This window comes from Arachis hypogaea, chromosome 6, assembly GCF_003086295.3.
Source record: "Arachis hypogaea cultivar Tifrunner chromosome 6, arahy.Tifrunner.gnm2.J5K5, whole genome shotgun sequence".
Classification (NCBI taxonomy): domain Eukaryota; kingdom Viridiplantae; phylum Streptophyta; class Magnoliopsida; order Fabales; family Fabaceae; genus Arachis; species Arachis hypogaea.
The window spans coordinates 17,057,974-17,118,921 of NC_092041.1; the positions used below are offsets into that span (position 1 = coordinate 17,057,974).

At 31.5% G+C, this 60,948-nt stretch overlaps 1 protein-coding gene and 4 long non-coding RNA genes across 13 annotated transcripts; all 5 read right to left on the bottom strand.

The window, feature by feature from the left end:
- Positions 1-11,591: 11,591 nt before the first annotated feature.
- LOC114927813 (uncharacterized) lies at positions 11,592-12,482 on the bottom strand. 2 transcript variants are annotated; one of them, XR_011862235.1, is made up of 3 exons: positions 12,374-12,482; positions 12,177-12,285; positions 11,592-11,838 (listed from the first exon to the last, which is right to left on the bottom strand). It is a non-coding gene; the product is annotated as an uncharacterized lncRNA (long non-coding RNA). The 2 variants fall into 2 exon arrangements; XR_011862234.1 differs by having other exon boundaries at positions 12,163-12,285.
- A 5,020-nt stretch (positions 12,483-17,502) lies between these two features.
- LOC112696268 (uncharacterized) lies at positions 17,503-23,927 on the bottom strand. Of its 7 annotated transcripts, none has more exons than XM_025748933.3 (8): positions 20,245-23,917; positions 19,728-19,789; positions 19,211-19,283; positions 19,054-19,129; positions 18,497-18,910; positions 18,315-18,392; positions 18,023-18,083; positions 17,503-17,943 (listed from the first exon to the last, which is right to left on the bottom strand). In XM_025748933.3, the coding sequence occupies exons 5-8, from the start codon at positions 18,709-18,711 to the stop codon at positions 17,683-17,685; spliced, it is 615 nt and encodes a 204-aa protein (XP_025604718.1). In that variant the 5' UTR covers positions 18,712-18,910; positions 19,054-19,129; positions 19,211-19,283; positions 19,728-19,789; positions 20,245-23,917; the 3' UTR covers positions 17,503-17,682. The 7 variants fall into 7 exon arrangements, with proteins under 7 accessions (XP_025604718.1, XP_072052917.1, XP_029143305.1 ...); XM_072196816.1 differs by having other exon boundaries at positions 23,555-23,691; XM_029287472.2 differs by lacking the exon at positions 19,211-19,283 and having other exon boundaries at positions 20,245-23,919.
- A 5,910-nt stretch (positions 23,928-29,837) lies between these two features.
- LOC112698120 (uncharacterized) lies at positions 29,838-32,298 on the bottom strand. The gene is made up of 6 exons (XR_003151386.3): positions 32,079-32,298; positions 31,692-31,763; positions 30,991-31,612; positions 30,717-30,796; positions 30,437-30,497; positions 29,838-30,342 (listed from the first exon to the last, which is right to left on the bottom strand). It is a non-coding gene; the product is annotated as an uncharacterized lncRNA (long non-coding RNA).
- Positions 32,299-33,204: 906 nt separating this feature from the next.
- On the bottom strand, positions 33,205-36,923 carry LOC112696270 (uncharacterized). 2 transcript variants are annotated; one of them, XR_011861955.1, is made up of 5 exons: positions 36,473-36,923; positions 36,027-36,083; positions 35,459-35,556; positions 34,145-34,260; positions 33,205-33,959 (listed from the first exon to the last, which is right to left on the bottom strand). It is a non-coding gene; the product is annotated as an uncharacterized lncRNA (long non-coding RNA). The 2 variants fall into 2 exon arrangements; XR_003150695.3 differs by having other exon boundaries at positions 33,205-34,260.
- An 8,562-nt stretch (positions 36,924-45,485) lies between these two features.
- LOC112696271 (uncharacterized) lies at positions 45,486-47,958 on the bottom strand. Its single transcript, XR_003150697.3, has 4 exons — positions 47,878-47,958; positions 47,729-47,784; positions 47,519-47,650; positions 45,486-45,732 (listed from the first exon to the last, which is right to left on the bottom strand). It is a non-coding gene; the product is annotated as an uncharacterized lncRNA (long non-coding RNA).
- Between the last annotated feature and the right edge of the window lie 12,990 nt (positions 47,959-60,948).

Consider the following 60,948-nt stretch of genomic DNA (forward strand, 5'->3'; position numbering starts at 1 on the left):
TGATTGTTCTGCTACAATTTGTCAAGGCTATACGGTAGAATGGTATATCCTGCATGATTGTTTTTCATTAATCTATGTTATGAAATATTTGTTCAAGTATGTTTTTGACCAACATATCATAATGTCAAACTGCAAGAAAACTTTCTTCACAGAGTCACTTTGAGGTATCAAAGATTCACATCTAAAAGAGATTGAGGCATTTAGAAGCAAGTTGGTAGAGCCATAATTCTATTATGTATTTATAGTGATTGGCATTTTGTTGTAGTGCTTGATGCTCATAAAAAAAGAAACTATCTGCAAGTTTATAAGCATGAGTTGTACCAAAAAGGTTTGTATATACATTTGTGGATCGATTGATAGATAGATAAAGTGAATTAAAAAGTTCCATTACACATATACAGATAATAATTAGTTACTAGAATATTCAGTTTCTTATAATAAAATAATTAAATCAAGAAAACTAATTTTTAAAATTTGTTCTAGGTTTCTTAGTGATGCACCAGCAACTTCTTCAGTCAGGATTAGCCAGATCTCATCACAAAGCGGATGGTCTACTGTTGATGAACTAACACAAGGTAATATAGCAGTGAAAACTATTGAATGAGTGATTCACTGTGAAAAGGTAAACACTTTCACCATGTGATGCAACTTTCAAGATTTAGAAAGATAGTTTTTTTTTTATAAACTAATCTTTTGTAGGAAGGACCTGTTTGAATTGTTGGAACCATTATTGCTATTAACACTGGTAAAAAAGACTGGTATTACAAGTCATGTAGAAACTGTCCGAAGAAAGTGGATACTCCCATTGGGGGGAATAGATCCTCTCAATTGTTAAAAAAAATTAAGGGTGTAAAGTGTGATCTCTGACCTTTCATTGTTCTCTCTCTCTCTCATATTTATTCTTGGTCCCATTTAAAAAATTAATGGTGAGAGATCACACTTTACTTTCTCAATTGTTAAAAAAAATTGACAGGATCCATTCCCCCATTGGGATAGATATGAGTGTGGCAAGTATGGCCATACTCATGGAAGTGCTGCACTCAGGTGACATTTATGGCTATATTCCTACAAACCATTCTCATCCTAACAGTATTAATTAATTATGAATATATAATCAGATTCAAGCAAATGATGGCTAACTTAAATTATATATTATTTGTTTCTTTCTTGCTGAGGATGAATAACAGGTTCAAGGTTGAAGTGATGGTGTATGATGGTACTGGAAGTATCAGTCTACTACTTTGGGATAGAGAAATTGTGTAGTTGTGCGGTTAGCGAGCAGAGCAGATTAGGGAGCAAGAGGTACATTTTGCTTAATTCAAAATAGTTAGTCAAAATAATATATAACGAGTTTGGCTGAGTAATGTATATTTGTGCAGTCCGAGGGTGATGATGAGTATCCACCCACTCTCAATAAGGCTGTGTTTGGTTTATGTATAGATGAAGACATAGACACAAATACATAAATATTGAAGACATATACATAAGGAGACACAAAATTTTTACTTTTTTTGGTAACTATGCTTAAGACAGAACATAAATTGTAAATGTCAATATTATCCTTATCTCCCAAAAAAAAAATCACCACAGTCACTACTATTAAGGATAAAAGTGGAAAAACTTGTGTCTTAACCTTTGTGTCTTAGTGTCTCAATAAAATGACAATACACAAATTTTATGTATTTGTGTACCAATGTGTACCACCGTGTCTTTACTTACTTTATGTATTTGAAAACCAAACATGAAACATGGGTGTGAGTGTGTCACCGTGTCTCAAAATTTGGTGGACACACCCACTAAACAAACGGTGCCTAACATAATGGACATGAAATTGCTACTTAAGCTAAATGTAAAGTCTGCGAATATAAAACAGTTTAACCAGATTTATACCGTGATGAAAATATGTGATAATGAAGAGATTATTGAAAAGAACATGTAAAGTGTGCTATCAACTGAACCATCCACTAACAACATTGTATGTCCAATTATTGTTTATTTGCTAAACTATTTTATATTGCTTTCCATTTGAGATGATGCTTATAATCTATAACCAGGAAATATGATGGATTTTGTGTAGGAAGGTGGGTGTAGCAACTCAGTGCATGTTTCAGGGAATGTTGTTAATCTCAAGAATGATTGTGATCCTGAGTATAATTTGGTATATGGTGTGGATTGTTTGTCGTTTTTCAAAAATAGCTTATGCTTTCATGATATGTTTGCATAAAAAGTATGCATGTATTTGTTGATGTCTATAGTCTGTTATATCTGTTTTTATCTAGGATGCTATGGATAAATTTATTTCAAGCCTCAAATGTAAAACACCAGCGAAAAAAAGAACTTCCAACATCTTGAAATGTGGCTCCCAATCTGTGAATGAGACTGATGAAGATGGTCAGTTATCAACTAATAAATTCAGTAGGAAGCGATGGAAGCAACAAATTTATTGATGTTTATGGTATGTATTTGGATTTCATTTGTTAGCTACTAAGGCTAGAAAGCTTTGCATATTGTCTATGTTTTGGATTAGTGTTTGGTATTAAACGTGTTGCCTTGGAATATCATCCCTATTAATTATTACATGAACAACTAATTATATGATTGTGACATTTTGGTAGTGAACTGGTATTATTCACGAACATAGAAGAGCTAAAATAACTTTGAAAGGAATGAATTCAATTTGCATTAAATTAAAATATATTTTATACACTTCTTTCTATGTTATGAACTCAGGGTGATATACAGTTGTATGTGATCAGCTAAAGATTAAAATCAATGTGCATTTATATATAAAAAAAGTTTAAATATGAGTGGAAGAAAGTATGTCTTGAGTCGTTATGGAGCTCTAATTTCTTCTAAGCCAATCCTAATTATTCCGATGATATGTATTGACAAATTATATTGGATATGTTAGAGAGTTAAAAAATCAAATATTGTCTTGAAAAAATTTTATGAGACCTTAAAACAACAGAGTGTATAAGAGACAGATATGTAATAGGAAATTTGATATCTAGGATACGAGACTAGCTGTATTTGGTGATAAAGAAATGTTACGTTGGAGGAAAATTTTCAATAGCTAAAATGAGTCGTGAAGAGACTAGAAAATTTGGTGTATCATAATAGCGTGGGAGTGGAAATTACTTGCAAATGTTGTAAAATAAAATAAATATGATTATAAGTTTAAATATGGATTACATTTGCTAACAATAAAAAAAATATTTTATTAGATGTTTGTGTAGATAAGCAAAAGTGATAAAACAAAGCAAACAAGAGTGTGCAAGACATAATGCAAAAGAGGAAAGAAATATATATATATTTAAGAGAGTTATTAAAAAAATGTGGATCTTTATCGAGCCTTTAAAGATATATTTGAATTGTATAATAATTTGAATTATAGAAAATATAATCGCTAAGTGCAACAGAGAAAGTTTATTTTGAAATCTTAAAATTTCAGATTTTAAAAAGGTTGAAGTTGACAATGTCATTATGGATACAAGACAAATTTTCTTATTCAATATAACTAAGAAGTATTCAACTTGAGAAAGATAAAGCCTAAAGCAAGGATGAGTCCTAAGGAGGCTATAAAATTGGTTATACATATATATTATTGGAGCAAGAATTACTTCCAAAATACGAGTAAATACTATAAATGATTAGATGTGTACATTTGGGATTGTTTTATATGAAAATACTTAACTAGATTGCAATGAAAACTATCAAATAACCAATTAAAAAACTTATTTTGTTGTCTAATGTAAAAAGATGGATTGTCTATCTTTAAAAAAGATCATTATCACATTTGGTTATTAATATAGAGCCAAATGTAATAATATAGATTGAGCTAGATCAAAGGGATACTTTTGTCATTATTGGCAAATTTAAAAACAATGAGAGAATTAGGGTCTAAATATGAAGTTCCTTAAAGAGAATCTATTCTCACATAGATGTCTATGTAGATAAGCAAAGGTGATAAAAAAAACCAACAAGAATGTGCAAGACAAGATGCAGAAAGACAAGAAATAATTGAGTTATTGAAAAAATATGGATCATAATCGAATCTCTATAGATGCATTTGAATTGTATAATATTTTAAATCATAGGAGAGATAATTGCTGAGTGCAAGAGAAGGTACGAGAGAGAAATTTTATTTTAAAATTTGGACATTTTTTAGTTCAAAAAGGTTAAAGTTGACAATATCATTATGGATACAAGACAAATTTTCTTATTTAGTATCAGTAAGAAGTATTCAACATAGGAAAGATAAAAGCGGAAGCAAGGATGAGTCCTAAGAGCAATTCCAATGGTGTATAAGTGTAGTTCCTTTTCTAATATACACGGACTTTAAAGCATTGAAGTGGAAAGGAATTGAGTTCCTTCACGCGAATCAAGGAGGGAAGTCCCTCTTCAGAGAAATTCTTGCAATCTAATGGAGCTTTGACACATGACAAATTAATTAAAGAAATAAATTAAAATATATAATATATATTTTAATTAAATATAATTTAATTATTTAAATCACAATTAATATAAATAATTATGATAAATTAATATTAAATATTATTTATATTGTTATTTTAAATTATAATTAATTAAATTTATTTATATAAAAAAACTTGATTGAACACATATGTCAATTTTACAATGTTTGTCATCAACTATAGATCTCCATTATATTTTTTTATAGTAAGTAATTTTATAAATTAGTTTAATCTCGAGTTATATATTGTGTATTATTGTTATATATGAAGCTATTATTTTTTTAATATTAATATTTTTTAATAGTAAATTATTTTGAATTGATAAATTTTAATAATATTATTGTAAAAAAATAGTAATTATATTAATTTTTATTGTGAAGGTATCAAAGCTTAAAGGGAAAGAGAGTGAAGAAGGAGCAGAGAAGAGAAGAAGTGCAGAGAGAAAAGGAAACAGAAAAGAGAGAAAAGTGATTAGTGATTCTTCAGAAAAAAATGAATTAGCCTCTAATATTTTACAAGTTCTGCAGGTATATATACACAGTTGGTGGGTAACTTGATTTGGTTAACTAAGGCCTAACTAACTTCTTCTGGAAGATTCTGATTGTAACTAATTCTCTAACTGAATGCTGGTTTGCTATTTGTGCTGCGTCAAGCTTGCTTGTTATTATTGCTAACATCAACCTTATTGTTTTGTCTATCTGAGTTTTCTTTGGCAGCAATGTGTTTGTTGGAGCTGTTGATTTGGATTCGTTCTGTGATTCTAAGTTTGGATCTGAATTTGTGGAAGTTGAGGCTGGAGATGGGTTTCGTGAATATGTCTGCTATTTGGTCTTGAGAGGGAATATGCAAGACACTAACTTTCTTTTGAGTAACATAGTCTCTTACAAAGTAGAGGTCAAGCTCAAAGTGTTTGCTTTTGCTATGAAGAACTGGGTTTGCAGCCATTAAAACTGCACTTTGGCTGTCACAGTAGAGGTTGGGTGTGATGGAGCATGGGATTCTCATTTCACTCATTAAGTTTTCGATCCAGAGAATTTCAGTTAGGCAAGCAGCTAGCCCTCGATATTCTGCCTCTGTGGAGCTCCTAGAGACTGCATTTTGCTTTCTGCTTGAACATGAGACTAGGTTTGGTCCGAGAAATACGCAGAACCCACTGGTTGATTTCCTGTCATCAATATCACTGCCCCAATCGGAGTCACTGAAGCCATAGATTCTGCATTCACTCGTTCTTTGGAATCTCAGCCCCCAATTTGATGTCCCAGCAAGGTATCGTAGGATCCGTTTGACTGCTTTCCAGTGGCTTTCCAGAGGAGTTTGCATGAATTGAGAGACTTTGTTCACAGCATAGGTAATTTCAGGTCTGGTTATTGTAGCGTATTGAAGTCCCCCAACTATAGACCTGTAAAGCATTGGGTTGTGGTAAACGTCCTTGCCATGTGCTGACAGCCTGACACTTGATATCATAGGCGTTGTTGCTGCTTTGGCATCGCGCATTCCCGCCCTGGTTAATAGGTCCTGAATGTACTTTGTTTGGCACAGGAGTATGTCAGTGTCATTAAGTTTCACAGTTTCAATGCCCAAGAAATAGTTTATATGCCCCAAATCTTTGAGGGTAAACACAGCATTCAACTCAGAGATTAGGGGGGAAATTTCAACTTGGGAGCTCCCGGTGACCAAGATATCATCCACATAAATGAGAATGTAGATGACTGAGGAAGGGGAAAACTTGGTGAATAGTGATGAATCAAATTTGGTGTTCATGAAGCCAAATTGGTTGAGAGTGTCCTTGAGCTTTATGAACCAGGCTCGAGGGGCTTGTTTGAGGCCATAGAGGGACCTTTGGAGTTTGCAGACATGGTGAGGGTGAGTGGGAGAGGTGAACCCTTCTGGTTGAGACATGAAAATGGTCTCATGTAGATCCCCATTGAGGAAGGCATTATTGAAGTCAAATTGCCGGATGGGCCATCCTTTGGAGAGTGCGAGGCTGAGCATGATACGAACTGTGGGTGGGCGGACGACAGGGCTGAAGACTTGGTCATAGTTGACCCCTTCTCGTTGGTGAAATCCTTTCGCAACAAGGCGAGCTTTATACTTTTGAATGGTGTCGTCTGGGTGCCTTTTGACGTGAAACACCCATTTGGAGCCAATGACGGGGTTAGTGTGTGGTGGGGGGTTTGGGTACCAGCTGCCAGGTTTGGTTGCGCATTAGAGCATCAAACTCCTCCTGCATGGCTTGTTTCCAGTGGTGGCTGGCCAGCGCTTGTTGAACAGAGGAAGGGAGAGATTCAGTGAGATCGGAGGCAGGGGTGGCGAGGACTGCAGCATAGGTTTTGGGCTTGAGGTTCCCTGTCTTGCTCCGAGTTAGCATAGGATGACGATTGATGGACGCTGGTTGAGGAAGTGGCAGGACAACTTTAGGGTGGCCTGGCTGCAGGGTACCTGTGGTGAATGAAGGAACACTGACAGGGCCGTAAACAAAAGCAGAAACACAATCATGAGTTACAGAGCCAGGTAATGTAGATAATGAATCAGGTACTGAATTAATTATATTGGAAGTATCATTCAATGTATGCAAGGGTGGAGGGGAGGGGCTGGGTAGTGAGGATTGGGTGAGTTGTGGAGTTATGGTGGGTGGGGATGGTTGGGGTAGGGAAGGAACTCTAGGGGGGATAATAGTTGGGGTATTGGGTAAGGGTAGGTAGAGAGGGGGAGAGGTTTGGGATTGTGGGACAGCAGTGGTTTCGGGAGGGAATAGCTCATTGTAGGGGAACTCAGATTCATTGAAAATGACATCTCTGGAGGTGAACTCTTTTCCATTTGAAGAGAGGCAAGTGTATCCCTTATGATCTGCAGCATAGCCAATGAAGATGCATTTATGTGATCGATGGCTGAATTTGGTTTGGTTGTATGGCCTGAGGAAGGGATAACAGGTGCAGCCAAAAGGTTTGAGGAAGAAGTAATCAGGTTTGGTGTTAGTTAGGGCTTCGTAGGGTGAGATATTGTTTAGTTTGGGATTTGGCAGTAGATTGATTAGGTAGGTTGCTGAGAGGGCTGCTTCTCCCCAAAAGGTTAATGGAAGGGTTGCTTGGGCTAAGAGGGTTAGGGTGGTTTCTGTTATGTGTCTATGCTTTTTCTCTACTTTACCATTTTGCTGGTGAGAGTAGGAACAGGTGAGTCTATGCTGGATTCCATTGGTTTCAAGAAATTGAGTGAATGCTGCAGATAGGTATTCCTTCCCATTGTCAGTTTGCAGTGCTTTTATTTTCAGCCCAGTTTTGAGTTCAATTGCTGCTTTGTACTTTTGAAAGGCAATAAAGGCTTGTCCCTTTGTTTGCAGCAGATAGATGCTGGAGTATCTTGTACTGGCGTCAATGAAGCATATGTAATACCTGCAACCATTTCTACTATACACAGGAGCAGGTCCCCAGAGGTCAGAGAAAATCAGATCTAAAGGTGCATAGGTAGTGTGTGAGTCAGGGTGAGGTAATTGATGTATTTTGCTGATACAACAAGCATGACACAATAATGGTTCAAAACTCATTTTATTTATTGAATCATTGTCAATTACATTGCATTGCTTCATTACAATAGATGCGATTTTTTCAGATGGGTGACCCAATTTTCTATGCCATAGTTGAGCAGTGGGACTTATCTTTTTACAGGTTAGCAGTGCATTTGCACTAGACAGGTTCATATCTCTATTTGGTATATTTGTTATTACATTGGTAGAAAGTAGAACATCAGCAGACTTCACTTGCTCTTTTGGTTGGCTGAGTATGTTGTGAGGACTTGATTGCTTGTTGTGTGAGTGTGGTTGTTGTGATATTGGTTGGGATAGTGCATAGGTTGTAGAGGATGCGGTTTGGGTTTCTGCTGAGGTCTTTGAAGGCTGCTGTGAGGTTGAGTTAAGGTTTGCTATTTGTGCTGCGTCAAGCTTGCTTGTTATTATTGCTAACACGGGGTGTGTGGCTTTACTGGTGATGGTGGTAGAGGAGTTATGTGGTTTGCTATTTGCTGTCAGAACTGGGCTTTGATTTTCTGAAGTATTAGGAGATAGTGTGATTTTTGAAGTTAGCTGTGAGGGTGAGTAAGGGATGGGAGTAAGGGGCTGTGCTGTGGAAGAGTAGGTGGCAGGGAGGTTTGTGGTTTCATTTGGTTTGGTGTGTGGGGTGTGATATAAGGGTGGATGAAGGTTGGTAATTGTGTGGTAGCAGGTTGAGTTGGTTATACTATTATTATTGGGGCTGGGAGTTTTTGGGATGATTTGGACTCCCTCAAACCTGTACAGTCCATCCTTAAGCAGTCCTTGGAGGAGGACTTTCTTGGATATCTGACATTTTACATAGCACAAGTAAGGCCAGAATTCAAAGTAGACATAGTTGTCTAATGCAAATTTGGCTACACTTATTAGGTTTTTAGATATGGCAGGGACATGGAGTAAATTTTGTAATTGGAAGGGTTTATTTGATAGTGATGCATGCATAAATGTACTTCCAATATGCTTAATTTTCATACCTTGACCATTACCTCCAAGGACCTGTGCCATCATAACTGGTTCCTGTGGCTAGGTTCCGTGCATCATAGGTGCAGTGGTGAGAGGCTCCTGAGTCAGGGTACCATGCTGTGTCTGGCATTGCTGAGGGGACAGTGAGGAGAGCCTGCGGATGTTGGGAAGCAGGTTGTGCTGCATTTTGAGTTTGTTGTTGCTTCTGAGTGGTTCTTGAGTTGGAATTGTTGTTGTGGAAGGCAAAGGATGGGGGCTGAGTTGTGTTTAGAGGTTAAAGATGAGGGTTCATAAAATCTTGATCGAAGCGGTGATAACACTGGATGACTGTGTGTCCAATCTTGCCACAGAGTTGGCACTGCGGTCTGCTTCCTTGCCACCAGGAGGAACGGCTGCCTCCTCCTCTGTACTGTCCTCTGCCTCTGGACCCTCGAAAGCCGCCTCTGTTGTTGTAGTTGCTATAGTTTCTTCTTTGAGAGTTTTCTTGAATTTCTTCATTGCTTTGAGCTACATTTACTTGCATTGCTCCTAGTTCTGTCTTTCTGAATCTTTCAATTAACTCTTCTTGAGTTAAGAGTTGTGTTTCAAGTTCACTTTCAGTGGTGTGATCTATTCTTGCTATTGCAACTGTGACAAATGTATTGTATTCTTCACCAAGTCCTGCCAAGGCTGCTTCAATGTAATCTTCCCTTGAGAGTGGAGCTCCCAGTGCTTTCAGTGAATCTGCCACCTGGTTGATCTTTGCCATATATTCTGTTACTGTTGAGCCATGCTTCTTGAGCGTTCTCAGCTGCGTTTTCAGTTGCTTGATTCTTGTCTTCACTCTTGCAGCAAAGTACTCCTCTAATGTGAACCAGATCTGGTAAGCATACTCACATTCGATCACTCTGTTTACAAAGCTTGGTTCCATGGATGCAATTAGCCAGGCAACTAGCCATTGATCATGAATTTCCCACTCTTCATATTCTTGATTTTCAATTCCATTAACTCGATTTAACTCTGAACTGAATCTTGCTGGAATCTTCAAAGGATTGAGGTGACTCTGCAATTTGTTGACCTTGATGCATGCAAGGGCTTGCTTTTTCCATGCGTTGTGGTTGTTTTCGTTGAGCTTGATTGCAGCGAAGGCAGCAAATGCGATTTGATTTAGTGCACATGCAGAAGCACTGGTGGTGAACTGAGGTGTGTGCTCCATGGATCAGCAAGCTCTGATACCATGTGAAGGTATCAAAGCTTAAAGAGAAAGAGAGTGAAGAAGGAGCAGAGAAGAGAAGAAGTGCAGAGAGAAAAGGAAACAGAAAAAAGAGAAAAGTGATTAGTGATTCTTCAGAGAAAAATGAATTAGCCTCTAGTATTTTACAAGTTCTGCAGGTATATATACACAGTTGGTGGGTAACTTGATTTGGTTAACTAAGGCCTAACTAACTTCTTCTGGAAGATTCTGATTGTAACTAATTCTCTAACTGAATGCTGGTTTGCTATTTGTGCTGCGTCAAGCTTGCTTGTTATTATTGCTAACATTTATAGTACATCATTATAAGTTTTGTAACTAATGATTATAAATTTTAGTTGCATTTTAATATAATACATCATTTTTTTTCATATTAAATACAAACTATATAAGTTTCATATTTATTTTATTGTGCACATTAATTAAATTGTACTTTATTATTTTATTTTATAAATTTTAAAATAATGTGATTATACTATAATAAGAATGACATTAATTTTTATAATTTAATATGAATCTTCTTATTATTTTGTTTGTCATATGAATTCTATTTATAATTTATTTTATTTTGTTTCATATGAATATTATAATAAGAATCACATTAGTTTTTATAATCTATTTTGTTTATCATATGAATACTATTTTGTTTGTCATAAATAGTTATTGTTTCTCGATCCACTTTTTGATCAAATGATTGAAATTATTTAAACTGAGATCTTTAGACCATAAAGTTTTTAAAGTAAAAGAAAAATACAATAAAATAAATTTAAAAAACTAATAAAATAAATTAATTTCATTTTATTGCACTACAAGATTTTTGTTTATTTGTGGAGGTTTATAACCCCACCAAATGGTTTGTGGAGGTTTCCAAAACCCCCAAAATTTGAGGTGCCACGAGGTCTTTTGTGGGGGTTTTTAAAAACCTCCACAATCTATTTAGTGGAGGTTTTGTATATGTTTTGTGGAGGTTTTATATTATATTTTTGTGGCAGTTTTAAATCACTTTTGTGACGGTTTAAAACCCCCACAAATTAATTTTTTAATTTAACAAAAATTAACTATTTTGTGAGATTTTCGAACTTCCACAAATAATTATTTATTTATTTTTAATTTTAAATCATTCATTAATCTCATCTCATTTACATATTCTCAAATTAAAAATTTATTTTTTAATATCAATTTAAAAACTAAATCTTCACAATTCAGAGAGACACCTCCATCCAGATCGGTAATACAGCCCTAGAACAAATGAATTTGATTCAAACATTCATGAATATATATATATATATATATATATATATATATATATATATATATATATATATAACTTAGAAATTAAACATGAAGAATGCTCCAGATGTATCAATTATCAAATGAGATTTCAAAGAGAATTAATAACCTCTCATTTATTAAGCAGCAAGAAATACAATGTTCTAAGTATAAGGTACAAAATGGAAAATCAAGTACTTTACAAGCCTTCCTTACAAGTCAGGTTCAAGGCTTCAATTGTGTATTCATTGAAAATTTGCAAAGGTTCCAATGATTCTCCATGATTGTGGAGAAGGCGAATAGCAGCATTAAACATGGGCTCCTTACCATCTTGTGGATCCAAATACATTTCAAGCAACCTGAGCCCATCATCACATTTAAGAATGCAAAAATCCATTACAATGTGCAAAAGAACTTCTAAATATTTTTCCAATCTAACACCTTGTAATTGTTTGCATTTAAGTGTTCTATGCATGTCACACAAATTAACCAGAGAATTACAGAAAAACTGGAGAGCTTTGCTTCTATCATTTTAATGAATTTTTATTTATTTATTTATTTTATTGAGAATACCTGGTCCTCAAATATCTATGTAATATCCTTCTCTTCTTGTAAATGATATTTCTTCTTTTGTCAGATACTAATAATATTCAGAGGAGTCATGTGAAAGAAAGTAAAATTACTGAGAGATATGCACCATCAATAGAGAGATTGAAGCAGCCTAGGCGATCTCCAACAAGTGAATAAGCTCCACACTGGAGAACTATTGCACCGGGTTGATATGTTTCCACTACTTTAGAGATGATCTATAGCATATAAATTTTCAGAGTTTCAGATTAAACACAATCAAGTAAGAAATAATGCAGAGACAAAGTGAGAGGAAGTTGGACTTACAGTCTTGAAAAGTCGACTAAAGCTAGGGTCATCTATTCCATCCTTGAATGGGACATCTATGGCATAATACTTGCCTTCTTTTTCTCCTATTTCCTTCATTACAGTAATATCAGTTCCAATCATTCAAAAATAGAGCTTTAATATGTTTCAAAGAATTAAAATATTCAATTTCAGCAAATATGCAGCTAGCAACATGCCACTATCAAGTGGTGCCTGAAACCAGACAACTTACAAAAATACAAACTTAAAAATATATCTGGGACTTCTAACATAATAAACTACAAAGCTATAATAGACTTCTAACATATTTAAAACAAAATAGGATATAGACTTCTAACATTATATTTCAGCCTAATAAATTAATTTCATTTTATTGCATTGGATTGTCAAATTAGTTAAAAAATCAATTCAACAAATGTTCTTATCTTACCACATCTTTAATATTATATATTAATCTAATAGTCAGTAAAAAAATAATATTATCCAATGTAAAATAGACTAAAAAAGAAAAAAGAAGTTAATAAAATATGCATGAAACTTTTTACTTTATCATTAGTAGGTGCAGATTTTCTTGAGTTATTTATAAGCCAATCAAATAATTTGTGCCATATGTTAAACGAACAATATTAAATTAATTAATTTTTTGTGAAATATAATTTATTTATTTAATTTAAGTATAAATAAATTTTCATGTATTTAGATGTCACGTACAATACTCAACATAATTGATAGTTTTTAAAAAATTAATTTATTAATGTGTTAACAAATTATTGATAAGTGTAGACTGTCTCATTCATATACCAATCAAATAACCAGTATCATATGCCAGACAAATGATATTATAGAAGACAAAACTAATAATTTTTGCAAAAAATTATGTGTAAACTTTTTTTTATTGTTAGTGAGATAAGTATCTGTAAAATTAGTTTCAGATTATGTTAGTAGGATCAAAATAAGATAAAAGAAATTGAAAAGTGAAAAAAATATATATAATGGCATATATGTGTCATATTTTTGGAGCCCCTCTTACACTTTTATAAGGATAACCTATTTATATTTTTTATTATTAAATTTTTTTTAACCAACTATTGCGCCTCACTGTTTTTTAGATTGTTTATATAATTCGAATTATGAAAATGAGCAAAAACAAATATTTTATGATTTATTAAACTATTCTCTTTACCAGTATTATAAAAAATAGATAGCATCCATTATCAACAAAGTACCAAATATAATTATACAACAATAATATCACTCCAAAGTAACATGTATGAGTATGACCTATTGACACCAATAATATATTACATGAGGCGCAATAACAATAGTATCTATTATCATGTATGCTACACATTAAAACTTATTCGTCCGCTAGATACTTTCTTACTGTTTCGCTCTTCATGTTTAGCTCTTCATGTTGTATTTGTTAGCACGTTGATTTCATGTCACTCAATGCACCTACCTGCTCATACAACTCTTGTGTCTAAACTTTTTATATATGTCCCATGGTATCTATTATTACTTGCTCTCCACTCATTTATAATCCATTATAAACTGTTTTCTTTATCATGTATGCTACATATTAAAATTTTTTCCCCTACTAAATACTTTCTTACTGTTTTGTTTCATGTTGTATTTGTTAGCACGTTGATTTCATGTTACTCAGTGCACCTACGTGCTTATAGTTTCATACAATTCTTATGTCTAAACCTTTTATATATGTCCCATGGTATCTATTACTTAGCTCTCCATGCATCTAAAGTCCATTATAAACGGTTGTCTAATGTCTTGTCACTCTCATTATTTTCAACAACTACTCTTACTTCATTCATACTAACCATTATAAATTGTTGTCTTTATCATATAAAAGTATCAATCGACTTTAATAAATATAGACTTTAATAATATATATCAAACAATGTAACAAAAAAGAATATTGATAAATTTTAATAAATATAGAATATATTTATAGGTAAATAAATAAATAATTTTTTTATATATAACTTAAAATGATAAATATAATCTTTTTATTTTTGAATAAATTAAATATAATTTGTATAACTGCATACAAAATATAAATATTTTTTATTCATTATCAATTATTACGTCATAAATATTTTATAATATTAGAAAACTTTTATATTAAAATATTATTTTTAATTAAAAAATATAAAATATAAAATAATTAACTTTATTACAATTACTATTATTAGTATTATGAATGTATTGTCTATTTTAAAAATTTTTATTTGTTAAATATTTATTTTAATTATTTATTATGAAATTTATAATCTTATTTGTTATTAGACATTTACTTTCTTACTGTTTCGCTCTTCATGTTTAGCTCTTCATGTTGTATTTGTTAGCACGTTGATTTCATGTCACTCAATGCACCTACCTGCTCATACAACTCTTGTGTCTAAACTTTTTATATATGTCCCATGGTATCTATTATTACTTGCTCTCCACTCATTTATAATCAATTATAAACTGTTTTCTTTATCATGTATGCTACATATTAAAATTTCTTCCCCTACTAAATACTTTCTTACTGTTTTGTTTCATGTTGTATTTGTTAGCACGTTGATTTCATGTTACTCAGTGCACCTACGTGTTTATAGTTTCATACAACTCTTATGTCTAAACCTTTTATATATGTCCCATGGTATCTATTACTTAGCTCTCCATGCATCTAAAGTCCATTATAAACGGTTGTCTAATGTCTTGTCACTCTCATTATTTTCAACAACTACTCTTACTTCATTCATACTAACCATTATAATTGTTGTCTTTATCATATAAAAGTATCAATCGACTTTAATAAATATAGACTTTAATAATATATATCAAACGATGTAACAAAAAAGAATATTGATAAATTTTAATAAATATAGAATATATTTATAGGTAAATAAATAAATAATTTTTTTATATATAACTTAAAATGATAAATATAATTTTTTATTTTTGAATAAATTAAATATAATTTGTATAACTGCATACAAAATATAAATATTTTTTATTCATTATCAATTATTACGTCATAAATATTTTATAATATTAGAAAAATTTTATATTAAAATATTATTTTTAATTAAAAAATATAAAATATAAAACAATTAACTTTATTACAATTACTATTATTAGTATTATGAATGTATTGTCTATTTTAAAAATTTTTATTTGTTAAATATTTATTTTAATTATTTATTATGAAATTTATAATCTTATTTGTTATTTGACATTTTATATATAGTAGTGTGCACTAATATCTTTAAATTTATTCATTACGAAAAATTCTTTGAATAAATATTATATATTATATGATGAAAATAAAATATTTTAAAAAAATTAGTGTTACTATTTTATCCATTAATTTTATTTTGTGAAACGTATTGTTTGAAGGCAGATGATTTCTTCAAAAGTTGGACATTAAATAGTAGTATTGTCTTTATATATTGTTTGAAATGGTTCATATAAGAAACTTTTTAAGATACTAAAAAGTAGTACTTGATCTACAGTTATACAAAAAAAAAATAAAAAACTTTTGATGTAAAAATGGAATAAGATAAAGAATACTTGTCTTTTGAATTTTTTTTTTAAAAATTAAAAATTAATACTCAAGAATAAAATAAACCATGAATATAAAATACCAACCCCTTGTATTATCATTACGTCTATTATTTGGACCAGTTCTATTATCGTGTGTTTTTATCTCTATATTTTTTCAAAAGACAAAATATAGATACATGTGTTTAATAATGAAGTTGACATTGGAGTTGTATCAACTCCTTTGTCAAATCATCTCGCGATGATTTGCACACCTTCTTGCGAGGTGATGTTGCATTTGTTTTTCGGTGATAACTGATTATTGATTTGTTGAATTCTCTCTTTTTTAATAAATGCATTTCAGAACCAAAAGATAGCAAGAAGCACAAGAGAAGATGGACAATAGTGATAGAAGTTTGTAAGTGGAGTGGTTATTTAATTTCCTCACGATTGCAGTAGTTAGTTAACTCTTTCATAGAGTAAATTGTAAGACCACAAAATTTTTTATAATTAAAATAATTAATTATTTATGAGTCATTATATTTGTTGAGATTTTATTTTTAAAAAATTTATTTTTTATCAATTATTTTATTAGTTTAAATTATTTATTAAAAATTATTTTGATAAATAAAAAATTAAATTCTTTATTATTGTTATTATTATTATAATGAAAGGTTCTAGCCTTCAAAGGTACGAAAAAAAAAGAAAAATGAAATTTGGTTTACTATTCATGTATATATATATATATATATATATATATATATATATATATATATATATATATATATATATAAAATATCACGGCACATGTTTCATTTTTCTTATTAATAATGACACCTAAGGAAGGCTTCCTTCTTGCCTCACTTCATGACCGAATTGAAGTTCACAAAAAAGAAAGCAACAGTGACCGAGAGAGAGAAAAAGAGAACCGTAACTTTCGTTGATATTTTACGATCCGTAACTCTAATAAAAAATTTGATCCGGTAAAAATGTTTGTATTCTCTTTTTTTATATACTACCAGGAAGACCCGTGCAAACTGCACAGAATTACCATTTTATGAACATACCTAAAAACTGAATTATTCAATAATGATCTCCCCAAATCAAAATCATATTCAAGTTAAAATAGTATTAAAGGCCTTATAATAAAAAGAAAATCTATTATTAGACAAACATAGTCATATTCAAACAAAAAAAGTATTAATTAAATAACTTCTTTTGTTTAATTAGATATCCAATCAATCAAACATAGCCATATTCAAAGATGACAATGTTTTAAAGAGAAATAAAGTAGATGATCAAATTGAATAAAATTAGTTTAAAAAAATTATGATCATATCAGAATTAAATGGTTAGAAAAATTCAAAACAATACAAATGTCAACCAATTAGAAAGTTTTTATTAGAAGAAAACTTGAAAGAAACATCAAGTTGTAATATTGTTAAACATAAATTGTATCTAAACATAGTAATCTGTTAGATATAATATCGTTATATCAATGCTAATTAGGATCTAACACATCATGATAATGATATAAAAAGAAAAGCATCTAATTGCAGTAAGTATAAAGTTAAGTGGGGGAATGATATAACCAAATATCATATTAATTTGACTGTTCACATCTGATATCAAAAACTAAGTAACTTAACCAAGAAGTTCACATCCTATACATATTTTGAATTTTAGATAATGAAAAATCCAAAGTCCAAAATAGAATACATATCCCAAAATTAACAAAAGAAAGTATCAAAGCATCTGAATAATTAGTTTCTAACCACAGAAACCTGAACCAAATGATTTTTGTTCGAAACACTTCTAAATACACATAAATATCCAGGCCTAAGTTTATGCATGTTGACAAAATCTTTCCATTTGGGTCCAATTTTGTACTCTCGATTATTGCGCTTACTTTTCAAGACATGCATTGCAAAGGTTTTAGTAATCTTTGAGCCCTTAACAGTAAATTTCCATTGTTCCGATCTACCACTCTTAAGCAATAATCTAGCAAACTCATAGCGAATATACTGTTAAAAAAAAAGGGTTAGAAACAGGTCTTAAAAAAAATTCATCAACAAGTATCAAACAATAGTTACAAAAACTTACAAAACGATCAGCCTTCATATCATACTCCGTTAACCTCTTGCTATACTGTTCAGCAACACATCTATATATTTCAATTTTAATTGATAGAAAAAATATGAGCAAACTAAAAATTGTAACGGTGAAAGATGTAAGATAACCTTATACAGAATAGTGTGAGACAGAATTTGATTATTGAAATCAATACGCTTAAAATGTAACAAACTCATCAATTAATTAAATGATATCAAGAGTGAGAAAATCAACAACACATGTAACAACAATCTAATATTAAACCAGAAAAAAATTAACACACCCTCTTTTTTTTGTTATTGACCTCTTCTTGACAGTAGTTCCATTGGAAGTGTTCGTTTGAATCATTTGCACACCAGAACTTCAAGTGTAATAAAAAAAAATAAATACAGTAGTTAAAATATAAGACGCATAAAACTAAGAAAAATTAAGAATTAAAAAAAAGGGAAAAGTATGAACTCTAACCTTTTCATATTTTGATGCATCTCATTATCTTCTATACCATATGAAACATCATCCAGTCCATCAAAGTAGTTCAATCCCAACTCATCTTGAATTAGTTTTAGTAAAGATATATCAACAATATCTTTAACATAGTGAAAAGCATAAAAGTCCATATAAATTGGTTTACTTCGCCTATCCACAGGAGCCACAAAAAATATGACACTTGTGACATGCATTAGACCGATTTTCACCACACTCTTGAACTTATAGAAAGCAAATAACTTGTCTACCTCACCGGAAGGTATCCAGATTTTGTTTCTCCGTTTTTTTTAATTTAAGCTTGATACAGTTGTCACAAAGATCAATCAGGACAATTTCATTTTTCAGCTCGACCCCATATCTAGCAACTACTATCTCTGGAAGCAAAACATCATCCTAAAAACAAAAAGAGACTTATCACATACATTTATTTTTTTACCATTAATTTTATTAATTCAGTTATATATGATTTATGTATTGATCACATGGCCTAAGATTAAAAAAAAAAACATAAATGATATATTAATCCAAACATGTACCCGTCCTATGTATGCACGAAAGATAACTGTTTCTTCCTTATCATTTCGCCAACGTTCTCTTGTGCCAAAAAAACGCCTAAAGTAATCAAAATCAGTATCTTTACACCATACTTAACAAGAAATCCTTAATTGAAAAGGAAAACAATATAATCTCAACCTTGTGCGATCACTTCTACGTGCAACAAGACTCATCGTAGGAAAATAATGTCCAAAAAACTTATTTCAGCTATCTAAAAAAAGACAGACAAAAAAAGGAAAAAAAGAGTATTGCATGAAAATATATAATCCTGCATGTTCGGAAAAACAAGGAGAACAGAAAAAAAAAATAAAAGATGCACAGGAACAAAAGGAGTAACTAGGGACAAATATTAAGATATTGCATAATTTTTAGTTAAAAAGTTCTTGACTAATAACATGCCTAATAGTTGCAAATTAGTAACTTACTACTATCTTTAGGATGATTTTTATTATAGCATTGAAAATGCATTATTTGAATTTTGTGTTCAATATTTTTTCTTATTGGATACAACATAGTAATACGAAATTACTGAATTTGACACGGCCCATATGACGTTAATTAAACAGAATTAATTAACTGAAAAAGAAAAAAAATAGTTTTCTCTTATTATCATTTGAACTTCTACCATCTTATTATGTTATTTTTGGCATGTTACCTTAAATCTGGCGTAATAATCAGACTAATCAGCAAAATTAGCTCTTACCAACACTTCAAAACCTGGTAACAAAAAACATAAAAAAAAGAAGTTAATAAGAGTGAGATGTTGCACTCAACCAAGTATGAAACATGCCTTGTTGTCAAAATCAAATATTTCTTTCTTTTTCTTTTAAATTCAGAACCAACGTTAACTTTATTAATACATGCATGTCAAAATATATGACAATATCTTATATTGGTTCATATTAATATACAGCAACATGTCAGACAAATAGAAATCTTACTTTTAGGAAGAAAATAATCATAAATAATACTTGAACTCAACACATTCACATAAAAGTATTCATTCGATATTTTCAGAATCCAAAACTGTAGTTGATAAAATTACCGAGACACAAACCACCAAAAAATAAGAAAAAAAAAACAAACGAAAAAAGAATGAACAGAAGAATATGTTGAGAATGCAACGGTTAGGGCAAAAATTTAAAATCTTCTTTTGGTGTCAGAAGATTTACTTTATCATTATGTCTCTGGCGGTTGGACAAACTATGTATTCTGGATCTCTCAAGAGCCTAAGCAAGAACACTATCCGCCGAGAAACTGCCGGAGATATATGGTTCGTAGGAATCGAAAGCGCCGGGAGACACCGCAGAGGAGGAGAGTTCTGGAATTTGTATGAGGATATGGAGTTTAACCCTGGTAATGTTGGGTGGTGAGATATCTGGGTTGAGTGACGTGAGATAACAGAGAGAGATGACAGACGGTCACTCAGTAACTTCTTCTGAGGTTCTCCTTTTTTTTCCTGCGTGTGGGAGAGAGAGAAGGGAGGGGCCTTTGGTTTTTTTAGGTTTTGTTGGTGACTTTAAAAAAAGAAAAATACTAATAGAAGATAGTAGAAGATAGAAGATAATGATTAGAATTATCTGGATAATTTTTTTTAAATAAATCACACTAAATAATGGTTATAACAAATTAATTATTCAGGAAGACAAACAATCACACAATTAATAAGGACTAAATTTTTGTTAACATTTATGATAGTTAAAAAGAACTAAATATTGAAAAAAATATATCATAATATCAGTTTTTTATTTATTTCAGAGTTTTTTTATACGAATAAATTTTATTTCTCTCGAAGTTTAAGTAACTTTCATAATTTTTTTTATTTTCTATTGATAATCAGATAAAAGAATGATGGAAAACCACAGAAGACAAAAAAATAAATAATTAAGTAATCAATGAATATTTTAGCAATATAAAAAAGATTAACATACGGATTAGGAAAAATAACTAAAAAGATAATGAAGAATATATTTATTTTTTTATAAAAAAATTTTGTCTTCTTAAATATGATACATGTTAAAATAAAAATTAATTATTGTTAATAATTTTAATATTAAAAATCCTTTTTAATAATTAAATCTTCCTAACAATCTTTTAAAGTGATTTTTCCCTTTTTTTATATCTGACGAATGGATAACTTTTATACCATAAAAAAAAAGATAAAGTATATGTAGATTATAATTGTATATATGTACTCTAGACTAAAATTTCTAATTAACCCACAACCAAAAAAAAAATAAATATATGAATTATTTTCATGTACAAAATAAAATTTCTGAAACTCTATGAAATTAAGATGATATTTGAAAATTTAAAATATTCCCTTTTTTCCAAAAATGATTTTGTAAATAAATTAAATTTTATGAGAAGTAAAATTATAATTTAGTCTAAAGAAAATATATAATTATAATAATGGTATAATAATTGTGAATTAAAAAAAATAAAACAAACAGCATCACACAATTTAATAGAAGAACCATGATAGTGTCATATATAGAAACCCCCACAGTGAGTGGTTTTCACTCTAGCACACAGTTTTGCAAAAAATAACACAATAAAAAAATTATTTATACCAAATACTATTCCAACTACTCAATTGATCCAAAACCTGATAAAAAGCAGGTCGATTCTCTATAACTTTTCAGAGCAATAGAAACGCTTGTCTGTATAAACATATCCAACAACTTCTTCCATGATTCACACACAAAACAATAATAATCAATCAATTTTATTATAGAATTATCATCATCATAATCGTATATGTTGTAATTGTAACTTCAAAACAGAATAATTTAGCTAATAAATTGTTGCCCACAGAAGAAAAAATGAATATAGGAGGTTTCAATTAACGAACACAAAATTGAAATACCATTAAAAAAAACCCAGCATTTATTGAAAAACAGAAGAATAATATTACCAAATGCAGAAGTCAACACAAAAATCCAATAGGATAGATTATAGAAACATGCATCATATTCAAGAAATTCATTAGGCATTGACAAAGGTTGAAAGCAATTTATAGAATATAAACAATCACACATGAAAACTTTTAGAACTTGAAGCTTAAGACAATTGTGAGGCAAATCTATTAGAAAACTCCTCTGAAAACTATGAAAATTGACTTGTAGCTGAATCAAATTGCAAAAGTTGGAAAGCTCCAGTACTGGTGCACTATTAAGCACTGCATGTAGAAGATCACACCATATTAATCTCAACACATCACTAAAAGCATAAATTCATCATTTCATTAAACAAATCACCTCTATTGTTGAAAGTTGCAGCCATTATTGTTGTAAAAAAAATCCAGAAGATAGAAGTACAAAAGATGATTCACACACAAAATAATAATAATCAATCAATTATATTATAGAATTATCATCATCATAATCACATCTGTTGTAATTGTAACTTCAAAACAGAATAGTTTAGCTAATAAATTGTTGCATACAGAAGAAAAAATGAACATAGGAGGTTTCAATTTTCAAACTTCATATTCCAAATTTTTAATTAACCCATTAATTTGTAAATCTTTCCAGGCATGTCAAATTAGTAAAACAGAGAAGAGGTTAGGAAAGTACTTTCCAGCAGGAGTAATAATAGAAAAAATCCTTTAGTAGAAAATTAACGAACACACAATCGAAACATCATTTTAAACAGAACAAAAACCCAGCATTTATTGGAAAAAAGAAGAATATTAATACTAAATGCAGAGATCAACACATAAATCCAATAGGATAGATTATAGAAACATGCATCCCAATCAGGAAAATCCATTAGACATTGGCAAAGGCTGAAAGCAATTTATAGAATATAAACAATCACACATGAAAACTTTTAGAACTTGAAGCTTAAGACAATTGTGAGGCAAATCTATTAGAAAACTCCTCTGAAAACTACGAAGATTGACTTGTAGCTGAATCAAATTGCAAAAGTTGGAAAGCTGCAGTACTGATGCACTAATCAAGTACTGCATGCAGAAGATAATTCGATATTAATTTCAACATATCACTAAAAGCATAAATTTATCATTTCATTAAACAAATCACCTCTATTGTTGAAAGTTGCACCCATTATTATTGTAAAAAAAAAATCTAGAAGCTAGAAGTACAAAAAATGATTCACACACAAAACAATAATAATCAATCAATTATATTATAGAATTATCATCATCATAATCATATCTGTTGTAACTGTAACTTCAAAAAAGAATAGTTTAAGTAATAAATTATTGCCTACAGAAGAAAAAAATGAACACAGGAGGTTTCAATTTTCAAACCTCAGATTCCAATTTTTCAACTAACCCACTAATTTGTAAATCTTTCCAGGCATGTCAAATTAGTAAAACAGAGAAGAGGTTACGAAAGTATTTTTCAGCAGGAGTAGTAACAGAAAAAATCCTTTAGCACAAAATTAATGAACACACAATCCAAACACCATTTTAAATAGGAAAAAAACCCAGTATTTATTGGAAAAAGGGAGAACCAGAACTGTGGAACCAAGCTGACACCAGCGATAATGGCGCAGAGATGTGAGACATAGATATGAACGGCGTCGTGGAACAGATGGTCTTCCAGGGCTGATATGATAATGATTGTGGAGAGCTGCAACAACCACGACTCTAATCTTCAAAACCGCAACCTCCATCGGAGACGCGAGTCGTTCAGCGGCTAGAGAAAAGTCAAGGAGACAGTTCGCTGAAGTAGACAGGAAGCACGAGACCCAGCGAGGGTGAAGGGAAGAAGATATATGCGCCGTTCCATCCGTTGCTAGGGTTCTTGGGTTGGAAAGCGAGTATAAGCTCGCATTACAGAATAGGGGAAATTGGGGGGGTGATGATAGAAATATGTATTTGTTAACTCATCATCGGCACTGAAGGTATCATGTCGATGGGGCCAAGTTTAGTTTTTTGTTCTACAGCACAATATGGGCCATTTTCAGAACACCCTCTTTTCATCTTTAACAAAAATCAATGTTGGATTTGTGAACCAAAACCAAACACAACTTATAGATTAACTAAACCAGCTTGTATTGGAATTGGATCAAGCAATCAAATGTCCCTGAAGAAAAAAAAATGCACTTAAGTTTCAAGACCCAAAAGGGAAAAGAAAAACTGAAATAAAATTGCGTTAAATAAGAGTTTGGTCTCATTAAAGTGTTTGATTTTTTTTTAAGTTAAATAAGTGCTTCATTCTCTACTTAGGGTATAGTATTTGTTTGGGTAAGTTTTTTCTTTTTTAAAAATGTAATTTAATATTTAAATATCTCTCATGTTTAAATAAATTAAATGAATTGTATTACTTAACACAATAATACATTATGAATCACATAATTCAAAAGTAGTTATTAACACAACATAAAAATTTTAACGGGATATTATATAGTATTTACTTAGTTTTTTAACTGAAGAAAAGATATAAATATATAATAAGATAATAATTACAATATTTATCATTTTAATTATTTATATAATGATTTAAAAAAATTTAAATCAGTTTAACAATGAACACTAAGATTACTTAGTGAAATATTCAACAATTTCTATACTATGTATAACAATTAAAATATAACAATATCAATTCAAAATTTGAAACTACAACAAATAAAAAATATAAAGCATAAAAAATAAAACAAAAATCATATTTTTACCAATGGAAAATAAACTCTAAAAAATATAGAATGACATTAATTATTGACTTTTTGTTTATTTTCAATTACCAGTAGATTAGTGTTGTCATGAATATACGAAAACTTTAGAACAAGAAAGAAAGAAGGATTTTTCAGTTGTATAGAGAAACTTTCAATCATGTATATTTTTTTTCTTACATTGGACATGTTTTATCTAATTCTTGAAATAATACTGTCTTTAAGTTTCATGCATTATTTTCACTATCTATAAAATTAGTGATTAATTAATTAAAATTTTAAGCAACATAAAATTTATAAGCATACAAATTATGAAAAATAAAAAAAATAATTTAAAAATTGTAAAAACATCACCAATCTGTAACTTATGTTCATTGTAAAATTTGTCTCAAAAACTAATTAACAACAGTTCATCTTCGAATATTAGAGAAACTATATTTAATAGGTCAATTCGTGTCTTCATAATGACTATATTTAAGTATAAATTAAGATTTCTTGATCTCCAACTGTATGTGCTGGTCGCGTATGGAGATTAACCTCAAGATAAGCTTGTCCCTCCTCTTTAATTTGTACAATCTATAACACTCCTTCCACTGAACTCCAAATTTCCATTCTGAATTTCTTCCTCTACTTCTCAAGAGATGGGGAAAAAAATATTTTTTCCTACACTTGAAGGTGGACCAGTTATCTTTCAGACAGAACCATGCCCAAATGGTTTCAGATATACAGCAAACTTAGTGGACAAGTACTGCAATGAATATATAATATTTAGCAATTCAGCAGGCATTTTCTAGGTAAGCAATAATAGATACAAAGTCAATATTTCATAAGTTTGTTAAAGAAAGAACTGACTTCATTAAAGTTATTTTACCAATCGAGTCGTGCCAAGATCTGAATTTGTCATGGTTTTCTCATAGCAAGGGGATCGAGGATATCTACTTTAGGACAGATAGACATTTCAGTTACCATAGTAAAATATATGTCTATTCATCATGATGCTAAAATAGAACTAAGAAAAAAAACGTGTGTACCATTACCAATTGTGATGAAATCTAGATAATGTTGTCAGATCGAAGGGACTTTATAATGAGTAATTTACCTGTTGAAAATACTTGTACCTGCATATATCGCCATTCAGCTGTTTGATCCTTTAAATATCCTTATCAACACTGTAGAAAAAATCCAATATTTTATCTGTTATATAAAAAAGAGAAATTGTTTATAATGATTAAATAAATAGCAGCAACAAATCTTAACAAAATAAAAAACAAACAATCAAGTCCAAAGGAAAAACAGAGTAAAATCAGTAAAACTGTGAAAAAAGAAAACCAGAGAAGATGGCACGAATTGCAAAATATTGGAGATCACAACCTACAAATCAAAATTGAGAAATACGGAGTCTGAATGATTCTTGAGGGAGAGAATTGAGTCTATTATAAGGAGTGAAAATCATTTAATGGTGACTTTTGGATTTTGTCTTGAACTTGACCTATCAAATTCTTTAACCTACGATTTAAATGTTTGCAGATAATTATCATGAGGCATACTTAACTTTTTATTATACCAAAATACATATGCCATCAAGAGAAGTGTATATATTAAAAATTACAAGAGAAAGGAAAGAATTTATTTTTAAATAATAAACACAAAACTGTAGACATTTTCATTTTGTTAAATATTTGAAGAGACATATTAAAATTAATTGTCACCTGTTAAAAATTTAAACCCTTTTCAAATAATAAAAATAATAATAAGTAAAAAAAAAATTATACTTGCTATTTTACATTGAATGTTAATTATAAATATCAGAATTTTCTTTATGTATTCCAAAACTATACAATTATTAGTATGTTACCTTAAATTAATAATAATAAATATCACAATAATAACAACATCACATGTTATCCATGTTAAATAGTATATACTTTATTATTGGATTACATGATGATATATTACATTTTTTGAAACTGAGTCTAAAATTATTATGAAAAACTTAATTTTCTAATTTCTTATAAAAAATATATATTGATAGTAATTTTATGTTTCTAGAATTTTAATATTATAATTATTATTTTTCACTGAAATATTACTATTATTACGATTTTAATACTAACAATACAAAATACTAAACCAAATAAGCAATATTTTTCATGACATTATTATTATAATATTAACCTATTTTAAATATTATTTATATCCAATAAATATAATATTTTATTCTGTAACAAATTCCTAAATAGAAAACTTGTCATTTCAATAAAAGAGTATTATCCAATTTAACTAACTAATTCAAATGTTTAAATCGTTTTTAAAATGATTAATTAATCAGCAACTGAAGTAACTAATTCAAGCAGCTAAATCATTTTTAAACTGATTTAATCACAAATAAATCCTACACTTTTTGGGATTAAGAAAATATACACAAATCAAGTAAAGCAACAAATAAGTCTTTTATACAATAAACAATAAAGTTTCTAGGTATATCTGAACAATCTCTGTTCTCTTTCTTATATTGCAATCCTCAAAACATTCAAAATATTACCTCATCAGTGACTACAAAAAAATTCTAAAATAGAAAAATGCTTTGTTATTTATGTCAATTTTTCATTTCTGAATGTCACAAAAGCGAAAAAAAATCAAACCACAAATAGAGACTACAATTCTGTCCCCAAATTTCAAATACTGGATTAAAAGAGTTTTAAACTAAAAATGAAAGTGAATTAAAAAATTCAAAAAAAAACAAAAAAAAAAGTGAGCAGAAGCAGGAAAAATAGAAGCATTGAAATGACCTCAAGTTCCTTTCTATGATAGATGAAGTACTAAGATAAGAAGTCATCATTGAAGGCAGATATTGTTGGCTGTGAAAAAAAAGAGAAATAAGAGTGAGACACAACTTAGAGGAGTACACTACCCACTCTGTTTGACTAATTTAATTAACCTACTGTCCATGATTGAAACTTCTTATTGCACATGAGAATTTATACTTTTTTTCGCACAATGAAATAACTAATTTAATGAAAAACAAGAAGTTAATCTAATTTTTTAATGCCAAAAAATTTCTTCCTACCCTCACTTGTGACCACACAGCTACGAAGGAGGAGCCTAGTTAGTGTTGAACCGGTATTTTTTGTAACCATCACAATCCATTGGCCCGAACCCTTCGCTGGTGCCGATTGCGTGGAAATCTACAGTCCTACTGTGTGAGTAGAGAGACCGCAAGAAGCAGTCGATCAGAGATCCAGATAGAACATACCAGCGAGAGAGAGCATGTAGCCCAGAAAAAAAAGAGAATTCAACATTAAAAATAAAATTAAAGACTTAAAAAATTATTCAACCCATAACAAATTCATAGATTACTAAACAATTATCAGTAACCAATTATTGTTTTAAAAAATCAAATCCAGAAGCTAGAAGTACAACCTGTGGAAGAAATCTGACACCGGTGATTCTGGAACAGAGCTGCGGGACGGAGAAACGAATGGCGATGGTGGAACGGATGGTGGAGAACTGCAACAACCATCACTCTAATTCACAAAACAACAACTTCTGTCGAAGACGAGAGTGATTCAGCACCTGGACGGAAGCTACGGAGACAGATTGCCGGTGTTGACAGGAAAGGACGAGAAAGAGCGAGGATAAAGGAAGGAAGATAGCTGCACGTTGTGTGGTCTGCTAGGGTTCCTGGGTTGGGAGAGCAAGCACAATGGACAAATGGGAGTCCAATGCATCCAAACGACTATGTTTTGGAGTTTTGCTAAATTAATAATTACTAACTCTATTGTTTACAATATTTATCATTTTAATTATTTAGACAATAATTTTAAAAATATTTAATTAGTTAATAACAAAGAATAAAATTACTGACTGAAATATTCAAAATATTTTATATTATGCACACCAATTAAAAATATGACAATATCAATTCAAAATTTGAAACTACAAAAAATAAAAAATATAAAACACAAAAAATAAAACAAAAAATATATTTTTACTAATCGAAAATAAAATCTACAAAATATGGAATTAATTTAATTATTGACTTTTTGTTCTTTTCAATTACCAGTATATTAAAGTTGTCATAAATATACGAAAATCTCATAACAAGAAAAAAAAGTAGGATTTTTCAGCTTTGTAAAGAATATTTCAACCATCTATATTGTTTTTTTACATTGAATATGTTTTATGTAGTTCCAAAAAAAATACAGTAAAAGAAAAAATTATTTAGGTAGAGAAATCTAATATTAACATATCAAAAAAAAAACTTTTGAAAGATATTCATTAAAACGAATATAAATTTTTTTATCCAAACTTTAATAATTTGTTCTTTGAATCTATTCAGTTTGGTTTCAAAACTCAAGTGAATAACAAAATAAAAAAAATTAACATAATGGAAGTTAGGTTTTAATTAGGTGCATTGTTTATAATATTTATCATTTTAATTATTTACATAATGATTTTAAAAATTTTAAATTAGTTAACAACAAATAAATATATTACTAACTAAAATATTCAATAGCTTCTATACTATGTACACCAATTAAAAATATAACATCAATTCAATATTTAAAACTACAATAGATTAAAGATATAAAATATAAAAAATAAAACAGGAAATATTTTTTTATTAATAGAAAATAAACTACAAAAAATATCAAATGAAATTAATTATTAACTTTTTGTTTCTTTTCAATTTCCAGTTATCACGAACATACAAAAACTTTAGAACAAGAAAAAAAAATTTTCAACTTTGTAAAGACTTCGACCATTTATATTTATTTTTGTTACATTGAACATGTTTTTTCTAGTTCCTGAAAAAAATAAACTAAAATAAAAAATTATTTCAAGAGAGAAATCTAATATAAACAAACTAAATAAAAATAAACTTTTGAAAAATATTCATTAAAAGATACATCAATTTTTTTAACCAAAATTTGCTACTTTGTTTTTTGAATTTCTTGAATTTGGTTTAAAATGAGATGAATAACAAAATAAACAAAATTAACATCATTGAAGATAGGTTTTAATTAGCTACGTTGTTGATTCTCCCTGTCTTTGATTTTCTTTGGACATCATCAGAAACTACAATATAATCATGCTCATGTTTAAGAATAATACAACGTCATTCTTCATAATTAAGAACTACAATCTCATTCCTCATAATTAATTAAGAATTGGTTGGTACCATGCAAATACTTCATGTTTGTTTCGAGTAACTATACACACCATATAACAAAAGATTACAATGACTAAGTCACAACTTCACCCACTGCACATATTTGTAAAGTTCAAAGCATGAAAATGCATAAGCTTCAAAATACACTACATATCTCAAAATAAAATCAAAAAGTTTCAAATCAGCTAATGTGCTACTTCTTAGTTACAGAAACTCGAATCAACCTATCTTCTTTCGAAACCATCTCAAACACACATGAATCTCTAGTTTTAAATTTGTGCATTTTCACAAAATCCTTTCATTTAGGACCGATTTTGTATTCTCGTTCTTTGCCTCTGCTTTTCAAAACATGCATTTCAAACCTTGTATCAATCTTTGATTCCTCAACAATGAACATCCAATTTTGTGATCCCCCTACCTCAAGTAAGAACTTAGCAAATTGATAGGGAATGTACTGCAATAAATAAATAAACAAATAAATAAGTAAAATTAATTCCAAAAAAGTTAAAATAACTAATAAATATGAAATTATCATTATGCAAACTTACAACTCGATCAGCCTTGACATCATGCTTACTCAATCTCTTGCAATGATGTGGAATAAGATACCTGCTTGTTTAAAAGATAATTTATAAAACAATGTCATGAAATTCAAAATCATAACAATCAAATATGTAAAATGAACTTATACAAAAAATCCCGAAATAAACAACAATTCTTTTATCTAATACATTCTGATTGTAACAAACTAAACGAATAATTAGTTTATACAGGGAATGAGAAAATCAAAAATTTATATAACATTAGGATAATATTATATGAACATACCCTTTCTTTTTTTTTTCTTTGATCTATTCTGGACAACGCTTGCTTTTGAATTCTTCTTGACAATCTTTTGTATCTGAGGCCTACAAGTGCAATTAAAAAAAATGAAAAGATTTCAGAAATAATTGAAGAAACAGACAATCAAAGAAACAAATAGCAACATGATATTATACAACAAACTACAGACACATTTAAAAATAAATACATAAATAAACATAATAATTGAAGTATAACATGTACAAAATTAACAATAATAAAAAAAACAGTAAATTCTAACCTTTTCAGATTCTCATGCATCCCATTATCTTCTATCCCAGAAGCAATATCATCCAATCCATCAAAGTAATTTAACCCTAATTTATCCTGGATTAACTTTTAACAAAGATATTCCAATAATATCTTTTACATAGTGAGATTGATTAAAATCCATATAGATTGGATTACTTCGTTTATCCATAGGAGCCATAAAGAATATTCCATTTGTGACATACATTAAACAAATCCTCACCATGCATCTGAAATTATAGAAAGCAAGTAATTTCTCAACTTCAGGTGAAGGTATACAGATTCTTTTCCCTCAAGTTTTTATTTTAAGCTTGATGCAATTGTCATAGAGATCAATTAAGATAATTTCATCTTTCAATTCACCACCATATCTAGTAATTATTTTATCTGAAATCGACACATCATCCTAAAAAAAAAACTTTTATCACATACATTTATTTTATCATGGTATATTTTACTAATTCAGTTACATGTAATTTATTTATTTTTTACATTGTTACTAAAAAAACACAAATTATATATTAATTTAAATGTGTACCTGTCCTTTGTATGCACCGAATGTAATACTTGATTCCTTATCAAGTGGCCAGTGTTGTTTTGTACCAAAGAAACGCCTATATCAACCCCATTTAATATGTTTATAACATAGAACTAAAAATCATGAATAGAAAATACAAATAATACAGTATCTACCTTTTGCAATCACTTCTACATGCAACAACACTCATGTTGGGAGAACACTTTTTAAAAAACTCTTTACTGTATCTGCAAAGAAACAAAAAATAACAACAGTAACTTTTGATTAATGTAACTTTTTTATAACAAAAAATCTGAGAATAATAATAACAGTACGATTGGGTTATTTCAAAAAACAGTATTCAATCTCCTGAGAAAATATTTTTGAATCCGCATATTCAGAATTGAAAAATCAACTTATGACTCAATCTTTTCAAAATCCAAAAACTTCATTTAATCAAGTTAATGAAAAGAAAGATACGGACAGAGAGAAGACATGCAAAAGAAGAAACAAAGAATAAAAGGTTGTGCGGTAAAAGTACAATGATCAGAGTATAACTTTACCTTGTTGTAGTCTCAATCTGTCAACAATGAAAAAAAAAAACACTGTCTGCGAAGAAGATACTTGAAACGTTGTTATCAAAGAAGTGGCGGGAGCTGGCATGCAGTATAGTTGATGAATGCGTGGTGGGACGTTATGCGGGTTCAGTGTTAAAAGGTTGGATCTTTAGGGTTTTTTGGTTGAATGAGGTCAGAAGTTAGAGAGATATGAAGAAGGGACACCAATTTCACTTTTGTGTCTTTTTTCTTTTTTGAAGGGGTGAGGTAGCGTGGCTTTTGGTTTTCTTCACCTGTTTTTCGGTTTTCACTTAAAAAGTAATGTTTTTAATTTTTATCTAATTAAGAAGATATTTACTATATGGATCAATTTCTCGTATTTAATTTTTAAATTTTTTTTTAATAATTATAACGGATAGAGAAATGCTTTAAATTATCAAATAAAATTTTACATTTTTCATTTACCAAATAAAAGTTTACATTTTATATATAAAAGTGTATATATTAAAATTTGTTAAATTATTGGAATAAATATATTGAAATTAATGATTAACTAAAAAAGGTTTAAATCTTTTATCTAATAATAGTAATAATGATAAGTAAAAAATTTACCACTTTTTTTGTGTTATATTGAATGTTAATTATAAGTATTACTATTTTCTATATATCTTCCAAAATTGTGCAAATATTAACCATGAATCCAAAATTAATAATAATAAATACCATAATAATAACAATGTCACATATTACCCATATTAAATTGGATATATATTTGTTTAGATTATATGATGATATATTATATTATTTAAAAATGAATTTAAAAGAATTCATCAAAAAATTAATTTTCTGTTTTTCATAAAGATACCATATGGACAATATTTTAATATTTCTAATATTTCAGTGGTATAATTATTATTTTGCAAATAAATATCATGAAGCATATTTAACCTCTTATTATACAAAGATATCATCAAGAGAAGTGTATATAATAAATATTATTAGAAAATGAAAAGAACTTATATTTAAATAATAAATATAAACTTATATACACTAAATTCTATCAATTATCTGAAGAAGCATACTAAAATTAATTCTCAGCTATTAAAAGTTTAAACCATTTTTAAAATAATAATAACAATAATAATAATAACAATAATAAGGTAAAAAAAATACACCCAATAGTTAGAAATCTCCAAACTCAATTACATCATAAGTTTCATAAAAAAAAAGAAAAGATATGTCTTTACAAACTAGATATCCAAAAAAATAAAAACCAGAAAAGTAAAAAAAGAACAAAAGAAAGAACTGTAAATAAACATATCAATATTTTTCCCCATTAAATTTTTAATAGAGAACAATATTAAACATTATAAAAACACACAAAGGAGAATAAATTAAACATAAATTACACAACAAGAAGGAACATTAAGCAACATATTTAAAGATAATTTATAAAACAATAAACAACATAATCAATATTGAGTCATCATAATTAGAGGAAACAGCAGCACATTGCATATAATGCATTGAAAATTTAGTTCTACTTTCTCCCCCTTCTAAATGTTCCTAAAAAAATTGACTGAAAGTATATATAACTTGATTGGATTTTAATTTACCAATCTCAGGTACAAAAAAAATATAGCCAATTATTGATTAAAATAAAATGAATAGTTAGGCTAAGATAAGTAAACACTATACACTGACTTATCATAATTTAAAAAATAATATGGGCTAAAAAATGAATAGCTGGAATTCTAGTAGGAATCAAATGGGAAAAAAAAGAGAAAAGCATAAGAGCAATCTTTTATTTTACTCCATTAATAAGCCTCTTTAGTTGTTATTTAGTTCTATTCGTTGCTTGCAATCATAGCTTGTTCATCTGATTACCTGAAATTATAAGATAACCAATAGAATAGAGACACTTCAAAAGTTCATAGTAAAATTCAAAGGAATTTGTAATCTCTACAGAAACTCAACTACTGGCAAAGATATAAAATACTCTTCAGCAAGGTGCAAGAGGCACATTGAGAATTCAAGTAAAGCAATAAATAAGTATTTATCCGATAAAATACCCTATCAAAATAGCCTCGCTCCTTTAGAGTTACCAGAATCCCAGTAGGAGAAAATAGGTGCCACACATGTCTGATATGTTCTCTTATTAGCAGAAAATAGGAGCCACACACCAAACCTGCAATAATTTCAATGATCATGGACTCTTAATTGAGATAAACACAACACTATGATAAAAGCTGTATGTTATATTAACATACTATGATAATTCATCAAGATTTATCCACATATGTATCTAATAGATGCAAGTTGAAATGAGATCATGTTATAGGCTCATAGGTATAAACAAAATATATAATTGATTGAGTAGTAAACTCATTATATATGTGAAGTTAACACATTTTTAAGATTCTATACACTCCAACTAAATTGCACTTCTTTTTTATACACCTCTAATACTTCTAATTGCAGAAAATTGATTATGAACCTTTGAGTCAAAATCCCGACCTAAATCAACAATAAGCACACACTTATCCTCACATGAAATAGGTTAAACTAAACTTTATACAATCTCACATGAAGTTGACACACACTTAATCGTGAGTTTCCTTAATTAGTGGAAAAAACAATGCTAGATATTAGCTATACACCATTGTTGGTCTTATATATGTGTGGTAAAATTTATCCTTGAGCTCTAGTGATACATTTTTATTTGAAACATTAGCTAAAGCACTATTCAACTTTGACTATTTAGCTTGAATCCTTTTATTATACTTGTTTCTATTTCTCCATCTATTTGGATGGTCAAATCAAGATAAATCTTACTTTTACTTATATTAAAAGCATAATCATTGATCCAGTAGTAGTACTCATCATTTCATGTTAATTACTACCAAAAACGATTTAAATTATTATCTCTAAGTAAAATTTTACTTACACATTATTTGTTTATGAACTAAATAAATTCAATAGGTATCATAATTTATAATGAAAACAACATATAAATAAGATATTTTCCTAATTTGAGAATTGAAAGAAAATCAATATTCAAGAAGGTGGAAATGAAGAAGTACTTATCGCACAAGGGCAAAATAAAAGAAAAAATAAAAAGCTCATTATGGGTTTGTTCTATTATGGGTTTGATAAATAAAAGAAAATATAAAAAAAATTATAAGATCAAACACTAATGTAAATTCACATAATTTTTTTCCTTACATATTAACATTTAATCTAGTAGGTAAGAGTTGTGTAGAGCATGATAAACCTGAACCTTGACTTTTTTGCCAACCATCAAACCAAATAAATTTATATATAAGACAATATAATGAATCATGCAAGCAAGAAAACAAAAGGAAAAATGAACTTAAAAAGCTTACCAAATAAAAAACAGTCAAATTTGCCTTTGAGAACTCTTGGAGCTGATGTCCATTTTCCATTTTGATGCATTGCAGTATTGATTACCTTCTTTATAGAGCTGAACATAAAAGCATGATTTCTTTTAACCTAATCAATAATCAAAGTATCGGAAATTGGGAATTCTCCAAAAGAATTCCACCAATTTAGAAATCTGCATTACAAATCTCCATTAAGAAATGAAGAATAAGTCTATGGTATGCCCAACTATTCATTGCTGATAGTTATAATTAGCTTGTAATATATTCAGAAGCTACATCATCCAAAGATTCAACTTTGTAAATTTATTGAAAGGAAATAAATTTTTACTTCTCTATAGCTGTTCTGCCCATATATCATCCAAAGTGTTGCATGTTTCTCATTCTTATAACAACAATAAGTACCCTTTTTATGTAGGTATCTTAAAAAATTACAAACATGGCTACCAAAATAATTTTTAACAAAATATACTATTGAAGAATTTAGGAAATAAATCTGACTCATAGCCTGATAGGAGGATATGAAAAGAGATCATAATAAGATAAACCAAACCTTGAAGAGAACATGAAAGAAGCATGTCTTTGGATTGACAAAGTGTTCAGTTGCAGGCTGCACAAGGAGCAGAATTTAATGATTAATTACTCAAAATTCCAGCTCCATTTAGTAGAAGAAAACAAACCCTCCATGAATTCATTCTGTCAAATAAACAAAAGAGTACTACAAAGTCTAATTCATCGTATCCGAATCTAGATGCAGCAACATTGAGTCACCAAATCAAAGAAAATTAAAAACATTCAGTCTTTACATCTACTCTGCTCGATTCTGATTTTCCTTATTATTCCTCCTTAGCTTCCATCATTAGAAAGAGGCGCATCGATTAAAAAAAAATTAAAAGACACTACATAAACCTAACGATGGTAAAAGCCAGATCTATGAATAAGGGTGAATCACATCTAGTTAAGAAAATATAAAATAAATTTCTATTTACAAAAAATTACCTCTACAACACCGTCGATGCTAGGATCTCAGAGCTCTCGTTCTCTTCACCGTGTCATCAACTTGCTTCTACCTACTCATTCTCCACTATTGGCAGGAACACCACTCGCCGCTGCCTCGCTGATGCATCAACAGCCAACGTCACTTCTGGGTTGTTATCTTTCATCTCTGCTGCTCGACGGTGATGAGCCCAATCGCTGATTTCTACCCCGGCGACGGCCATAAGCCACGACAGCCATCTTTGCTAAGTAACTGCGAAGGGATCGGGCTTCGGTTTTCGGAAATAGATGAACAGTCTCTAATGGTGGTTTCTCTGTTTGCATTGAGAGCAAAGTTTTTGCATTTACTCCGCTGACAGTGCTCAGCTTCGGTACTGCCAGGCAAAGAGAACCATGGAGAGAGATCTGAATTTTTGAATTTTGAAATGCAGTGCCTTATGAAAAAAGTTGCCGCTAAATGTCCAAGTTTTGTCATTCTAATATATATTTTTTTAATACATTGAACATGTTTTTTCTAGTTTCTGAAAAAAATAGGCTAAAATAAAAAACTATTTAGGTAGAAAAATCTAATACTAACATAGTAAATAAAAAAAACTTTTGAAAGATATCCATTAAAACCAACATCAATTTTTTAAGCCAAAATTTAATACCTTATTTGAATTTCGTCAATTTGGTTTCAAATATGAGATCAACAGCAAAATAAGAAAATTAACATAACCGAAGTTAAATTTTAATTAGCTGCATTGTTGGTTCTCTTTGCCTTTGGTTTCCATTGGAGATCATCATCAACTACAATATAATCATGATCACTTTCATGTGTTACTTTTACTATCTACAAAATTTGTGATTAATTAATGTAAATTTTATGCAATATACAATTTATCAGGATACAAATTACGAAGAATAAAAAAAAATTAAGAAATGGTAAGACATTACTAATTTGTAACTTATTTTCACTGTGAAATTTGTTTCAACCACCAATTCACAATAGTTCATTTTCGAATATTAGAGAAACTGTATTTAATGGGTTAATTCATGTCTTCATTGTGACTAACCGAAATTTTGCCCCTTCCTTTTAATCCATCTAAGTATTATCTAAAAATGAATAGGATATATCTTCTGTGTTGCAAATATAATTCACTCATTAATCAATTATTACATATAAAAAACATAGTTAGTATTTTAGAACAAGAAAAAAAAAAGGATTTTCCAATTTTGTAAAGAAGTTTTCAACCATCAAATATTTTTTTTTCTTACATTGAACATGTTTTCTTTAGTTCCTAAAAAAATGGACTAAAACAAATTATTTAAGTAGGGAAACATAATATTAAAAAGTAAATAAAAAATCTTTAAAAAGATATTCATTAAAACGAACATCAATTTTTTTTAACCAAAATTTAGCACTTTGTTCTTTGAATAAAATTTCGTCTCTCATTTTTATTATTTATAAAATTAGCGAGTAAATCAGCGTTGTCATGAATATACAAAAGCTTTAGAATTAGAATAAGAAACAAAAAAGAATTTTTCAACTTTGTAAAGAGTAAACTTCAACCATATCTATTTTTTTCCTGACAGTGAACATGTTTTTTCTAGTTCATGCGGAAGATATACTAAAACAAAAATTATTGAGATAGAGAAAAACTCTAATATTAATCAATTAGTATATATAAAAAAAATTGAGTATTTTGTAAATTTCTTTTATATAATTGTAAATAACTACAATATATAATATTTTTAATTATTTTAGTGAAAATATTTATTTAATAAAAAGATATATAGTATATTTATGAATAAAAATGTAATAAAATAATAATTAATTTAATAATTCATTTTTATTGTATCTATTTTAGTGAGACGTCAAGTAATAACTCTTTTGCTTACAATATTTATTACTTTAACTATTAACATAGTAATTTTAAAAATTTTAAATTAGGAAACAACAAAGAATAAGATTACTTACTAAAACATTCAGCAAATTATATACTATGTACACTGATTAAAAAATTACAATATATCAACTCAAAATTTGAAACTACAATAAATTAAAAAAAATAAATTAAAAAATAGAACAAAAAACACATTTTTACTAATACCAAAACATACTAAAATAAAAATTATTGAGATAGAGAAATCTAATATTAACATAGTAAATAAATAAAATTAAAAGATATTCGTTAAAAGCTACGTCAATTTTTTTAATCAAAACCTAACAATTTGTTCTTTGAAAAAATAACCTATTTTAGATACAATTATAAGATATTGTATACAGAGGTTCACTTCATAAGAATTATGAACAAAAATCTAACTCAGTAAGAATTTTCCTTAAAGAAGTTAACTCCATAAAAATACATATATCATAAAGATGCAACCATCGCACAAACAATATTATATGTATTATATATAACATAATAAACTTCACTTGCTTGCACATATCCATTACAATATTTATATCATATTAGCCACACACACACACACACACACACACACACACACATATAAATTTACTAAGATAAAAGCAAAATTATATAATATAGCCATTACACTCATCCATTTTCACAGCAACATCTGTGTCCACATGAGACTGGCCAAAACGAAGAAGCAGTTGCTGTCCAATTGTGAGATCAATATCTTGGTGATCATCATTAGAATTTGTTGCAGAAAATACATTATTCTCACTAACTTGTGTAGCACGCTATTAAAAAGAGAAAAAAAAATTAAACGATTGTTAGATACATATAAAATATACATGTTAATTAGCCTCAAGAATAACAAACTAATTTAAGAGTATCTAACTAATCTCGAGTCCTGAATGATTTTATTTTGTATTTCAATGATAAGATTGGAAGTTAATATACCAAGGGATTGCAGGGAATAACAGATCTTGGTGAAACACCATTGAAATGAACACTTGAGCTTGAAGCACCATCAGTGTTCACATAAGAATGAAACTGAATAGCATGATTAGATTCCAATGGAAAATCAGGAACACACAACTCTAAAGGAAACAACTGAATTGAGAATGAATGAACGAATATATCAGAATATTAGCTATATCTGTAATATACAAACAACATGAGATGAATATATAGACAAAAAAAAACTATACATTAAAATTGACATTCCAACCTTTTCTTGATTCATGTTAAGTGCATCTTCAAAAATTTTGATGATTGATGAGTCATCACAAACTGCACGAACAATATGAATAGATGTTTTTAACTCATAACCAACAGGTCTTGGATCTAAAATGAATACCACATGCTTGTCCTTGATAAGTGAAACAATAGTATCTGGAACATTATAGTCATAAAATGACTGAAACACAAAAAAATAAGGGAAATCAACATTAACAAATTGTCTTTAAAACCACAACTTTACAAACAGACAAATTTTGATAGTCACCACAATTATTCATCGTTGTTACCTGTGAGAACGTTGGGTTCTCACTTAAAAATTCAGAACAACTTTTGCCAAGAAGTTGAGAAACTGCATCATCACATAGCACAAAAACATTGCACCCATTTGCATGTGTAACAAGTATCTTGATCCGATAGCTTCAAGTAGTTGACAACATTAGGGATAAAAAAATGGCGAGGGGAATAAATCGGGAAAAAATTTTACAATAACTAAAAAGAATACCTTGGAATCACGTCAACACATTCCACCCGACACATACTACAATAATGTACATCTGCTACAGGGGATACTGGTGCACCGCACAAACATGCAAAAAAGAACCACTTCTGGTTTTTTAACACAGAGACTATATTACCAAGTAAGAAACACATTTCATCCTGCATTACATATAATATATATACATGTATAGATTAGATATACAATACGTGAGAACAAGGATAATAAACAAAAATCAAACGAAAATGATTGAACTTCTAATTTAAATGGGTTCTAACATTATTTGGGGATGCAGACAATATCTTAATAGACATAACATCATCAAGCATGTCTCTAAGAGTCTCCAATTGTAATGGAACTTCAGTAGCCACTTGATGTCCATATCTCCCAACTTGTGTAAAATGAATGTAGTCACCAAAGATTGGAGTAAATACAGGACCACCAACAATATCCTAATTAATACAAAGATCACACAAAGAAAAATATAATAAAATGCAAACAAGTAAATGCTATAATTAGTAACATTAAATAGAATGTCTACATACATTATCAGACTTTTCTACTTCAGCTTTTTCAAAAAAAGGTGGATCGCCAAGAACATTGATAACCTTAAATGTACCACAATAACCTTTATTGTTAACTCTCTTGGTCTGAATCTGAAAAACTGTTTTCATGCCAACAAGATGTTGGAACAAAGTAGGGCAGTACAAAAACTGGATTCCCTGGTGTCATTCAAAGAAATAATTCATATTAACTCAAGAAAATAATTCACATTAATGATCAGTATGCAGAAGATAAATGGTTATATTTTCAGATTTATTATACACATATTAGAGTAAGAGTTTGGTTGAACATGATAACATCCATATTCATCACCTCATGATTGTTTTCTTTGACCAAGAATGCCTCAAAACAATTCTTTCCAAGTAATTTAGTCACTGGAGTATCCAACAACACAAACATCGCAGTAGAAGTACCATCTTCCACTACAACTTTAACCCTATACCTAAAAAAAATAATAAATAAATATAATACATGAATACATGACTCATTGTTCATGCACTTACTTAATTATATACCAAAAAATTTATCACACAGAATAAAAAAACATGAGAATAATATGAATGCATTTACTTGACAATAATATGTTCAGATTCCCGATTGCACAAGTGACAACGGAAAACATTGTCATTTCCTACAATTGGATGACCACAAATACAACAGAAGTACCACCATTCAGGATCATCAACAACATTTGTAATTTTTCCCAATACAAAGAACTGCCCATCCTGCATTTTTTACAATTGCACAAAATAAACATGTAAAGACAAAACCAATCTAGCATAATTTTAAGGAAGAATAAAAAATATTAAAATAACTGAATTATCATATGAAGATCTTAGAACAGCAAAAAATATATACACCTCCTCATTAGATTTTAGATTAGCAATGGTTTTCATGAGTCTCCAGTCAAAAATTTCATCATCAATCTTCCAATATAAACCTCTTGAGTCAACATGAATCAATCTTGAGAAGTGGCATTTCGCAATACTGAATCTAAATACACATGACAAAAAAAAACAGGAACAAAAAATTATTAAACAACAATGCTTATTGATTTGACTAAAAAGTTGTAACATAAGTTAAGAAACAAACAGAAAAAACAATAGATATAAGAAAGTGTACACACTGACTAAGGAAGTCAACGGACTCTTCTAAATCGGGATTGACAGAAATCGTGGATACATTCAAAACATTCTGTAAAATAACTTTATCTGAACAAAAAAACAAAGAAGTTTAAAAAATTAGTAAGATGATACACACACAAAAAAAAAGAAGAAAAAATAACCTGTAAACTAAAATCATCCAAATATTAACCTGTTTTCACTTTGACCTTAAAAGATTCCAAAACAATTACAGGTGCTCTCTGAAATTTGGTTAAGAGAGTTATATCCAACACAGGGAAAAAGTCTCCAATAATATTACACTGGATTTTTTTGCTGCATTGTATGAACACATAAAAATATCAATATATATAAAAGAATACTTAAAAATGCTTTTATATTGAACTAAAGCATAAGAACATTAAGTCTTCATGAATACAGTGCTAATCTATAACTAATATTGAGTACCCATTAGCATATAGCTGAAGGATCACAACAGTGAAGCTTTTTCCATTAAAATCTATATCATCCCCTCTTCTTAGGTCACAAAGAATCCCAATGAAATCTGTATAGCAGACACAAAAACATGTTAGATGCTAACCTAATGATTTCTAGTATCAGGAATTATAAAATACTAATAATATATTTGACTGGATTTATTTCAAAAATACAAATCTGAATGTTAATATAAATAAATTGATACTGAATATTACCTACTAAATAATCATAATCAACTTTCCTCTCTAGTATTTCATCAATGCAGGAGAGTTCTAAACCAGATGATGATATAATAGGATCTGGACTATTGATGACAGATGTATCCTCATTGAAAATAATCTGGAACTTATGTTTAGTAACTCTCAATGCTCCTAAGTTAGGGACGACAATGAAATTAGAAAGTTCATAGATCTTTCTTTCTTTTAGAACACCCGAAAAGATAGCTACATCAGGATGCTTAACAGTTCCCTGAACTTTCTCCAACTACAAAGAAATGTAAAAAATGAAACAGTTAACAATTCTCATCCGAAAAATAAAAAGCCCAAAAGTAACCAACTGATATTCGAAGTCTTAAACATTAAATAATATTATTAAGAGGAAGAAAGTAAGAAATTCAAAATTACATGATAACTTACATTTTCATCCATCAAAATCAACTGTAATAATTCTTGTTTTGATCCCTCAACTACAGTTGTTTCTTTCCACAGCCGTATAATTTTTACTCGAATACTCCAATCACGTTTCCATGGAGTGATTTTTTTGAGAGGAACAATGCAATGGTTCGTGGTCAATATTAAATTATTAACAATAAAGTAACCAGGCAAGAGTACTAAACTAAGAAAGAGTAGTGAACACACTAGTGAATTTATATTTATGTATATTTATATCAAGAAACTTGCAAGGAAAGCTTTGTTATAGGGTGAATGAATCATTTCACCACCTAATCAACTCTATATCAACTATATCATTCAGTAAAAGGTAAAAAATTAATATTTTTTTAGTAGCTATTGCAGAATAGGGAAGGAGCATAGACTATTACATAGTCATAACTAAATATAATCAATAAATTACATTTGTTTATTTCCATCAGTAAAAAGTAAGTCCTAAATGACAACATAGACACAGCTACAAATATAAAAATATAAAATACAATAACAAGTAGATGTAGATACAATTAATAACCAAGTAGATATATGTATAGAGTGCAGAACATTAATTTTTTAAACAACAGTTGTACCATATATCTAACAAAACAAGATTAAAAAAACAAAAACAAGAAAAACAATTACAAAGATTCAAAGTCTCGAACTGCTGACATTATGAACAGGGGACAACACAACTACACTAGAAAACACATTTATTATACCTATTACATACATGTCCTAACAATTCATATCATAGTATAGCATTTCATAAAGTACATAGTCAGGGACACAATCTTTTTTTCCCAAAACAATATCTTTCACATAACAAATAACTCCTTGGTCAACATCTATTCTCTATAGAGTTTCATATATATATATATATATATATATATATATATATATATATATATATATATATATAAACATTGAGAATATCAATAAATTAGAGACCACATCTATCCATCTATCTACCTCTTTATCTATCTCTATATCTATTTATTTATCTATCTATTTATCTATATCACTATCTAAATAGGATAGCATTGGATACAACACAGCTATAACTAAATATATTGAATAAATTATATGCCTTTATTTCCATCTCCAAAAAGTAAATCCTAACTGACAAGAGGAACATAATGACAGTTATAAAATAAAATGCAATAATAGATATATATAAATAAATAAATATATATAAATAGGTGGATATGTATAGCATAGAGAACAATAATTTTTTAAGCAACAGTTGTACCATATATCTATAAAAACAAGTCAAAAAAGAGAACTGTTCAAAATGTCTAACTATCCACATCATAAACAGTGACAATATGAAAGCATTAGGGAACACCTTTATTATACCTAGTATACATATTCTATCAATCTATATTACATTATAACATGTATCTTCAGCAACCATCTAAAAACATTAACACCTTTTAATTTAAGGAGAAAATACATCATCATATACACAATCTTTCTTCAAAAAAAAAAAAAAATGATGACATGACAAGTACTTTATTGGTCAATGTCTATCCTGCATAGCCACTATATCTATGTAGATATATGAAGCTATGATACATGCTCTACCTGATTTGACAAATAGAATCTGAAAATACCCAAGAAAAGGAAAATCCATAAAGTGGAGCAGTTTCAAATATGAGAAATGCTGACAAAATCACTAGATCAGAAAGCACATCTATCCATCTATCTATATGTCCATCCATATACAGATTTATTTATTTATTTATTTATTTATTTATACATCTAGGTTTGAATTGAACATAGTCTCTTTTTATGAGCTCCAAATCACAATAATACCATAGAGTAGTTCAGTTCTGAAGCGTATAACCAGATATTAATCACTATTCATTGAAATCTTATATTATATAGTTAACATATTATTCCAAATAACTTCTGACATTTCATCAAACATGAGATATGCAATAACATTTGGAAAAATTTCAATCTGATACAACTAAGAATGAAGATGTAGATAAACATGCCACAGATATGAAAGAACACACTTTTCACATAAAGCACACCAACAAAAAATTTAACCATTGCCATAGTTAGATCTATCTGAAAAACAGAACAAAAAAATAAAAAATAAAAAAATAAAAAAAGAAGAAACATTTTGAATAAAATGAAAGATCGCATAGGAAAGAAATCAAACCAAGTTTGGATAATGTATGAAATTGGGGATAACATAAGCAAGCCAATATGAGTTCAATCTCTGGCTCGTCTCGCACCGGGGGAAGATAAAGTCGCTTCCTGACGGTAACCACCTCCTGGTGAAGGTGGTACGACCCCCCTTAAACCCATTGTTTTACCCAGATGGGTTCGTTTCTATAACACCCTAATTAGCCTAAGCCTTACCTCGCGTCATAAAGCCAAGGTTAATCAGAGATTACGACAGTTCTAAACTCAAACATAATATATATATAGAAAGAATAGTATAATCTAGAAGTCCGATGAAAGATATAGCTCAAAAACAGAATTTCGAAGCACAAACGTACTAACGGCGCTACTAGCTTAAGGCATAAGAAACAGAGAAGATATAACAAAAGATAAGTATATAATATCATAGGGAACTAGTCACGACTCGCGGAGTTTAAGCCGGCTAGCCATATACTGATATACAAAACCCTACAGTGAAAACAGCTTATACAAGTTTTGTTCTCTCAAATACATGCCTCTAGGCAACACAAAATACAAAAGGAGAGATGTATAAACAAAATAAACCAAAAAGAACTCAAAATGACCCAAGATTCTCCGCTCCTGTCACCAACCAAAGCAACTCACCGAGATGGGTTGCGACCTGCATCTGAAAAATACAACAACAATATGGTATGAGAACCGGAGGTTCTCAGTATGGTAACAGTTCCCAGTGATATAGGATATAAGACCCCGGGACGCCAAAGGCAATCCTAAGCTTCATATCCATCACAAGATTCAACTTAAAGCATTATAAAACATTTAAGCATAATATACCAACTTGACTTAAATAAACCAGGTTATCTATCTTAAGGAATTTCTATTCTAATCAAACACCGCTGTCCCACAGCCTTCACCAACCGATCCTCCATGCGATTCCATCGCCACCGCCTTCCGAACCTCCTCAATCCCAGCAGAAAACACAGATAATGTTCAAAGCAAGTAAAGCACAAGTAGTAGCATATATGGCAAATAATTCAGATAGCAAGTAAGCATATTATTCAATTAGGCAAACCATTACAAGTAGACAAAGCATACAAGCAAATAGGAAATGCATATGATGAATGCCTGCCCTACTGGCTGTGATATCACATTGTCGGTTCAACTGCCAACCCGACACATCTCCATGGAGACGTCGCCCTTCAGATTTCTTATATGGGAACCCCCGAGATATAGTGCCCGGATCACTGTCCAGGTACCGGCGCCTGCTCGCCCTATAGATCCGACGGGATGCGAGCGGGATATTCTTGCCTCAGACCTCACATCTCAACGTAAGCGGGATTAACCACCGTCCTTACGCCGCCGCCGCTACCTCGACAGGCGGGATTAACCACCGTCCCCGCCAGGTGCATAGCGTCTCAAAATATCATGTAAAAAAATATTATTTCAGTGGTTTTCAAAAGTATTTTCAGCATACATATATCCATCACTTAAATCCGAGTCTCCGACTCATCTCAACCACTGTCCCTTTATAACTCAGTTTCCAAATACCAAAAGTCTATCATTTCTCATCTCATATACCAATCATCCTTCACCTAACGTCAAACTATTCTCAGCACGCCAGAAACCTAAGCCTCCGTTTTCTAATTTACCTTAAAATCATGTACTAGAGCCCTTAATTTATATCCCATGTTCTAATACTCAAAACTAGGCCCAAATGTCTTAAAATGGTGTTATGGAAGCTTACAACCTTGTTAAAAAGGCAAAATAGTTGAAAACAAATAAATTTTTGAGAAACAAGACGTGTGCACCCGCACAATTCAGAAATCATGAAACTCTACAACTTTGCAAAATTTCAGATTTTTAACACCAACTTTGAATGATCGTAACTTCCTCTACAAAATTCCAATTTTCACAATCTTTATACTGATTCAAAGAGTTTTCAAAGATCTTTAATTCTAAACAATTTTCAATCAATTTCGAAAACCGAGGCAAAAGTTATGATCGAACAAAGTTCACCAAAAAATCAATTTTTCCAACTTCACAATTACCACCCTATCTCACCATACCCATACCAAATCATACCAAACCATCCAAAGCTCCATTTTTCATCAAAATGTACCTGTTATAGCATAATACATCAACCTCACCATATTTTCCTCCTCATTTCATTATTCTCAATTCCAACATTAACTATATAACACATATGATCAAAATCACCATCAAACCCACCATTTCTTAAATCATAACACTACAATCATCATAAGAACCAACTCCCAATCCATACAATCATTCAACATCATCATATCATTATAATTCATCACAATCAACTCAACATTCATCAATTCATCAATATTTAGCACACCAACCATCATTTTAGTTCAACCTATCCTATTGGTCACTAGCCTATGTGTCCATGAATATTATATACTACATAGAGGAAACCGAAACCATACCTTGGCCGATTCTCTTTATGCACCCAAACTCAAAATGAGCACCAACAAGCTTCCAACCACAATCCAAGCTTTCAAATCCACTCCAACAAGCACAAATAAGTTCCAAAAGCTCCCAAAGCCACAATAATCAAACTATATACATATAAATCACCACAAATCAACCTAGGGTTCAACATAAGCATAATCTCACAAGGGTTTAAGAGCTTTTACCTTTCCCAACAGATTTGATAACACAAATCCAAAGCTAAGCAAGGATTAGAGCAAACCTAAACATCCAAAATCACAAAAACCCATTTAACCCAAAACTCTAATAAAACCCAAAATTTTGAAGAGTAGAACTGGAAGGATTTCGTGATTACCTTGAGGGTTTCTTGGGTGGGTTTTGTAGAGCTCTTCACAAGGAACGCGTAGCCGTAAACGGTGCAGCGATCGGAGCTCCATAGCTCAAGATATGAGCTTGGAAAGTTTGAAGTGAATAGTAACAATGGTGGAAAGCTCTCACCTCTCTCCTCACTTCAGCTGCTGTTGTGTTTAGGTTATGAGGGTGAAAGTGGCTGAAATGGGTTCATTTAAGTGTATTTATATGTTGGGCTTGGGCCCAACTTGGGTCCGGTCCAACCCGTTAGCGTTTTTAGCCCGTTTGGCCTAACTTCGGGCCAAATCTTTAAAATTAAAGCCCGGTTTTCCATTTCTAATGTTTTTCTAAGGTTTTTGATGGTTTTCACTTTTCTCGTGCGGTACCAGGCAGACTTGAACCGATTCAACCGGTTCAATTGCCGGTTCGCAATTTTTCACGGTTTTTCGTAGAAAGCACATTTTCTGACTCAGAAAGACCCACTGAGTCCAAAAATCACCTTTAAATCCTCAAATTCTCTCTCTAACCTTTCGGAATCTAATTTGGGCAATTAATTCACTTAATTAACCGGTTGATTCGTTGCGGTTCTTACATTCTCCCCACCAAATAAGAAATTTTGTCCTCAAAATTTGAATTACCTGAGAAAAGCTCGGGATAATCTTTTCGCATCTCAGACTCCAATTCCCAAGTGTGCTCTTCTACTCCTGCTCGCTCCCAAGCAACTTTAACCAATGGGACATCCTTTCCTCGCAGCTTCTTCATACTAGTGTCATCGATCCTCACTGGTGTCACTTGGAGAGTCAAGTTCTCTTTCAACTTGACCGATTCAGGCTCCAACACATGAGCCGCATCCGGCGTGTATTTACGGAGCTGTGACACGTGGAATACGTCATGCAAGTTAGACAGATGAGGTGGCAAAGCTACTTGATATGCCACCGGCCCGAATCTCTTCAAAACTTCAAACGGTCCTATATATCTTGGGTTCAACTTCTTGGTCTTGATTGCTCTTCCAATCCCAGTTGTCGGTGTAACCTTAAGGAATACGTGTTCTCCCACTTCAAACTCTAAGGGTTTCCTTCTCTGATCCGCATAACTCTTCTGTCGACTTTGGGCAGTTAAAATCCTTGCACGAATCTTCTTAATGTTCTCAGTAGTCTCTGCTATCAAATCTGGACCCAAAACACTTACTTCTCCAATTTCATACCAACAAAGTGGAGACTAACACTTTCGTCCATACAAAGCCTCATACGGAGCCATCCCAATGCTTGCATGAAAGCTGTTGTTATATGCGAACTCCACCAATGGCATGTAACGATCCCAACTCCCGGGTTGATCCAACACACATGCTCTCAGCATATCTTCCAACGTTTGAATAGTTCTTTCCGCTTGTCCATCTGTTTGTGGATGATACGCCGTACTAAGACATAGCTTCGTACCGAAAGCTCTTTGGAAAGCTCCCCAAAACCTTGATGTGAATCGGGGATCACGGTCCGATACTATGCTTGACGGCACACCATGCAACCTCACTATCTCCTTGATGTATAATCTTGCCAATTCCTCCATAGAACAGTTTAGTCGGATAGGCAGAAAATGAGCGGATTTGGTTAAGCGATCTATGATCACCCAAATCGCCCTTAAACCCCGACCTAGTCCTCGGTAAACCGGTAACAAAATCCATAGCAATTCCTTCCCACTTCCACTGAGGAACCTCAAGTGGTTGTAGCATTCCTGACGGTTTTTGATGCTCTATCTTCACTTTCTGGCAAGTCAAACATTTGGATACCACTGTAGCTACATCACCCTTCATCCCCGGCCACCAAAACATCTTCTTCAAGTCATAATACATCTTCGTGCTCCCGGGATGAATAGAAAACCCACTGTTGTGAGCCTCCAACAGCAAGTCTCGCCTCAAACTCCCAACATCTGGTATGCAAATCCTTCCCTTGTATCTCCATAACCCTTCCTCATCCTTAGTGAATTCTTCGCGTCTCTTATCACCACTGGTTGAAACAATTGCTGAAACTTCTGCTCATCTTGCTGAGCCCATTGTATTTCTGATTTAAACGTGCTTGAAATCTGTAACTGATTCAAACAAGCTCTTCCGGCAACTTCACTAATATCCAGCTTAAGATCTACAAACTTATCTACTAGTTCTTCTTCTTTGATTCTCATCCAAGCAATTGTTAAAGATTTCCGACTCAAAGCGTCTGCTACCACGTTCGCCTTTCCAGGGTGATAACTCAACTCGAAATCATAATCTTTAAGCAACTCCATCCACCTTCTCTGGCGCATATTTAGCTCTTTCTGATCAAAGATGTACTTGAGACTCTTATGATCAGAAAAGACGCTAAACCTTACTCCGTATAAGTGGTGTCTCCAAATCTTCAATGCAAACACAATCGCTACTAATTCCAAGTCATGAGTGGGGTAATTCACCTCATGCGGTCTTAGCTGACGCGATGCGTAAGCCACCACATTCCGGTGTTGCATCAACACGCAACCTAAACCCTTCAAAGAAGCATCACAATATACCTCAAACGGTTCAGGCGGTTCCGGTAGGATTAGAACAGGTGCTGAAGTTAATCTCTGCTTTAACATTTGAAAACTTTCTTCACACTCCGACGTCCACTCGAACGGCACTTCTTTCCTTGTCAACTTTGTCATTGGTAGCGCAATCTGGGAAAATCCTTCGATAAATCTCCGGTAATATCCGGCTAAACCCAAAAAGCTTCTGACTTCCGTCACAGTCGTCGGTCTTTCCCATTCCATCACTGCTTCTACTTTAGAAGGATCTACAGCTATCCCTCCCTTACTCACCATGTGGCCTAAGAACTTTACTTCCTCCTTCCAGAACTCGCATTTTGACAACTTAGCGTACAACTTTCGCTCCTTTAAGATTTGCAGTACAATCCTCAAGTGTTCCTCATGCTCCTTTACCGTCTTAGAGTAAACTAAGATGTCATCTATGAAAACCACCACGAATTTGTCCAAAAAGGGACGAAACACTCTGTTCATATAATCCATGAAAACAGCAGGTGCATTCGTTAACCCAAAAGACTTTACCGCAAACTCGTAGTGTCCATAGCGAGTTCTAAAGGCAGTCTTAGGGATATCATCTTCCTTCACTCTTATCTGGTGGTAACCGGATCTCAAATCAATCTTGGAAAACACTCCAGCTCCTTGCAATTGATCCATCAAGTCATCTATCCTTGGCAGCGGGTACTTGTTCTTTACTGTCACTTTATTTAACTTTCGGTAATCCACACACAAATGCATCCCTCCATCTTTCTTCTTCACCAATAAAACTGGCGCTCCCCACGGTGATACACTCGGTCGAATGAACCTCTTATTCAGAAGCTCTTCCAACTGAGTCTTTAGCTCTGCCAGCTCTATAGGAGCCATTCTATACGGTGCAATCGATACTGGTCCGGCTCCCGGCACTAATTCAATTGTAAACTCAATTTCTCTTTGAGGTGGGAACTCGGGGATATCTTCCGGGAACACTTCTGGAAAATCTCTAACCACCAGAATTTGATCTAAGTTCTGGGCATCGCCCAACGCATTGGCAGCCAATAGAATATAACCCTGACACTCCTCCCCACTATAATGCACCATTACAGAGTTCAGGTAATACCCTGTAGCTACCACTGCTCCATTTTCTCCTTCCGGCATAAACTGAATTGTCCGTTCAAAGCAATCCAACAAAATTCGGTTCTTCGACAACCAATCAAACCCTAAAATCATCTCCAGCCCCACCATTGGTAAACAGATCAAATCGTGTACAAAGTCTCTACCCTCAAGCTTGAAACCTACTTGTCTACAGCTTGACCTAGTCATAATTGTTTGATGCGGAGTATGTACATGTAGATCAAAAGGTAACTCTGATACTTTCAAGCCTAATTCCTCAACTTTAGCAAATGAAATAAACGAATGCGAAGCTCCAGTATCATATAATGCAACTGAGGATTTATCACCAATTAGACATATACCTTTCATCAAAGGATCTGCCTTGGAAGCATCCTTGGCATTCACAGCAAAGACTCGACCTTGATGCTGACTCTGGCCCGCATTCTGATTCCTCCCACGAGGGCAATCCCTCGCAATGTGGCCAGGTAACCCACACTTGAAGCAACCACCTAAACCAATCTTACATGAGTCATAAGGGTGAAAACGTCCACAACGATCACAAGCTGAATCCGGATAACTCTTACTCTGATTTCCTCTTCCTTTAGCATACTGAAACTGATTCTGATTGTTCTTTCTAAAGCCCCCCTGGCCTTGAGGAGTATATCCCCCTCTTTTGAAGCTTTGTCCTCTAGGATGAAAATACTTGCCACGCCCACGACTAGAGCTCCCTCCATGAGTGTCCTTAGATGCCACCACTGTCTTGGCATACTCCTCCACTACCCTTGCTTTGTTCACCAAGTCAGAGAAGACACAGATCTCCATAGGAGCTACAGCAGTCATAATGTTGTCCTTCAAGCCCCTTTGGTACTTAATGCACCTCCAGCTCTCGAAAGTCTCCGGGTCACCCTGACATACCCGAGAAAACCTACAAAGCTCTTCGAACGTGTTGGTGTACTCTGCCACGGACATGGAACCTTGCTTCAGCTGCATTAGCTCCATCTCCTTTGCTTCCCTTGCAGACTCAGGAAAGTATTTCTTATAGAAAGCCATTTGGAACACCTCCCATGGAATGTCGGCGTTCTGAAGCTGTAGCAAACGACACTCAGCTTGCCACCAGGGCTGGGCCTCTCCCGCTAGCTGATAAGCGGCAAACTCTACATATTGATTGAGAGGAACATGTTGCGCCTGTAAAGCACGCTCTATAGTCTGGAACCAGTGGTCCGCTTCAATAGGATCTGTGGATCCTCGGAAAATTGGCGGATGAACCTTGAGGAACGTCGCCAGGGTCATCGGAACTCCTCCTGTGTTATCGCCGTTACCTTCAGCATTATCATTGGTATTCCCTTCGCCATTCCCATTTCCGTTGCCATTCCCAGTCGGTTGGCCCAATCTCTGCACTGCTTGCAGAGTCGCAGCAGCATTAGCTTCCATGGTGTTAGCGAGATTCGCCATCGCCGCCATGAATTCGGCGTGATTGTCAGCTGGTTGCTCATTCCTACTTCCTCGTGTACGCATTCGACCTCGCCCGCGAGTAGCCATGTAGGATTCCTGTCCACACCAAACAATAGATATCAAGGTGATCAGTCTCAATATCAAAAGTCTAGTGCTTCAATTAACCCAAACAGGCACTCACAAACAAGCATGCTATGCATATATCAAATAGATAACCTAATAGCATCAAAGAAAAGACACACAGAGTATGTAATGAAGCACAATCGGTCCATCCCTCAGGCTCACGAGGACGAACCGTTCTGATACCACTAAATGTAACACCCTAATTAGCCTAAGCCTTACCTCGCGTCGTAAAGCCAAGGTTAATCAGAGATTACGACAGTTCTAAACTCAAACATAATATATATATATAGAAAGAATAGTATAATCTAGAAGCCCGATGAAAGATATAGCTCAAAAACAGAATTTCGAAGCACAAACGTACTAACGGAGCTACTAGCTTAAGGCATAAGAAACAGAGAAGATATAACAAAAGATAAGTATATAATATCATAGGGAACTAGTCACAACTCGCGGAGTTTAAGCCGGCTAGCCATATACTGATATACAAAACCCTACAGTGAAAACAGCTTATACAAGTTTTGTTCTCTCAAATACATGCCTCTAGGCAATACAAAATACAAAAGGAGAGATGTATAAACAAAATAAACCAAAAAGAACTCAAAATGACCCAAGATTCTCCGCTCCTGTCACCAACCAAAGCAACTCACCGAGATGGGTTGCGACCTGCATCTGAAAAATACAACAACAATATGGTATGAGAACCGGAGGTTCTCAGTATGGTAACAGTTCCCAGTGATATAGGATATAAGACCCCGGGACGCCAAAGGCAATCCTAAGCTTCATATCCATCACAAGATTCAACTTAAAGCATTATAAAACATTTAAGCATAATATACCAACTTGACTTAAATAAACCAGGTTATCTATCTTAAGGAATTTCTATTCTAACCAAACACCGCTGTCCCACGGCCTTCACCAGCCGATCCTCCATGCGATTCCATCGCCACCGCCTTCCGAACCTCCTCAATCCCAGCAGAAAACACAGATAATGTTCAAAGCAAGTAAAGCACAAGTAGTAGCATATATGGCAAATAATTCAGATAGCAAGTAAGCATGTTATTCAATTAGGCAAACCATTACAAGTAGACAAAGCATACAAGCAAATAGGAAATGCATATGATGAATGCCTGCCCTACTGGCTGTGATATCACATTGTCGGTTCAACTGCCAACCCGACACATCTCCATGGAGACGTCGCCCTTCGGATTTCTTATATGGGAACCCCCGAGATATAGTGCCCGGATCACTGTCCAGGTACCGGCGCCTGCTCGCCCTATAAATCCGAAGGGATGCGAGCGGGATATTCTTGCCTCAGACCTCACATCTCAACGTAAGCGGGATTAACCACCGTCCTTACGCCGCCGCCGCCGCTACCTCGACAGGCGGGATTAACCACCGTCCCCGCCAGGTGCATAGCGTCTCAAAATATCATGTAAAAAAATATTATTTCCGTGGTTTTCAAAATTATTTTCAGCTTACATATATCCATCACTTAAATCCGAGTCTCCGACTCATCTCAACCACTGTCCCTTTATAACTCAGTTTCCAAATACCAAAAGTCTATCATTTCTCATCTCATATACCAATCATCTTTCACCTAACGTCAAACTATTCTCAGCACGCCAGAAACCTAGGCCTCCGTTTTCTAATTTACCTTAAAATCATGTACTAGAGCCCTTAATTTATATCCCATGTTCTAATACTCAAAACTAGGCCCAAATGTCTTAAAATGGTGTTATGGAAGCTTACAACCTTGTTAAAAAGGCAAAATAGTTGAAAAAAAATAAATTTTTGAGAAACAAGACGTGTGCACCCGCACAATTCAGAAATCATGAAACTCTACAACTTTGCAAAATTTCAGATTTTTAACACCAACTTTGAATGATCGTAACTTCCTCTACAAAATTCCAATTTTCACAATCTTTATACTGATTCAAAGAGTTTTCAAAGATCTTTAATTCTAAATAATTTTCAATCAATTTCGAAAATCGAGGCAAAAGTTATGATCGAACAAAGTTCACCAAAAAATCAATTTTTCCAACTTCACAATTACCACCCTATCTCACCATACCCATACCAAATCATACCAAACCATCCAAACCTCCATTTTTCATCAAAATGTACCTGTTATAGCATAATACATCAACCTCACCATATTTTCCTCCTCATTTCATTATTCTCAATTCCAACATTAACTATATAACACATATGATCAAAATCACCATCAAACCCACCATTTCTTAAATCATAACACTACAATCATTATAAGAACCAACTCCCAATCCATACAATCATTCAACATCATCATATCATTATAATTCATCACAATCAACTCAACATTCATCAATTCATCAATATTTAGCACACCAACCATCATTTTAGTTCAACCTATCCTATTGGTCACTAGCCTATGTGTCCATGAATATTATATACTACATAGAGGAAACCGAAACCATACCTTGGCCGATTCCCTTTATGCACCCAAACTCAAAATGAGCACCAACAAGCTTCCAACCACAATCCAAGCTTTCAAATCCACTCCAACAAGCACAAATAAGTTCCAAAAGCTCCCAAAGCCACAATAATCAAACTATATACATATAAATCACCACAAATCAACCTAGGGTTCAACATAAGCATAATCTCACAAGGGTTTAAGAGCTTTTACCTTTTCCAACAGATTTGATAACACAAATCCAAAGCTAAGCAAGGATTAGAGCAAACCTAAACATCCAAAATCACAAAAACCCATTTAACCCAAAACTCTAATAAAACCCAAAATTTTGAAGAGCAGAACTGGAAGGATTTCGTGATTACCTTGAGGGTTTCTTGAATGGGTTTTGTAGAGCTCTTCACAAGGAACGCGTATCCGCAAACGGTGCGGCGATCGGAGCTCCGTAGCTCAAGATATGAGCTTGGGAAGTTTGAAGTGAATAGTAACAATGGTGGAAAGCTCTCACCTCTCTCCTCACTTCAGCTGCTGTTGTGTTTAGGTTATGAGGGTGAAAGTGGCTGAAATGGGTTCATTTAAGTGTATTTATATGTTGGGCTTGGGCCCAACTTGGGTCCGGTCCAACCCGTTAGCGTTTTTAGCCCGTTTGGCCTAACTTCGGGCCAAATCTTTAAAATTAAAGCCCGGTTTTCCATTTCTAATGTTTTTCTAAGGATTTTGATGGTTTTCACTTTTCTCGTGCGGTACCAAGCAGACTTGAACCGATTCAACCGGTTCAATTGCCGGTTCGCAATTTTTCACAATTTTTCGTAGAAAGCACATTTTCTGACTCAGAAAGACCCACTGAGTCCAAAAATTACCTTTAAATCCTCAAATTCTCTCTCTAACCTTTCGGAATCTAATTTGGGCAATTAATTCACTTAATTAACCGGTTGATTCGTTGCGGTTCTTTCAGTTCCCCTTTTGGCTAGCACCACCAAATTTACAGAGATCAATGCCATTTGGCTGTGGTCGTAGTTGATCAGCGCAAAATTGAATATTGAAGGAAAAGAATACGTTGCTGTAATTGACTTCTGCAAATTCTTCAGCTAAAGAGAGCATTCAATCACTTGAACGCATTAATTCTCCATGGCAAATCTCCACGCAAGAACAAGGGTTCCTCTCTATTTTGAATAAAAAATAAGAAGATGAAACAAAACAAAAAGAAGGTAAGAAAAAATATAAAAGGAATAAAATGAAAAGCCAATGGGTTCTTTTTAATATAAAATTGAAGTGTTTATAATACAATAAATACTAATTATAAGATTAAATTAATTTAAATAAATAGTCTGGGTTTCTTTCGGAAATAGATTTACTGAAAAAATGAAACAAAATTAAATTGAGATACGCTAATAAGGAATAATTATAACGAATATATTATGATACTATTAATATATATTCGTACAATGAATTAATATTTATACCCTCATTTTCATCCAATTTTAACCATATAAACTCCTGTTTAATAATAGTCAAAATAATTTCTTTGTATATAATAATTCAATCCATCACAAAATTATAAAGTAAAAATAAATAATAATAAACTGCAAATACAAAACAATTAAAATATATAGAACATGGAAAACACATGAATATATTAATATATAAAGGGCTAACATTGAAGTTTTTCCATAGTAATAGCATAACAATATATATAAAACAAAATACTTCAATTTCTATAGTCATTCGGTTACAACAAATAATTTTTGATGCAATTTTTTTGGTCTTCTTCTACTTATAGTTTATGACCGCCAGTAGCATTTGTATCCATCCAAGCTTCGAATGCATCTTCTAATCTCTTTCTAGCAGATGTTGATAGTCCCTCAAACTGAGTTTTTAGCTTTTTGTTACAGATAAGATGATGTGGAAAATTAGCAGGAAGATGCTGTAAAAATATTCATAAATACAACAGTATACGTTAACCTAACACTCAAAATGAAATATGAATAACTGAACAATAATTTCACGATACATTTAACAAACAGTAATTTTAAACAGATTTTTCAGTATGTTGTTAATTGATAATAAAAATTATTTTAACCATAAAAAATAGATTTGATATTGTATTATTACAAAAAACAACTTCAACTTAAATGAGAAAAAAGATAAAGTTTAACAAAAAAAAAGGAAAAACATGCACAATTACCTTAGTTGATAAAATACTTGATGCAGCTGGAAAACTATCTCCACGAGAATCTATATGGAAAGATTCATCTCCAATAGTCTAACCTCAATGATAAAATGAAAAATTTATTAACAGGATTGATAAATGCAGTAAAAATAACAAAGACAGATCATCAAAACTAATGAATATCAATATCACGTAAAAAATATAAGAAACAACTGAAAGATTAAAACTAACCATTTAATCACCAATAGCATCTTCAAAGAGTTTGATCAACAAAGCATCATCGGAAGATCTAAAAACATTATAAAAAACGGTTCTTGGGTATTCCTGAACCCCATTGGGATCAACCATGCAAATAATTTTTTGTGCAACCAAATTGGACAACAAGTCAGATCTATTGATACTGAAGTTTTCATCCTAGGAAACAAATTAAATACACTAATTTCAGTACATTCAATAGAAAATTTCCTGAACAAGAGTTTTAGATTGAACAAACCATTATAGAAGTAGGATATTCTTCTAATAACTCAGAACAATTTTTCTTTATCAGATATGTAACATCTCTGTCATGAAGGATCAGCAAATTAGAACCTCTAGAGTGACTGACAACAACCCTGACTCTGAATCTACAAAGAAAGATAGTCAAAAACAGAAAAATCAGTATACCAATCATTCATATAATTAACAGAAAATATTAGGAAATAAAAAAGTATACATAAACTAACAAAAAGTCATAACGACCTTAGAATTCCATCAGACCAATGTGTCAAACAACGTGAACAAAAGGAATTGAATGCCAGTGCCTCAATCTCTTCACCGCACAAACAGATTGAAAAACACCATTGTTTGTCGTTACATATAGAAGCTATTGTACCCACCAAAAATACACATGAATCCTATACTTTCAATAAAAGACTTCACATCAAAGTAACTAACATAAACAATACCATCAAAGATTACCGAAGAACAAGAAATACGTAAAAAAGAAAAAAGAAACAAGGGAGAAACAATGAATTACGGGTCTTCGGAAATTATGTTTATCAATAAGAGCATTAGTGTCCACTCCAATTGTTCTCAGAATCTCTGGAGGAATAGAAAGTCTACATCTAAGGGACCTCAGATTGACATCAAATTCAGCATTTTGGCCAAAATCTTCAAAAATAGGAAACAACATAGGAATACTTGTAACCTCCTATAATAAAGAAAAAATTTAAATAAGCAGATAACATCTAAATTGACATAGTTAATAGTAAAACTCAAAAATTAGTAAGCAATTTGTTAACAAAATAGATTAAAAAAAAAGAAAAACAAAGATGAATCTCTATAAAAGTGCAAGGAGTTAAAAACAAAACAAAAGAAACAAAAACTAACATTTGAAACTTCCTCAATCTTAAACTTGGAGATGACTCCAACATCATCACAACAATTAATAACTTTGAAAGTTCCAATATAGGGCATATATCCTACTCGTTTCCGATCAACTTTAAGTACAACCTCTTTCCCAATAATATCATCGAAGCAAGGTGGATAAGAAGGCACATAGACAACCTGTAAGGAAAGAACAAATAATTGAACAATAGCTAATGTCAATAAGGTTTGTTCCTCAAATACTAAAATATATACCATGAATAATTAACTAAAGATAATATATTTCAAAAACAAAACCACCACAACAGAGACCGGATAGTCAGCTTCAAACACTTGAATAACATCACGTAATTTTCTCTTCAATAAAAGTGTTGCAGCTCGATCATATAAGATGAATATAGAGTGGCCACTATAATCTTCAACATCTACAATAACTTTAAACCTGTATCAATAAAAAAAAAAGAAAAACAGTATAAATATTTGATCAGAGAGAATAAACAAGTCGCAATATAAAACAATTAATAAACATTTATCGTGAACAATAACAATGATTATATACTTTTTAATGGGATTCTTTATATCTCTTTCACAGGCTGAACATCTGAAACCATTATTTAACAATTCCAAAGCAGCTCCACAGGGACAGCAATAATACCACCAATCATAATGATTATGAATACTTTTAATAGTCCCAACAACATTATAAATACCATCCTGCAATAATATACCTCAAGTGAGATATAAATCAAACAATAAACATACATCAAATATTATTATATCCCATGAAAGAAAAAACATGTTTATGCAAATTTTATTTAATTTATTAACCAAACGACTTTAACCTCATCTTTTTCCTTGAGATGAAGAATGTTCGCAGCATTCGAAAAATTGACAAAATCATCATCAATATTTGCAGATACGAAACCATCCACACAAGATAAAACACTAGTAAAACAAGGCTCAAGAGGATTCAAGCTTCATAGAAAAAAACCAGATTAAACTTAGATTCCTACTTAGTACAACTAAACCTGGAAAGGTATTCACATAAATTGAATTATATAATCACTCTACACAACCTGTAAATAAAATCTACAGTCTCCGGAAGGTCAGGATTAATCAAAATCCTACTGCAATTGATCACATTTTCAAGTGCTGGGAATCCTTTGCAATCCCAATGTTATGAATAACAATATACAGGAAAATAATCAATCTTTTATTGTAATACAAATGCACAATATTAAATACACAAAATAACCAACACAGAGTAACTTTATAACTACAAATATATGAATATAAATAAATGATATAAAAAACAAAATATAATTATATAAACAAGTGAAACACTATAAGGAGAAAAATTTTACACACCTCTAGAGACTCTGACTTTAAAAGATTCAAGTAAAACAATGGGAGCTTGGTTAGGAGAATTCATTAATGCAGATGCCATACGGTTAAAGAATTCTCCATACAGGTAACACAAAACATAAGACCTATTAAAAACCACACTGGAGTTCAGAATTTAGTACAAATAATGCCAGGAACTCATATTTATAACTATCCATGTGATTCTTAATACAATGAGTATATCACATTCAACATATAACTAATAAAACAGAAAAAACTTTAAAAAAAAACATGAACATATAAATCCATCAACTAAACTTAATGTAAATTGTTGTAAATTGCTAACCCGTTTACATATAGCTGAATCACAACCAATTTCATTCTATCTGCATAACCATGTTGTATTCCTGGATATTCTTGAACACTTATCAAGAAACCAATTACATCTAACACAATAAAGGATACATATCATAAGGTAAGATTCATAACAAATATATTTTGCAAAATTAGCAAAAAATGTACACAAATAAATTCACACACAT

What these genes read in the sequence shown, in the direction of transcription:
- LOC112696268 (XM_025748940.3), bottom strand. Translation starts at nt 18,711, where the DNA reads ATGCATGTCACAAGTGTCATATTTTTTGTGGCTCCTGTGGATAGGCGA. An exon ending in TCAATAACAAAAAAAAGAGG is followed by an intron (nt 18,084 to 18,314) that starts GTGTGTTAATTT and finishes TGAAATATATAG; the next exon opens with ATGTGTTGCTGAACAGTATA. An exon ending in ATATGAAGGCTGATCGTTTT is followed by an intron (nt 17,944 to 18,022) that starts GTAAGTTTTTGT and finishes TTTTTTTAACAG; the next exon opens with TATATTCGCTATGAGTTTGC.